The 72,089-nt window shown below is 41.9% G+C and overlaps 1 protein-coding gene across 1 annotated transcript; it reads right to left on the reverse strand.

The window, feature by feature from the left end:
• Window positions 1-754: 754 nt before the first annotated feature.
• On the reverse strand, window positions 755-21,051 carry BFSP1 (beaded filament structural protein 1; the record flags this gene model as incomplete). The annotated part of the gene is made up of 8 exons (XM_082048394.1): window positions 755-1,689; window positions 3,601-3,686; window positions 5,068-5,288; window positions 7,243-7,350; window positions 8,264-8,356; window positions 9,209-9,304; window positions 12,842-12,902; window positions 20,681-21,051. The coding sequence occupies 8 exons, from the start codon at window positions 21,049-21,051 to the stop codon at window positions 755-757; spliced, it is 1,971 nt and encodes a 656-aa protein (XP_081904520.1).
• Between the last annotated feature and the right edge of the window lie 51,038 nt (window positions 21,052-72,089).

Here is a 72,089-nt window from a genome sequence, read left to right on the forward strand (position 1 = left end):
AAAAGGTTGTTGGCATTCATAAATATCATAGTTGTGTTGGTGAAGGACAACGACTTTAGTATCTTTTGTGAGTTATCCTCCAGTCTGCCGCAATTCAGGTTTTATTCTGAGAAGATACACAGTAAGATCTTAATTCAAATACAGTTTGTCTTTAGATCCAAAAAGAAAGGTCTGCCAAGCTCATCTCTATTTAAGGGCTGTAAATCAAAGAGATCTGGAATAGGTTATTTACGAGGTGTCCATCCCTTCCCCTGGAAGAACTCCTGTACACCCAGTCAGTTCACTTTTACTAGTAGGGACTATTAGTCAATGGTAAAGGCAACATGAACCCACAGCAGGGATATTCGGTAGAAGGCAAAACTTTTATTAAATGAACCAGATGTCACAAGTTAACATTTGCAGCTGTCTGAGAGATGGGGAATCGTACGGCAGCTATAGGAGCAGTAGAGGAATACGCAAATTTGTTCCAGATACTGTGGAAAGCCAGGCAGCTCCGTAATAATAATTACTTTCAACTTGTCCTAATCATGAAAATCAGTTGCATAGGATGTACCTATTACTTGTTGCCCTGGAGTGCTCCAACGGCCGTTGCACCAAAGGCGAGCCTACATCAGACGGAATTGCCATCAGGGTATCAATCTGTTCCATACCAAACAGCAAAAATCTCACTACTGTATCATTCGATCAGGAAAAAAAAACAGTCGTTTAATAACTATGCCAGACAAGTTGACTATCAAGTGGGGGGGCGTGTCACTTAAGAGCCTTTGTCACCTGGTTTCTTCTTGCTTGTCTTCTCTATCATTGTCTCCACAATCATCGCTGTCTCTTCGTATGTCTGGATTCTGTCGTCTGAAAACTTCTCGATGGACTCCACCACCTCCACCTTCTCGTAGCTCATGGAGCCAGGCAAGCCTGCTTCCCGGAACAAAAGGCCCTGCTTATCTTCTCGGTCATATTCTGTCTCTCGAAGGACTCCTGGCTCGGCTGGGCTTACCAGACCAGGGGAAGGAACTGTCTCAGGCTCAGAGATGTCTGGATACTTTATGATTTGCTCAATTTTTCCTCTCGCTTTTTTCCCCCATTCAAGCATGTCTTCTTTTTCTTCTTCTTGGAGTTCAAACTCTTCCCTTCTTTCACAGATAAGCTCTTTCTCTTTTTCTGCTGGTTCACCAGGTTCGGGCAGCTCTGGGATGGGCTCCACTTCACCACCGTTCATCACCTTCCCGTTGCTGATTGAAACTGTGATCCCTCCTGCAGGTGGGATGGAGGGGGCCAAGACGGAAGGTTCCTCGTAGCCTTCCTCCCCTGTCACCAGCACATAACGCCCTTTGGGATAGCCTTCAGGTTTTGGCTCTGGTTTCTTGCAGACTCTTATTTTCTCCCTCACAATGTTACAAAATTTATCAAAGGCTTTACTTATCTGGGCTCCATCAGGTACATCCTCTGGGCCCATTTCTTTCTCAGCAAGTTCTAATCCTTCCTGCCCAGGTTCACATGTGACTGAGCCTTCGTGCACAAACTCCAGCTGGTCTTGGTCAAAACCTTCCAGAGTTCTTTCGTACATTCTTTCAGGCGAGAGACCATCAGTTATGTCTCTAGACATCAGCTCCTTTTTCCTGGCAATTTTCTTTGTCAGAGCTTTTTGTCTGGGCTTCACACTGGCAATATCTTGCATGGCCTGGGTGATATCTACGGAAAAAACAAAACAAAGCAAACAACAAACAGTGCTGAACACAGTTGCTGCAAATGCTAGAGCCTCCTCTTGTTCTCCCTGCTGCATGTGGAGAGCTGAATGCAGCAGCACATGTGAGCATAGCTTCTGTCAGCACATTAAACAGCCTCTTCTTTTGCCTCAGCTCCCTTGGCCAAGTAGTCAATTTGCATCTGAGGTCGCCACTGCCACAGGCAGCGTGGGGACAGAACAACTGCGCGTGTAAGAGAAGCAGCTGCACAAAAAGTTCACCTTTCCGGCCGGCATTAATGCTCAGCAGAAGCGTTCAGCTCCGGCTGCTGCTGCAGTTGGGCTAAGCACCTTCCTCCCAGGCATCGTGACAGGGTTTGGCCCTGTTCACTAGACAAGAACCCTCATTTCCTAAGGCAGAGACTGAAGCCAGGTGCCCAAAGTCTTGCATGGTACGGCAGTAGGACTAACTAGAAACAGCTTCTCTGGCTTTTACAATTCCTGCTAGGGTTTAGGGAGGAAAAAAAAAACCAAAAGCCCTATTTGAAACCTTCCTGCTGAATGCAGCCTTGCTGGGTGAGCAGTACAGGCCTGATGGGAAAGGTGAGGGTCATCCCCAGCTCTTCCAGTGCTTCTGAAGATGGGCACAGCATGGGGACGCCTTGCCTTTGTGTCCAGGGGGGTTAAGAGTGAGCCAGCCACCTCCCCTCCCAGCAGTTTTGGGCACGGGCAGCTGCAGGGAGGCTTGTCACAGTGCGCGGCCAGCAGGCTCAGAGCTAAGCAGCTGCCCCGCCAGTGGCGTGGTGCTGAGGAACATCATTTTGGGATCACTCAAACACGGAGGAGCTGGAGGCCCGTGCAGAGGAAATCCCAGCCCACAGGCTGGGACTCTGGTCTCCTGGGCAGTCAGCAACCACAGACCCCACAACAGCTCAGCAGGAGCACAAGCAGGCTACCGATTTCCATTGCATGAACAGCTAGAGCAGAGGAGGCAGAGGGAATTAGGGGAACAAAGATATAGATAGCTATTAGTATGCTTTCCCGCAGGCAGTTGTTTTGTCCCATGTCACAGGTGCAGTAATGCACATAAAACACCCTGTTTGCCTTGCAGGTGTGGTAAGAGACGGACCGAATCCTCAGCGGGTATAAAACAACACTTTGCAGCACAGTAGTTACTTACAGCTGCTGAGGATTTGGCCTCAGGCATTATGGACCCATATAATAGAAAAATGCTGCAGTTCACAGAGCAGTTCGAAAAATTACAGCTGCACCCCAAAGAAAAGCTTCATTTGACAGCTTATCTCTATTCTCAGGGGCAGTTTGTTGTTAGTAAAACCCTGGTGAGCCTTGGATTCAAGCTATAGCAAGCCATCCAGTATGTTAGTACCTAGAGCACCTCTCTATAAACCAGCTCCCCTCTTTGCTAAGAGGAGCCTTTCTAGTTTAGTCTTGGCCATTTCCTTGTCACCAGGTTTACAAGCATCCTCATTCTAACAAGCAATCATACAACACGGAAGAAACATCATTCAGAGGGAACCAGGCCATGGCATGTAAACAGGCCCAAAAAAGTGTCCTCTGCCTGCCTGCAGCACTCAACATGCCCTGATGCTCCTTGTACAGTACTGAAGTGTGGGCCAACAAGTCAGTCTTGCCCCAGTTTCAGGTGCCTTCTGACTTCACTCTATTGATTAGCTTAAGTAGTAAGTTGTCAAAATTAACAAAGAAACTAGTTTGTGGTTTTGGCCTTTGACAGCTTGTCCCAAAGCCAGCTGAGGTAAGCTGAAATTGTTTCATTTACTTAGCAAGCCTGGAGTCAAGCTGTCATGGCTGGTGTTTGCATGGAAGACAAATGGAAAACCAGCTTAAAAATACAATGATGCTGCTCTTGACAGACACAGGAAGATATGTCACAGGTTTACCTCTTCCCCTTGAAGCTTGAGGCTGGACAGGTCTATAGATCTGCGTGAAGAGTGTGACTGGCGTTCCTGCTATAGCAGAGTTTAACCTGCCGGAGAAGACGCGCATCGGTCAGATCTCTCCCCCTCGTTTCCATCAAGAGCAAGTGAAATTGTGCAAAATGAAGCATGGAGGTTAAAGAAATGTGTTTCTTTGTGGTGAGGAGTCAAGAAGAACACTGGGAGCCTGTTTCTTGCCTGGGGAAAATAGACACAGCCACAGCACCTTCACAGGAGTTGGACTGTTTCCACCAGCAGGACATGTGGGATGCTCCATTAGGTAAACTACTCTAGTAATTAAAAGCCATTGCAACAGGTTTGTAATTTAGCACAGTACTTTGAAAGATGGGAAGATTTTGGATGGGCAAACAGTCAATCCATGCCTACCAGAGGTCAGCAAGAGCTGTAAATGCTGGCCAGTAAAATAAGAAATTTGGTAGCCATTACAACGTTACCTGCATATGCCTGACTTCAGAAGGGCAAGAAGAAAACTGAGCAGTCTTCCTTAGTAAATATTTGAGGAGTCAGTGGTATTAAGGGTTAAAAATTATAACTGAGAGGCTGGCCTATATGCAAACCTGTGGCCTTTCCAGTCCATTCTGCCAGAACTTCAGATATTTTGGCCTCTAGGAAGGATATATACTCTGTGTAGATATACAACAGATCCACATTTTGATTTTTGGTGCTGAGAATTACCCTGATGGGATGCTCCTAACCAGAATGCAGTGTCCAAAATGAGACACTGAAAGTTGGTGAAATATCTGTTCCCCACGTGTGAGATTGATTAGTAGTGAATGTCCTTCCCTTGCATCTTCTGGACAACCCAGAGCAGTGGTTTGGGTGTTCAGGAGCCTGGTCCTGCTGCATCTGCCTGCGCAGGCAGCACTGGGCACTGCTGTGACAGCCCAGCTCCTTTCCCTGTGTGAGGCTGATGGTTGACATTAGAGGGAGCCAGTGCTCCTCATGTAGGTTTAAACGCAACCTAAATCCCTGTAAATTTCTTGCAGTCTCCTCTTTCTTCCCCCCTGCCTTGTTGTGAAGAGTGTTTCATTTTACAGGACGTTTTCCCTGTCTGTGCACTGCAAGACCAACCTGCCTGTCACATCCCAGCAGCTTTGCTGACACCCGGGCCGTGGAGAGGGCATTCGGTTTGCTTTCATGTGCTCCTGACCTCTGTGCACTGACACCAGGACAGCCTATGGAAATGGGGCTGTATGGAAAGAAGCAGCTCAAAATGTTTCTAACCCTTTCCTTGGCAGAGGCTGGACCAGATTTTGCATCTATTTAGATTCCTGTCCCTGGATATCTACCAGTGAAAGGTGTGAAATGGACATAGTTTTGGGTGGATCAAATGTCCTGAAACATGCATTTTTGAAAGGAGACAAAAGAGATCACTGGCCCCTTTGGGAGAGCCCAGAAATCCAGCCTTACCGGCTCTCCTCGTTCTCGATGATACGCCTGTACCGTTCCAGCTCGTTCTCCAGGGACTGCTGGTAGATCACCAGCTGGCGACAGTCGGTCGTGTACTTCTCCAAGGTCCTCTCGGCCTCCTCTATCCCCTTCCTAAGGTTTTCAATCTGCTCATTGTAAAGCTGAATTTCATCGTCGTAACTCTCCTGGGTGTTTTTAATTGCTTGCTCTAGCATGGTTGTCTGGTAAACAAAATTGGTGGGTAAAAGAAGCAGCTCTGAAGCATCCAGCATCCCCACATTTCAAGGGTAATTAAAGGCAAGACATTTTATTATGATGTGTGAGGCTGCACTGCTGAAACACAGCAGCAATTTCACTGCATTTGTGCATTCAATTCCTTGGCTTTTTTACTGTAGCAATAAAAATAAGTGCTGTGCAGTTAGGCCTCAATGCCAGTCACTGGAGTGCACATTGACCAGGAGGTGGCGATGAGTGCCTTGCAAAAACGAGGACCAGGAATTACAGGTGGGATATTTTGGCAGTGTAATTCTGCTCTCACTTTCTTCTGCTATCTTCAGCTATTTATTACAGTTACTTTATCACTTAAGATTTTTTTATTCCCTTTTCAAACAGCTTTTATAGAGATGCACTCACAAAAAGCTAATGGGGCAATAACTGACTAATGGATTCTTTAATAATTGATTTATTTCTATATGTTACAGGCAAGAATTTCAAAAACCTTTTAAGGGCCTAAATTTAGGAGCTAAGTCCCTTGGTATTAGTTTGGCTATACTGCAGAGCACAAGGGGACCGACAGGTTCTACAAACCCCTTTAGCGTTTGGTGCTCATGAAGTGGGGTCGATAACCAACATGGTTATCAGGCTCAGACACAGGACAGCAAAGGAGCTCCAGGACACCTCAGTCATCAGCTTGAGCCTTCACCATCACAAGAAACCATGCCATCGACCTCCACTCATAAAGGTATTTCACCCTTTTAAACTCAAGGCATGAGAACTAATATGTTAATAAACTCTTTCTAAATGGGACATGAAGATTTGATTTTGAAAGCAGCATGATTAATTCCCCAAAGAGCGCCTCTCTCTGTCTGCCAGCAGGAGGCTGATTTTCTCCCCTTGTCCCTATACTGAGTCATTATCTCACTTATCAGTATATTGATCCTTGCCTTCCCAGAGCACATGCATCCTTTCCACCAAAGCATCACACATGAGAAAGAAACCAGGGAAAAAGACCTGGGGTTAGCACTAACCCCGAGTGCCCTAGTGAGAGAAGTTATGCTCATAGCTACTGCTATGGCTGTCCAGAGGTGTCCAAAGTATCACCAAAAGGTGTTTTATGCCAGTATATCATTTTTCACACCCTGGATCCACTAAGAAACATTCAACTGCATGGAGGCAGACCTGCCATTAGCAGTTATCCAGGTCTGGTTTCTCTTCACTGTAGCCTTTAGCTGCTCCTCCATCTGTGCAGCCCTTGTCCCGGCACTGAATGCTTGCTCAGAGACAGTGACTGGAGGAGGAAGGTTGATTTACAGCAAGTTTGGCTGGGAGATGGGCAGGAGCAACGTATGAAAGTCTTGACCAGGCATTTTCTGCGAATCAGGAATTGGCAAAAAGTAGGTGGTTTTGGCATTGACTTAGTGCTTGGTAGTGACAGGGATGAACACGGGATGCCAAATGTATCTTAACACCTATTTCAAAGGACATTCACTTTTGATTACTAAGTCTGTCCAGTCTTTCTCACAGCAAGCTCAGCACTGACAGAAAGGAGCCCTGGAGGTCCCCCATCATTTTTCACGGCGCCAGTTTCCAGCCCAAGCTCAGTGAGAAAGAAAGCAAGACCAGCCCCATGTGACTTTTCCATCCACAGCCTCCTGCTGACTCTATCCTGCAGGAATCCAGTTGCAAAGTGGAAACCTTCTCCCACCAGCCACTCCATTAGGCCAGGACAGTTTCGCTGTAGCTGTGATACCTACAGCCCTCCCATGCCATCTAAACCTGATGATTTGGGCCACTGAGAGAAAGGGAGTGAAACAGCTGAAGACAGAGGTGGAAAACTAAAATGAAAACACACCTCCAAGTCTCCAAGCCAACTGACCCTCTTAAAGACCATGTGGCCATAAAAAGAGCAGAGTTCACAAGCACTACAGTGGTGTTTGTGGCTAGTTATGGCAGTACCTCTGTCTGCAGTTTGTATTTCTGTGCCTGGAGCTGGCAGAGGATGCTCTTGTATTCCTCCAGCTGGCTCTGCAGAACAGGGATCCTTCTCTCCGCTATCAGTTTTTCCTGGTTGGAAGAAAATGTTAATACAGGAAAGTATGTTTCACTCTTTTAAAAAGAGCTAAAAGATATTCTACTACTGGAAATAAACTGCAAAGACAAACAGAAAATTACAAAAGACAATTACAAAGATGGGTACTGAACCTCAAGTAAACCCTTGTGGCATGGCTTTAAGAATAAAGGTTTTCAGATGGCAGGACTCTAGAAGTACAGCTTATGTTGAAATTAGACCCTGTAGATGTAGCTGTTCATATCTTCTTCCAACTAATAAATGTTCTTTGCATAGCCATTCATACTGGTGGGAATCACCAAATTTTCATCTACTCTATAACAATATATTTGACTTACAACTTTTCACCACATCTTGCTGTGGGGGACTACGGTGGGTCCGTGGATTCCCTGACGGAGGGCATGGGAACAGAAATTAGCCTTGAAGATATGAAGGCCTACCCGTGAGAAAGATGGGAGTAAAGGAGTATCCGGAGATGTTAAGGATGTACCCGTGAGAGAGAAGGGAGTAGAAGAGTAATATTGGTCCATGTTGTTTGTCCGTCTCAACCGCGACATCTTGCCCCTCCAGGACAAGATTTACTCTCTCTGTAAATACTGATATATCCTGCCAGCTCCTCCTCAGGTAGGCAGCTCAACCACTTCTGCTGCCTTTGAACTAGCCATTTTTGGGGCTAGCACACTTGCAAGAGCACACCTGACTAACACAATCTCTCTTCTCCTGATCAATTTCATTTTTCAAAACTACAGGTAGTTTTTTCTCTTATATTCAGTATTCAGTACTTACTCATAGCTGTTGCAGTTTTCATTTAACCCTGGAGTTGGAGTTAGAGGACCTGGGATGCTTTAGGAGTAAACATTGTCTCTTTCTTACTTGGAGCAGCATGTATTTACCAACAGTAATACCTACCTCACATATGCCAGTGGCTATAGGGGACACGCGAGGGGTTGTCTGGATAATCTGCTGCAAAACACTGACATAGGTCTGGATTTCCATAAGGTTCTGTGGAGAAGTAGAAAACACCTTCATCAGAAAATGCCATAGCAAGGTGCTCCCTTCAATGTACTCTACTTCTGGGGCTTGTTCCTAGATATTTACGTCTTTCAGCACATAGAAGTCCAGTTCCTGTTCAGACTTGGTTTTGGAGTGTGGTTTTAGACCTGATTTTGAGTGCATGTGTGCTAACAGGTTCATCATGCTAATGGTACATTACAGGCATTTGGCTAAGTGACAACATAGTTCACAGTCTTAATTAAGGATTTTGTGATTTCTGATTTCACGGGAGATTTTCAAAATGAGAACCACAAAACCTTTGCATGTGATGCAAAAAAGTGAGCCTCTTCTTTCAAAAGCAGCAAAGATGGGACAGTGGCCCGATACCAGGCCTCACAGCTCTACTAGGAAGCAGAAGGGGGCTGCATATGTTAATTGGCTGCAGCTTAATCATACAGCCACAGGCTCATGTCTGCTGATTAACTGGAATGCTCTGTCCCAGAAAACTGGGTATCCTCCTCTGATGAAAGCAATAGCTGCTTAGCATGAAATACAGGACAGTTTGACCAGCCTGTTGGGTTAAATCATGATAAGAGGTTAACAAATTCAAGACATGGCTACAGCTGTAGACATTGGACCCTGTAGGAGTCAATTCAGACGTTTGCGGCCAGCCAGCCACTGGACTTGACCTCCACACTTCAGCTGTTGTGCCCACTGAAAATATACAGTGTTATATTTACCCACCAAAACACAAACGGGATTTGTTTTAATTTGCCGCTGGAAGAGATTGCGGACAAAGGAAAGCTTCACATGTGTCTCTAGAAGGAAGATACAATGAAAATGGCAAATTCAGTCAGTTACCTTCTTGTATCTGTCCTTCGTGGCATTAATGTCATCCTGCAGGAACTGGGACTCGATCTGCAGCTCCAGGTTGCACAGCAGTGCTTCATCAGCTTCCTGCAACGCAGAGACACACAGTACGGTCAGTCTGTACAGCTGGAGCACTAAAACCACAGCAGCCACTGGGCCATAGCAAGGATCACTGCACATGCTTAGAAACCTGTGTGGAGAGTTAAAGCCTAGAGAAAAAAAAGTATTATGGAATCAACAAACAGCAGGCACCTTATTCATCATCTTCTCCTATTATACATGCTGCTTTTCTGTACAAACATAATTTATGATACAGGTTGGCACTAGCACTGTCAAAATATGTTTACCATATGATTTATGAATGCTGGGAACCAAGTAATAGATGCTATGAAATACCAGGTTTTGACAATAAAAGCTTGCAATGGTGCATGAATCTTAAACAGAAGACATCAACAGACTAAGGTGTTGATTTCTCTAGGGTTTATGGCAGGACCTGAGGTATCCTGACAACTTTTTAATATCCCCAGTAAGTAATCTCTTATTGAAAAAAACACAGGATGGTCCAAAGTATTTTCTCTTCTTCTTTTGGTGTCTTCTTTAGTATCACAAATGTTTGTCACATTTGGAGCCACTTCTGAGAACAAAAATGACAGATGAGCAAGTCTACAAAAGGTCAGTTTGCTGCAGAAATTCCTAATATTGGGGTTTGTGAGGAAGGAAGTTCATAACGTCCAATTAATCAGAGGACAAGGTGTATGACTAGCAGTCATGATCTCAAAGTACATAGGTGTGAGTGGCGCTAGTACTTAAATCCAGTGAAATCTCCATTTTCAAAGGTCTAATTTAGATTTTTTTCTATGTTATACTGTTTAATACAAGCCCTTGAATATCGAATAATTTCCATGGAACTTAGCAATGTATTTTACAAATATGTAAGTGTGAAAGGAATAGCTTTATTCTTCTACTTAATGCATGTCTTCTTGGTTAGGTTTATCAATAACTAATGCTGTAAAATATCACTTTTGAGAAAATATCTTGGAAGTTGCCAACAGATTATTCCCTGCAAGTCTACAAAACTTTTAAGTTCCTGCAACAGTTTGCTATTTGCCTCAAGAAAGTCTTGATTTCTGCATTTAACTTAAAGTGTGTAAAAAAGGGGGAGGGGGAAGAATTTAAAGGTGTCCCTTTAAAATTACCTATGTGCTGTGATTTAATTTAATTAAAATTAAAATTACCAGCTGTAAATGTGTCTCGGTGAGGGGAACACAGGTTGCAAATAAAAGACTGAAATCTATGGGTGCAGCATATGACTGGTGGAAGGGGATTTTTCTTTCTGCACATGCACAGCACAAGCTATTCCAAAAATGCGTAGATGTCAGCTGTCTCATTATGCCGCTGAGCCTCTCCAGCGGTCTCTCTGCTTTGTGAGACAGCGGCTGATTCAGACACATCCAGACCAGCACATTCTGAGCCAGTCATCAGGAATGCCCGCTGCTTTTCTGTGCTCTTCTGCCTTCCTATTGAGGGGAAGATCAACAGGACAATGGTCATGTTGGCAGGCTTGGGGGGGGAGCCAAAAAAAGCCCCAAAGGCCTTAGATAATAAAGACAAGCAAATATTTCTGCATGTAATAAGCAAAAGCAGCATTTGGCTTGCCAAATGTTCCTTCAAAGGGGAAAAATACATTTGTTTTTATGCTCTGCTTTGAGATACACCAGCTTCATTGATGATGCTTTCTATTAGAACAGTGCAGCGCCTACGCATTTTCTTCGGAACTTTGCAGTATTTGCTATTCACTCAACTTCTGAAAAACCTTTCTGCTTTAGGTGTTGATTCCAGAACCCTGATCCATGTGCTGAAGCAGCATTTTCATTTACCTTGGAAGACAAATCCCTCAGCTACCTCTAGAACCACTGTGTGCTGATTTTCCAAACTGATTCGCCATCTGTCAGGAAAGATGCAAAATCACATTTGGACATGCAGATTTCAGGCTACGTCTCAGGCACTGTGTAGAAAATCAGCTGTGTTCTCTTCAGCATTTGGTGCCCCAATACAAGGAGGTGCTGCAACAAGGGCAGCCCAGATGCAGCCTGGAATTAAAATATCCCCCACAATTCAAGATCTTGTCAGATGTGCCTGGTGTTGTCAAATTAATTCACTTTTCTCTAACTACAGATAGGCTGAGAGGAACAGTGAAGCTGGACCCACCACCTCCAACTACCGCCTAAAAAATATTTGCCTCCACAAATATTTTTTAAGAGTTTGCAGGGTGTCCAAGAGCCCTGCTAGCACACTGGAAAACAGCAGCGATGCAGGATGTCTAGAGCTCACGGGAGACAGAAATGCTGAAAAGCTCACTTATTTTTAATATAAAACATGCATAGCATTGATATGACAGTGCTCAAGCAGAATGGCTCCTGCCATTTGTAGTGGGGAAATAAAAGTCTCTATTTAATTCACCCATAATTGTTTTCCAAAACAGAAGATGAAGGATAAGCTGTGAGAAACAGAACTGGGGAAAGATACCATACAACTTTCTTCACTCAGATGAAAGCAAGTAGCAAGCAGATGACTCAGGCTTTCTCACCATCATAGACCTGGTTTGGAAACTTCCCAAATATGTTAGTAAACTTTTACATTTTCTTTAAGCTATGATATTCGCATAGCATTAATTCAGGAAAGTGCAGCTCAATGTAAACACTGCACATGTTTCACTGTGAAAGGAACAAATCAGGGGGTTTTGCAGCTTTTCTTTTGCTTGGAAGTCTGGTGGGAAGCTGTGGGTCTGTCCTGGGAAGGACTGACCATATCCTGTGAGGGACTGAGGAGCTTTGAGATCCAACAGACTTCAAGACCTGGATGCAATCATCATTTTCTCATGCCATGATATCAGTTCTAAATATACTTTAACACAATAACTGTATTAAAAAAAAAAAAAAAAAAACAGGGGAAAATAAATATTTAGCAACAAATATGTTTTCTCCAGTCATATTCCAGACTCTTAGATACATGAATTTACTGCACATTACAACTAATAAATGGACTCTTCCTACCTTTGTGTGTAGACTCTAACTCAGAAAAAATGTCTTCTGAGTTTAAAAAAACAGGGTGTTAAGAGTTAAAAAGAATTATTAAAGGCACCTAAACATGTGCCAGGTCTTCAGCAAGGGTGAATTAGCAAAGCTAACATTGGATGTGGAAGAAGGAAAAGATATGTCAACTCCAGGTCCTGAAATGAATGCAGGAGCCATCTGCTGATGCTCTAAAGGAGTGCTGTGCAGTAGATCCTCCTAGTCCTTGGTCTTATTGAAAAATTAATGAGGTCCTGAGCACAGCTGAGGCTGTGGGCTGCAGATGGCATGTGCTACATGACCAAAATGAACAGGGCTGTCCAGAGCAGGGCACTGCGCAGTGTGTACGCACATGCCAAGGTTCAGCCATTTGCACGAGGCTTAGGGAAGGGGATGGAGGGGAAGGAGAACTTTTCATCGGTGTATGATGACAAGAAATGTCTTGCTCTGACATTTTATCTTCCCACTGCTTCTTCAAATAAGATTGCTGTAGTAAATTAAATCAGAAGAATAAATGATGAAGACCTTTCCTTTTCCATTTTCCCAGGCTTACCTTATTAAGGCGTTCAAGGGTTTCTTTTAGCCTCTGCTGATATTCACGTTCATTTCTATACCTGCAAATAGAAGAAAGGAGATGAATGTCAATGGTTCATCCTTTTGCAAACTGCACTGTCATCTGCAATATCACACACAACATATGCTTCACACTGAAGCAGAATATGAATCTTGAAAAGGCCTAAAAGATTTATTTAGGCATTAGCTTTTTTTTTTTTTTCCTCTCAGATGCTAAGAGTAATTCCAGAATTTACTAATTGTCCTCAACTTATGTAGCAGAAGACAATGGAAGACATTTGCTATCACTTTTTCAGAGAAAGCCCGAGAATAGATTATTGACAATAAAAGTATATTCGATTGGCATTGGACTATAGTGACAGCCATTCATCAGTGGCTACTATGTGAGTATTTGCTACATTGGCACATTAGCATTTAATTACATTGTACTTGGTTTTCTGTTCAATAAGCATTTTCATGATAAACACATTAAACTCAAAGGTTGCAATTTCATATATTGACTATGAATGAATAATGCTGTATTAGGGTGCTTTAATAAATCAAGCTTTATGTCCCCTTTAATAGCAACTCATACTTCAGCTTGGTAAAAATCATGTCTGACTCTTAGTAAGGATTACATTTAGTCAAATATTCTTATGCATTTACAAAATGTCCACAAGTGCATTGTGCCCATGTTCCTGGACTGAGTGAACAATGGATGTATATTTTGTGTACCTTTGATTTGAGGAAATGGCACATACTCTTTTAAGAATTATGGCTCTGTATTTGTATTTTCATAGAATCATAGAATGATTTGGGTTGGAATGGACCCTAAAGCTCATCTAGTCGAACCCCCCTGCCATGGGTAGGGTCACCTTCCACTAGACCAGGTTGCTCAAAGCCCCGTCCAACCTGACCTTGAACACTCACAGGGATGGGGCATCCACAGCTTCTCTGGGCAACCTGCTCCAGTGTTTCACAACCCATATCATAAAAATTTCTTCCTTATATCCAATCTAAACCCACCCTCAGTTTAAAGACATTGCTCCTTATCCTGTCACTACTGGACCTTGTAAAAAATTCCTCTAGAATTATCTTCTAGGAAATGCTTTTAGTTGCACAGTACAAAATTTCTTAATTGTTCATTACTATTGTTTATTCCTTTCCCTAAATAAACTATATATAAAATAGGAGACACAGTTTAATGAGGCTCCATTAAAAAAAAACAAACACAGCCAGAAGCATCTTATAGCACAAGGCTTTGCCATCAGTACTGAACAAGTAGCTCATCAAACTCCATCTCCTTCCAGTGCCAAAGCACATAAATACAGTCTATTCCTGTTTATCCCTTTGTTTTCCTTAAAATAATAGACATACAGAAATATAAAAAGCTTTCCTTTCTTACTCCCTACAAGAAACCCTCGCGGTGAGTGACAAGTCAGCTTTGGTGGTGAATATCCTTCATTTGCAGTACAAACAGTGGACATCAACATAAGCACGAATGCTGGCTGAAATTCAGAATTGAACATAAGCACTTGTCTGTCTTCTGAAACCATCAGTTAAGCCCACATATGCTAGTGGCACCCAGGGGACTTGGTCCAGTCAACAGGGAACGTGTCAGTTCCTAGACTGAACAGATCAAGGATCAAATTATAATAGTCTTGTTAACCCCACTTCTTCCATTTATCTCTTGCAGGATGAACAGTCAATGTTATTCTCATCTCTTTTAATATGTCTTGGAAAGCTGAAGGGATGGGGTCACTTGTGAACTGAGCAGGACCACAAAGAAAGAACTCGGCAGAACAAAGAAATGGACTCAACTTAGTGCTTTGGTTTCCCAACTTTCCTTTCTTTTGAAATCTCATAGTAGCAGGGTTGGTCGCTGGCCTATTTTAAATTCTTACCATGAACAGCAAAGAAACAAGTGAAAATGATGAGATTTTATTTCATTATCACTCCTACAAATCGCTGGGCCTCCTCAACTGAAGTGCTATTTTCTGACAAAATTAAAACAATGTGTTTTTGCCAAATTGTAGTAACACAGGCTTTGCTTCCAAGGATATAACCAAGAATATTCAGCTTTAAAAGCGAAATTGCCTTTGTTTCTCCTGTTTATTAAGTAGCTTACCTCCAACCAATTTTCTATCTATCTTATAAATTTTTTTTGCATGCAGTGGACAATAAACACTTCATTTACTTGGTTTCTGCGGCAGCTTGTGAAAATCAAATACATAGCTACAATAAAAGGCTGGGTTTACACGCCCAAATAGAGTCAGGTTCTAAATCTCAGCCGTAATGTCATTCCAACCTGCTCAAAGCTGCCAAGTTGCTAGATCCTCACTCAAAAATTATTTCAATTACCAAAATATTCAGCTATGTTTTCCTTCACTCTCAAATCACCCAAATACCTGTTGTGTCACCTGGCCATATATCCACCTGGCAGCCTTGAGAGAGTTAATATTGTGTGCTTACTCTTTGAAGGAGGATTGCTTTTAAGTGGTGTTCAATCTGCTCCAGAAGCTCACTGCAAAAGGGCTAAGGACTTATTAGAAATGCTTCAGAGACCTCATGATGCCTCTACGCCTGCTGAAATCTGCCTACGTAAATGCAATGGCTGACAAATTGCAGCCCTGTTATGCTTCAAACCTGATTTCATGTTCAAGTAATTACCTGGGCACGTTGAAAAGAGGTGAAGTTTTTAGTCTTTCCTGGACCTTAAGAACCATGAGGTTTGGTTTTGCTTTATTGATTTTTTTGTTTGTTTGTTTTTTAAATAAACCCTTCTCACCTAGTCAAGCAGCTTTAGGGCTGCAACAAACTTTTTTTGACTGTTTGGAAAAAAAAAAATAAAGGAAAAAAAAAAAGATACTGTTTTTCACAGAGGGGAAACAAAAATGGAGTGGAGGGGGATGCTGGGCTCAAAGAAAGTACATTACAGTTCAAAGGTTCCCATTCCCTCGCCTCTTTTAGGTCAGCAGCTCTCTGTTGGGGCACTAACAGATTTACAGATGTTTGTTAAACCCCTTGAACTCCACTACAGCTCAGGGCACTAGGCTGGTGATGGTAGCAGGTGTGCAGGAGGGAAACCCACTGCCAGGCTGGTTTCTCTACCGGGAAAGGACGGCTCCAGCAGCACTGTACATCTCTCTTCCTGTCTCTCGCTGACAGACGGGCTCTTAAGAGATGGGGTCCTCAGGGCAAGGCCCTTTCTATTCAGACTCTGCCTCTGCTGCAGTGCAAGGGCTGGCTCCTCTCCAAAGAAAACAGTGATAACACAACCTCGTGATGCTCAGTGACCAGATACTCAATTCCATGTCAAGCCTGTGCTCTTAATATAAAGAGAAATGTTGTCTCTCTGTTGAACCCTGCTGAACTCTTCCAGCAATGTATGAAACCTGGCTTGCCACAAGCCCAGGTTAAACTTTCCTGCTACCTTCCTCCTTTTCAGTTTCCCTGAGGTACTTCTCTAGCCTTATCTCAATAGAGGCAACAGTAATTTGCATACCAAAGAGAACACAAACTGAAAAACGCTGGTCCTACAACGACGATGGACAAGCCAGTAATGCTTGGTTTGTTAAACACCAGAAGCTAGGATGAGCCCCGTGAGGGCTCTGCTGATTTATGAAGTGATTGCTACCTGTGTTATCAAAAAGCTGCTATTGAGCAGCTGACAGCCGTGGGGCAAGAGGAGCGGGTGGAGGGCAGGGAGGAACTCCTCACCTGTGGCTGCAGCAAGTTAAACTCTCCATATCACCACAGAAGCAGCATGGTCACAACCCCTGCACACTGCTCTTAAAAATGGCTTTGCTGATGCTCACTGGCCTCAGAGTCCCTACTGCTCCGCAGATCCCAGCTATCACATTTTCCTACTTGTTTTTGTTCCCCCTCATGGGTGCTGGATCTCCACTGTGGTCCCAAAGGGTGTCAGCTCCTCTGAGCATCACCACGCAGTGCAGCTTGGAGAACACAGGGCAAATTTCTATGTCTAGCTATTTCCAAAGAATCATATGGCATATAAAACCCACAAGATTAGTGAATGAATTTTAAATGAAACAATCGATTAGTAAGACTTTTAATTTCTAAAATTAATTAATCCTGTTCAGTCAAGAGTACTAAAGTCTGGGTTTCTACATCTTTCCTAATATCATGGAGAGAGAAACACAGTCCTTTCCCACAGCCAGATGCAACATTGCTATAATAATGATGGTCAATAAAATTAGCATAATTAGTCTTTTTATGAGATGCATCCAAACAATTCCTAGTGATGCTTTTTCTTTTCCAGCTTCAAGAGAAAGAATTCTCCGTTGGTAGAGTCTGAATTATTCATGTTGATATGAAAAGCTGTGAATGTGCGTATAGAGGACTTAAAAAGAAATTTTAATGTAAGACCTACTTTTCAATGGTTCATGCACATTTAATTGCACAGTCCCAGACCCTGCTGTGTTTAAATGTAGCTTTAAAAGGTCTAGTTATAGACATAAATCTATTTCCCAAACTGTGAATGTAAAAAAAAATGGTTCTAAGAGCTAAAATTCTTTGCATTAGTGAAGGGCACAGACATTTGAGAATTAATTGGTACACAATGCTCTACTCAAAGAGATTTTGTTAGTCCTGGTGTGCCAAAAGCAGACACTTCAATGTTTCAAACTGAAGCAAGAAACCTGTATGTTGGTAGTACAGGGAAAGGCATCTGCGAGGTTAGCGCAGGCCCAGGTAGGAGAGCAGCTCTTCAGCACAGGAATCCTTCTAGTTTCAGCAACATGGCAAGGCCCTAACACAGCACAGAAGATTACTCCTTTATATTTTGTTTAGAGAGCTTTACTTATACGTTTAACTAGCTAAATCATAGCCATCAGGATGGCTTTGAACTAGAAACAGGGTGAGAAGGCAGAGTACCTGGTGTCAGAGCACTGGCTTTATTTTAATGCCTGCAAGTCAAAACCCGATCCATTTTTTTCAGATGCTAAAAAAACTTCCATGTTTGTCTTCAAGTCAAATTCCGCAGCTCGCAAGAGGAAAAAATAAAATCAATATTCACTTTCTGATGTAAACTGAAGGGAATTTGTCACAAAGGCAGCCACTGCCCTTCCATCATAATGGCCCTGTGTACCTTTGATTTTTTAACTGCAAGGTTGTTGGCTTTGATATAGTCATAGTTTCCTTTTTACTTTTGTTTACAGCTGCTGAGCACCCATCCCAGGATTGTATGACAAGACACCGTCCATTTTTTCTAACAAGTCATTAACTACCCCTAAAATCTCACTTTCAAAAAAAGAACACCCCACTTCTCTGGGTGCTTCCCACCCCAGGAGTTTCAATGTCTTGTATTCTTCCCCACCTATTTATAGATTGCATAAAGCACCTCTAATAAAAAGTAAATTATCCTGTGTGAGATCACTTATCCTGCTGCTGGGGAACCATACTGCCAGTTAATCCACAAACTGCTTAGGTGGATGCAGGAATCCATTAAAATATTGCTGGTACAAACTAATATTTTCTGGTACGTTTTTCTAATTGTTTTCTGGACAGTTTTTCTTGAAAATTATCAAAACCAAAGAGAGAGGTGTATATTTTGGTGTGCTGGCTCTTCCCCTGCCTGAAATATTCCAGACACAGATAATGTATCATGCCCAAGTATATCATAACACTACATGTTTCTATATAGTTTGTAGATAATTTTTAACTAATATGCAGCTAGACATTTAAGTATTTAATTTTGACTAAACTTGGAGTTTAGTCAAAATCTCATGGACACCGTGTAGTAAAAACACACAAACAAACATCAGTGCCAACAGCTAAATTACAGCATTGGCTCATGGCTGAATTTCCTGCTCATAAATATCGCTATACAAAACTGCTTAATCAGGTGCTTATTACTTGCTGGCACCGAGCCAGGGCATTGTGGACATCCGACCATTTCCAGCACTAAGCCTCAGTGCATCCCGATGGGCGATTCTCTGCTGTCAGATGAGAAAGAGAGATCAGGACTTGGCATTTCTATAGCTGTGACAGCTCACAGCCCCCATAGGCTGTTTGTGTGGCAGCTCTCCAAACTGGGTTGAAGATTTTTTTTTTCCAGCCAGCTCATTTTCTTGCTTCAAATCTCAGGGTTGCCCCAGAAATATCTGTGGCAGGACAGAAAATGGGGTGGTGTGTGCCGAGCAGCGTGCAGGGGTGAGGACAGGATGAGGGTGCATTAGGACTGTACGGCTGCTGATAGCAATACATCATGGGACCATGGCCAAAAGACACAGATGGCCTCGATGTCAATTGTCACATATCTGTTTTCTGGCTCTTTCCAGTTGAAAAATGATCAGAGACAGAAAAGGAAATATTATCATGGCTTACACTTACTAGTCCAGACGAGGGGAAAATCAGTAAAGGATCAGACAAAAAAAAATCATATCATTTGGGTAAGGTCAGATAAAATGTCAGTGATGGAGACAAGGGATGAAGTCTTGAGGGACACGTATTTCTGCAGTAGCTAGACAGCACTCCAGATGATTCACTTGCTGCCTTACTAAAAATATTTCTGGTGGCTGTGGCAAGCATTGTCTGGGACTGGCTGCACTTCCATCAAGACTGTGTTGTTTGCTTTCCTTCCCATCACTATCAGTGAGAATTGTTTCTAACTAAGCTAAAGTGTATTATACAGAGTGCACCCCTCACACTTTGGTGGGCAGGATTAAAAGCTCCGCTTCAGCCAAATTTTCCTGAATGAACCAGACGAATATACATTTGCGGGGGGGGGGGGGGAGAACCTGACCCATATGTAACAGGAAACCAAGATCCTTCTCTCCTGTGAGCAGACCTTTCAAGAGCAATACTCACCAAGTCTCATTGTGTAATCAACTAAGCAACATGGCCAAAACTGCCTGTTGCTGGAGGGACAGATTAGATGTGTCCGGAGGCTCTGATGTGCTTCACCTTCTAAGGCTCTTGCTCTTTGAATCGTGGTGCCATGGAGGTTAAAGAAAGGTGAAGGTGGGGAAAATCTGTTCTTACAGCTATTGCTTTAGTAACACAAGATGCAAATAGTAGCATGCAAGGAAGAAGAGGGTAATTAGGCAAATTTCACAAACCAGGAAAAAAATTATTTACATTCTTTTCATTCCACATCTGTAGTTGGTGGCACAGACTGGCCCAGGTGCCTCACAATGCCTGTAAATAAGAGTTTATCAGAGATCTCCCACACATCCCAGGAGATATTTGGGATTGCGTAACTTTACTGCTCAGGCATAAGACTTGCTTCAAGCCATTTGTTTTTTAACTAGGTTATTCCCTCTTTGCAGCTCAGAGCAAAATCCTCCTAGAGCTGACAAGCAACAGCAACCAATGGGTGCCACACCAAGGAGCTGCTGCCATGGAAGGGAAAGGGCAATTGCCTGTCTACCTTATTTCCCCAAAAATAAGACCTACCCTGAAAATAACCCCTAGCATAATTTTTCAGGATTTTTGAGACTGCTCAAAATATAAGCCCTACTCTAAAAGTAAGCCCTAGTTACAGTTAATTTAAAAAGTCAGTTTAAATAGTGTCCAGGCAGCTATACATGTAAAAAATTAATAAGTTTTAGAGCAAAAAATAATACAAGACCCTCTCTTCTTTTCAAGGAAAAAGGGTAGCAGCAGTGAAACCATGAAACACAGAACTGGAGCTTCCTAAGTCCTGGCACCTTGCTTTTCACAATGCGTTTACAGGCCATCCCTAGCTACAAGTCTGATGCACATGGAGAGGCATCACCTGTGCACGAGAAGCAGCTGGTGACACCAAACCCATCCTTACTACAAAGATTAGCTATGAAAATGATACTGCCTCTCTTCCTCCATTCACAAGCCTTACTTGTTGCGGTATTCATCGAGCATGCGCTGGGCATCCTTCTCCTCCCGCTCCAGCTTGGCCCGGTCAGACGCCAGCTCCCGCATTCGCTGCCGGTTGAACTCGATCTGCCCGGCGAAGGCTTCGTCCAAGCCCACCAGCTCATCCATGTGCTGGAAGGTCTCCAGCTGCTTCCGCAGGATGGTGTTGCGCTGCTCCAGGACGCGTGCCCGGTTGATGTAGCTGGCGAAACGCTCGTTGAGCTCCTGCAGGTTCTCCAGACCCCGGGCTTGGGCCAAGCTGTCGAATTCAGGGGAGCCTCGCAGCTCATCGTAGGCATCGGACCTTTCATATTTCTCCTTGCGTACCTCGCGGAGGAAGCTGCTCCTGTACATGGCTTCGGGGGGACTGTGCAGTGCCGGGTTCCCCTCTTGCGTGGCTGCCTGTCTCTCCAGTTTGGATCTGAATTATGTCTGGGGGGTTTTGGGAGGAAGTACTGAACATAATCACACCCCCCCCCCAGATGATTAGGACTTGACTCCAGGGCAGTTTGTGGCACTAAAGGCATCATCTGCAGCAGTGAATTAAATAAAACCTGATGGCCCCGCCTTGGGGCTGCCCGTCCAGGCGTCAGCAGTTCGGAGGAGCAGTGGGCATGGGGGGGCGAGGGGCTTTTCTTTTTGAGCGTTGCAATTGTGTATGGCCAGAATAAAAGAGAGCAACATCCAGCTTTCACCCGGCAGATTAAAGCATTATCCATGGACAACAAAACAAGCACTTTGCAGTTTTGGAGGTTAAGCTCAAAGCCTTTCATGGCTCTGCTGGGGGGAGAGCTTTGTCCCATGGTGATGTCCCCAGGGCTGTGTGCAGAGGCCTTCTGCTGAGCCAGGATTTTGGTGTGAGCAGATGGCAGAGTTTTATTTTTGTTATTTGACAGTTTTGCAATTGTTTAGATTGATGGAATAGTGTATAATAGTCAATGTGACTACTGCTCCAACTACAAGATTTTGCCATTCAGTTCTCATTTCATGCTTCTTCATGTCAGTCTTTTCTGCAGGTTATTTCTACCTTGCATAAGAGGCATCAAAGAAGCAGTGGTACTAAAAGCCCCATGTTTAACAGGCCCCTGTTGGGAGGCCAGTTTCCTTGGGGATAGCTACATGCCATGTCCTCTTGTGGACTTTCCATATTAACCCATGGGCTATCACCATCCTTCCTTGGTTCCCTTCACTCCTACTATAATGGAGTTTTGTGTGCTGCCATTCCCTGAGAGGTTTTAGCTTTTCTGGAATTGATGTATGTATTTCCTCTAGTGTTGTTTTTTCTCCAGTCTTTCCCTTTACAAAATTCTGCTTCTTGGGTCCATTCTTCCAGAAGCATGTCTAGTAGCCCAGCATCAAGACAGTCCAATGTTGAGATCTCTGTTAATAATGAATTTATGTAAAAGTCACTCATTTTTTAACGGACACATCTTACATGACTCTTCAAACCTCATGTATTGGAACCTTAACGGAGAGAGATCTCACTGACAGCAAGCGCAGAAGTGAAAAAAGAAACTGGGCGCTCAGATGGCTCTGAAGTTTGGGTTCTGTTATCAAATCTGTATCAAAAGGGAAAAAAAAAATCATAAGATGTTTTCTGCATATTTCCTATTCTGCTTCAGATTATTTGGAAATGCAACAAGGAAATATCAAATGATCTTTCAGAAAATCAAAGGTGGCTTTGGACACACGTTGTGCAGCTTCACAAAAGCTTCTGAACTACATACATAGCAAAACAGATGTAGATTTTTTACAAATGTTTGGGATCTTTATATAGCAATGGACATGAAAGCACTGTTTTCCACGCAGTACAAACACGTCGGCATTTGCAGCTCTTTGGCTGGACAAGCCTGCCCAGCCAAACAATGCAGCTGAGCTTTTTACAAAGTTAGTCTTCCAGAAGAGATGAGAAAGTAGATTCTGCTGGATTGTGGACAGTGTATTTTCATGGCAAGAGTTTTTTAGGTTTTTCGATAGCCTTTCAACACAATAATAGCCTATGTGAGTACCATCCCATCCCTCTCTCTGAGGCTGGAAGCAGCCTTGACTCCATGCTGACCATGCACCTTAGCCCTTCAGGTAATAAAATTAATGTTTGTGTACAGTGTGTGTACAGACCCACCATATCCCCAAACAGATCAGCCTGTCTGCAGGGAAACCCTCGCAGTGGTAATTTTGGTTATTAAAATTTATCCCATGGTTTCTGCTAGGAAAAATCTGGGTTTGCTATAGCATGTATTTCTATAAATGCTGTAGCATGTGTTGCTATTACATGCATTTCTCTAAGACAGGATTTCTGATACCAGGATCTCACCTTGAGCTGTTTCCTCTGCTGACTTACTGTAGACGCAGCTTTACTGGGCCAAAGCTTAAATCACTCAGGCTCTGTGTTAGTGACTTTCTGTGGTGGAGGCTCCACCTGCTAGTTCAGTGCCTTAAGGAGACACTTTGGCCTCCAGACAGCTCATGAACACTCAAATGCAGAAAACCAGAATAAAATAGCCTGAAAGGAAAAACAGTTTGGCCTAGACTGCAAATTTTATTTTTCTTTTCAAAGAGAGAGCATCAAAAATAACATAGAAAAATCAATCCGCTCCTGTCATGCACTGAATTATTTGGCTCATCTAATGGACTCCTAAGGTGATTTTCTTACAAATGGATCCTGCACACTGTTTCCTATTTAGAGAAGGTTTGAAGCCTGAAAGGTTATCAATACACACACTAATGAAGTGTCTGACAAACCACTGCTTGAAAGCTATTTAGATTTAAATCAGTGAGTATATATACAAAACCACTTCTATACAAAATATGCCATCTTTTTAATCTAATGCCTGCATTATAAATAAGAAGGAACATGAAGACCCAATTTGTATTTTTCCCTCTTTGTCCCCAGAGTACGTGGGACTTGTTCTTCCGAGAACAAAACCTGAGGCTGTCTCTTTGCAGTTTAAATGCACTACATGATACATCACCATTGTACCAGCACGGGTGTTTACCTACCACTGCCCAGCTCAATAAATCCCTGATACAGTGGGTGGTTTGTTTCTCCTCTAATTGCTTTTATTGCTACAAACTCTTTGCAGACTAACTTGGCTATATCCCTTATGCACAACATGAGTATATTTTGGCAGTGCCATCAACCTGCTTGCACTCCTTCCCACTCAGCTAAACCAAAATGAGCTTCTCATCCTAAATCAAAACAAATAAAATAAGACAATCTAGTTGAAACTTCATCTTTCTGCTAAGAACAGGCCCAGCCTTAGTGGTGCTCTGCATGGCCCCAAGACAGATCCCCACAGGCAGCCTGCTCAGGTTTTTCAAATTAATCCTCCAAGCTCAGTAATAATAGGACAGCTTGTTGGTCTATTCAGCTGCTATGAACTGATTGCAGACAACCATGCAGCTCTACCTGTACAGTCCAGCTGAGGCACTCGGTTCACTGTTGCTGTGTTTTCAAGTTATTTTGCATCACTCAGAGCCTGATACTATAGCCCAAAGTGTCCTGTTCTGTAGTTCAGATTGAAACTTCAGAGCAAGGTGTGCTAACAAAATGTGTCACAATCATTTCATGGCAAGGTCTCATTAGATGGAAATTGAGGTTATTCTTCATTTGGAGAACTGATTCTCAAAAGGCCACATCCTGGTACGTCACGTCACAGGGCTGAAGAGAGCTGCAGTGAAGGCATTCAGAGCTGGAACTTCTTGGTGAATATGATGGATGAGAAAGATTAAATGAATTTAGGCTGATTAGTTTTAAGGATGACTCAAACTGACGTACATTCAAACACGAAAGAGTGCAGCACACTGAAAATAAGGTTTTTCTTTTTTTTTTTGCCCCATGTCTATGGCGAATAGGACAATAACGAGTTTAAACCGTGCAATATAAGATACAAAATAGTCATGCGGAAAGTAGTCTAACTGTTCCTCTAATGAAGCACTGGAAATAAAAGACTGCAAAATCTCAGTCACTGAAGCACTTTAAAGATCAGGCTAAGCAAACATTGCCCAGGATCGAAGGGTATTCAGTTTATCCTCCCTTAGGAAAGAGTTTACAGGACACTACAGGGGGTGTTCCTTAAGTCACTCTTAGTGCTCCTGGGGCCCCAGCAATGATTTCTGAGGTCTCTCCCAACCCTGCGAGATCCATACCCTCCCTGCTTCTTAAGTGCCCTTGCACACAGTCTTTGTATTTGCTTTAGAAATCATTCTCTGGTGTGGCATTTCTGTGCAGTGCATCACATCTGGATGCTGACGTGCACCCTGCTTTTTAGACTTTTCCTGCAGCTATTCCTATCCCTCCCTCCAGGTTACAACATAAAGCTCAGGGCTCAAAGTTGAGTTTTAGTTATAACATCATGCAGCTCTTCACAAAATACACACTTAGGTACCACCAGAGGGCTGTAGTCCTACAGCAGGAGGAGGCTGTGGGCTGGAGATTCAGTACCTCAGTGCCCAGCATAAGTAACACCAGTGATTCCTACAGAGAGTTTGCTCTGCAGTATAAAAACCAGCTGGATTTTGTCCTTATTGCAAGAGTACATATGCTGCAACAAACCACTGCTTCTGCTCAAGGATATTAAACTCCCCTGGGATCAGGGTCAGCCCCCTGCCTGGTGAATGTGCTGCTATAAAGCTGGGTATCTGCTGCATTGCTCAGGACACACACCACAAGCAATCAGCTCGAATATACACCCCAAAAATAACAGCAGCCCTGGGACAGACCCTTTGCTAAGCTCCCACTGTGAAATCAGGTCAGCAGAACATCTGTTGCACAAACCTGGTGTTAGGCTGTGCTCTTCAAGCTGGGCATGACATGAGAAATCTGATTGAAGTAAACAATACCATTAATTTTCTGTAGCAATCAAACAAAATCAGAATGGCAGTAAATTTGTGGTCTGTTTTGTACTGGTATGTGTGCTGTAGTAACTAAGTTTCCCAATTGCAGTGTTAGGCAGACAAGTTCTACCAAGTTAAGCTGAGAGATTTCCCCCCCCGCCCCACCTTCATTTTGGCTATCAACAAGAAGAAACACCACGCTGAGAGACACCCTTTCAGTCAAAGGATCAGAGACAAAAATGGGGTAAATTCTCAGGATTTTAGTTTTTATTTCCTACTTTCTATTTAATCTAACCACTTGGGATTTCTTCTTTCCCTCTCTGAATAATGCACAAAACAACAAAGACAATACATCAAAAAGAAATGAGATATCTGGAAGATGGCAGTTGGTTTAGACCTCAAACTCCTGGGAAAAAGCAAAACTGAAAAGTGTGAGAAAAAAGTTTGAGTTAATTGTAAATAATGATCCTTTCAGCATTCAACATCTCCTGACAGGGGCACAGGATGGCCTCATTATTACAGGATCACCTCATTATTAAATAAATATTGCTTATTTGGAAGCACAGAACATTTTTGAGATATTCTGTCTGGAAATTTTCATCCCCAAACTGCTGAAAACTGAAGCACCTATTTTGTCTTTGTAGAATAAACATTTCTTTGTTCAGATGTTGATTCAGAAAATTTCAGTAAACTGTGACTATTTTCTTGGTACTTCAGAATAAAAACCAACCCAGTTGAACAAATCTTGTATTTCAGAGTGTCTCTCAGGAACAAAACATCTCAACCCAAATTTTCCCACACAAGCTTAAGTTTTTCCCCCATTTCCTGTTCTTGGAGAAAAACATTGCAATTAATACATAATTTTGATGGGGCAAATAATATACTTGACAGTGAAGAAGAGAAAAAATAAAGACCGTTTTGTCCCCTGAAGAGTTCACAATACAAGGAAAGCCACAGTATGCTTCAGAAACCATGTGGCCTTCCCTTCCACCCAGGAAAAAGAGCAGGAAGCTCTGTTTTCTGAAAGGGTGTTTGTTTGATTTCCTCTAAGGCAGGGGTGTCAAACTCATTTTCACTGGGGCCACATCAGCCTCATGGTTGCCTTCAAAAGGCCAAATGTAATTTTAGGACTGTATAAATGTAACATGATGTGGCCCGCAGTGAAAATGAGTTTGATACCCTTGCTACAAGGGGAAAGAGAGAAAATGCAGTTTAACCAAATCCACTTGAGCCCTGTAGGTGGTAATCAGAATTCCTGTAACAGACAGAACAAGGAAAACAGAAGACAGAGGAGATGTACAATCTCTGCCGGAAAAACTACCCGGAATGAATGAAGTTGCAGAATTGGGGAAGGAAAACAAGGAGAGAAGAGCTTGAAAAGAGGCCAAAGGATAAACTTTAATTGGAGCTGGTATAAGCCAGCCAACTGCATATGCCAATCTGGCTCTTTGGGGGTGCTACTACTGGTGATGTAGCTGGCTGCATCCCAGCAGTGATAGTGGTGGGAGGTTCAGCTTGACAAATGGGACCAGGAGCCTCCAGCAGACTGGGGAGAGAGAGAGGAGGACAGCTTGAATCCCTGCTCCTGCCCTGCCCCAGCAGCTGCTCAGGGTGAGGATCATGTCAAGGACAGCCACCTTCACAGAGGGACCACAAGCCACACATATTCCAGCACATGCAAATCCAAGAAGCTGCCTCTGGTCCTCACAGCCACCAAAGTCACCTGCCATCCAGGTTAAAGTTGCATTCAGAGCTGATAAGGCCTTTCTGCCCCCACAGCCCCAAAAAAAGGAACAACATGGAGGTCCGACACTGGTCCCTTCCTTTCCTTCCTAGCAGCACCAGGGTGCATACAGCATCCCTCCCCTGCCCCTGATGCCAGCAGCTGTTCTTGCTTTTTCCTGCCCAGGAACCCACACTCTAAACCCAAACAACTGGCAAACAATGATGTTTTTCCTAACAGCACCCATACAGTGAGTGTTTGCTCACTTCAGAGAGCTACTGTCAGGCACATCTTCTCAGTAATGTCTCATCGGGACACTGGAGCTGAAAACATAACCCCAAAATGAAGCATTACACATGGTCAGCACACAGGAGGCTGTGAATTTTAAACACATGCCACTGACTTTTCTTCCCTCCAACCCCCTTGAATATTTATCACATAAGTGCTAAAATGCTGTCTTAAGTTCCTGGAAGTTAATAAAACTAGATAAGATGCTTGAATTCTCTCTGGTAGCAAATATCTAATGAAAGGTACTGAGCAGGGCTGATTTCTACTAGATCACATCTTCAGTGCATCGTCACAAGAGTGAACCAGACAACTTCTAATTCAAAAAGCAATTTTTAAAACCTGCACTGTCTTTCTGGGCAATCAGTCAGCATCTCAGAGCTGTCAAAGGCAGCCTAGCAGCAGACTGAAATTTCAAGAGAGAGAAATAAACAACCCAGAGGTTTGTGTCTTGGGGACAAGGAAACTGAGAATTCACTAATTGTAACAAAAATGATCAAGCCAAGAAAAGTTTTTAAGAAATCCACACTAGGCTCAGGGGTAGTATTTTCTTCTACTCTTTTCCTGATTTCTTTTCACTGAAAATGAAAGGGGAGGGATAAATTAAGGAATCTTGAGTAAATGAGAGCTGAAAATAAAATCATCTCCCTTTCTGTTGGTATTGCTTTTCAGTCCTGCTTGCCATGAAACCCATTAAACAGAAAACATTATAAAGCACTTCATTAGTTCTCCCTCACTAAAAGTTCAGAAAACAAAAAGATAATGTCTGCGACTGGATTAAAGGAGCTAAATGGTATTTTTTTTAGAAATGAAACCTCTGTTATTGTTGAAGCAACAATACCTCTGTTAACTGCCATCGATGCTGATTGCAATGGTACAGCAATCAGTTTGTTATTGTTGCTATGGTGTAAGATTGGTTAGAGGACATATAGGCCACAACTATAGAAGAAAATGAGTCAGGTTGATGTGAAGTAGGGAAAACATCAGCTATCACCATAAATCCAAGGCTTTTCATGTTATAAAGCCATTTACAAAGTCTCTTGTTCATCTCTTTGCTTGCCTACATCAGGGAGAAGTTGGCCATGGGTGCAGCACTAAGGTATTTAAAGTAAAAAAGAGAGTCCTGTTTATTTGCAGCCTGTTTCTGACTGGTTCCTGATGGAAGCAGCTTACCCTGAAGGGTTTGGGTGGCTATTTCAGATTTTGGGGGTACAATGACAATCCTTGTTTGACTGGTCTTTGGTTATTCGAAGAGCGAGCTCCTGCTGACACCAAGTATTTCTTAGTCTCTCCAGCCACTCCTTCCTCCCAGTGGGTGACAAGGACTTTCTGGCAGATGTATCACTGGGGTACAGCTCTTTAGGAACCCCCAAGCATATACACAGAGGCATGAAAAGAAAAAGATCACCCTGCAGATTCACAGGTCCTCACAAAGAAACAGCACAGACCTCTATGCAGGCTTTCACCTTTGTGCCTCCCACCCTCAGCTGCTCTGTGCTGCTCTGCAAAGCTCCCATCACTTTTCTGCAATGGAGAGCAGGGGTCACTCCTTGAATGTCTCACTGCATTCACTTCTGAGCTGGGCAGGTATTTGGAGGCAAGATGGGAAAGAGTCAGCGTGGCCAGGAGATATTTCATTCCCCTGCCTGGTGATTGCTGCCTGCTCATCTCAGAAATAAATGGCCACTGACTTTGTCTTAGCACAGCCAGTTATGAATCATCTATTTGAACACCTCTATTTCAACTGTCTCTCCAACTAAAATGCACTTCAAAGCCACTGTACTTTGCAAACCAAGTGCTTGTTGGAAAACTCAGGAGTAGCACTTGTGAAGTGCGTGCCTTGATCTGTCTCTAGCTCGAAAATTCCTCTTGGAGATCATGGTCCTAATTAGCCTTTTAAGTGATCTGCTGCTTTTCATCCACTCCATGCCAGTGCTGCTGTGGCCCGAGTCACTGGAGATTTCCTTGCTGGTACCTTTGGCTGTCATCAAGCCACCAGTATCGATTGCATCTAAATAGCAACAGCAAAAAGCAGGACAGCAGAGTGAGGTGGCTGTTCTTTGGATCAAGCTTCTGAAATGAACTCAGTCAGAATCAGGAAAAATTGTCTCAGCAGAGAGAAACCCCACAGTTTTCTTTCCTTTTTGAGATCCCTCAGATGAAAAGACAAATATGGTTTCTTTAAGAAAATAATAATAAAAAGGTTTTTTAAAAAGGGGGCAGCCTTCCCTACAAGATCAGAGATGTGAATAAACAGACTATCAGAATACAAGTATTTCTCTAACTTGGCTTATTAAGGTGCCTCTCACATTCTGAAAACACACTCAAATCACTGCTTCACTGTTGAGAAAAATAATTACTTGTTTCCCTGATGAGACTAAAACATGAGTTGCTGTGTGACTACTTGCTAATTATAAATCTTCCAGAACATAAAAAATGCCCAGTATGTTAAAAGAGAAACTACTTGTGTCATAACAAACCATCCAGCTTCGAGGCTACAAACACACATACAGATCATCATCTGCTACGTGTCTTTACAAAGTTAATAAGGTGCACAGAGAGGCTCACACAGGCCATTATCATCCAAAAAGGCTGCTACCAACTTTTCAGCACAAACTGTGTCAGATCATTATGCAGATAAATCCCAGGGTCAATTTATGGCTGTTTGCAGCTGGTGAGGGACCAGTTGCCTCTTGAATTAATTTGAGAGGCACTGGCGCTGATTTTGAGCAAAGACAACTGTGATTCTCAGTCCTCTGTGAGTGGCAGTGAAAAAAAAGGCCCAAATATCCAGATCCTGCAGATTAAATATATGACGCAGACTGTAATGGAGGAACAAGGCAGCAATGCCAACATGTCCAGCAAGGGGAGGCACTGCTTTAGAAGAGCCATGCTGTCCTGTCTGCCCTTGCTGCAGAAGCATCAAAGCAGACATGCTGAACTTTGAGGTGCTGTCACATGAAGTAATGCTCCTAATGCCATGGACTTTGCTTTCCAAAGCATGAAAAATGTCACCAAGTGTTCATTACAGGATTACTCAATAGTCTCCTGTACTGACTCTGCCTGAACACCAAGTATTTCTCATGGAACAAAGTTTTGTTCTCAGGCTAGTGCTTTAAAGAGTCTGATTTCTTGAATCATATGAAATAATTGCGCCCTGCACCATGCTAGAGTCAATCAGAGTCTAATACCTGGCAAAAGGAAACCAGTTATCATTTAGTCTGAGTTCATTGCAACAGCATTTAGAGAAGATTTCCTAAACACTCAAGGTAAATTCTCCAACTCTGGTCATTCAGAATTACTCTGGGGTCACTGACAGATCCCTCAAAAGTGGTATTATTTTGTGACCCCTAACACAAATATAGAAAGTGGTCATTACTACACAATCATCTGTGTGATTTAGAGGAGGTGTGTTAGGGACAGACAGATCCCCAGTGCCAGTTGGAACAAAGGACACCAAGTACCTCGTGACAAGATGCATTTCAGGATTAATTCTCATTTTCTCCATGATGCCACAGATTCCCTCTGATGCTTGGCAGGTTGAGTCAAGGAATTAGGAAGGATCTGCCAGGAAAATATTAGTTGTCTTTGCTGTGTATAGAAAATTGAGTTGAGAGAGATAATGGGGCAAAGCAGCCTTTAAATCTTCTGGTTGCTATCTTGCATGTGATACAGCTCTTCCCTTGCCACAGTCCTCGGCCACGGCCACCACTGGTTACAGCTCCCTGGGGAAGGATCTTTCAGCAGCACTGGTGTTTGCAGACGCCTGTGCTGCTGCCCTGGCTGGCACTGTTGTACCCCTGTTGTCCTTGGGAGCAGGGGAGGGGAATGCTTCACGTCACTTGTTATCTGCATTTCTCTTCTTGCTCTCTTCACATCTGAACAGACTGCACCAAAGTTACATGTTCCCAGTTGTCTTGAGGTGTCTGGACCAATTTATCCTTTTGTCATCACTTATTTTTAGCATATTCCCCTCCATCTCGTCCATGTGCTCTCTGCTTTAAGACTGCACAGTTTCTGTTTTGACTCTATCTTTTGCATTCTGAAACTCAGTCTCCTTCTGGTGCAAGGCTGGACCCACTGCTTTTGTTTGCAACCTTCCACATGTATATTCTTGCTATAATTACTGCGATCAGCCTTGCTACTGCCACATCCACTGCAATGTTGTACCCTCACAATTTGCCAAGCCAGAACCACGAACTATGATCCAATTTTCTGAATTCTGTTCATTTTCTACTCTCACAATCATTAAGGCATGGACATTTTATGTAAAAAAGAATACTTCTTTCTGCAAAATAATTTATATAAAAGTATGGCTACCATCTTCAGAAAGGAGACAAATTATTAGCATTAGTAATGTTTTACTGTGAATCTTACAAATCATTAGGAATCAGGTGCTGTCTTACCATTTTCCTTCCAGTGTCTCACATAATTTATTTAACAGTTTTGTTTAAAGTTCCAAATCTAACTGGGACCAGATTGAACTGAGCTGCTCCATCTCATGATCTTACTCCTGCTACTACCACGAAGCGTTTTCTTACCCACTCTACCTGGCAAATGTGAAAACTTAAGACCAGTTTTCCATAATGTGCATAAAATCACAGAACAGATATTAGTGGGAGTTTCATTGACATTTTCTGTGACCCATCTGTGTTCCTGGCACTATTAAGAGATTTTGCAAAAACAAAACTGGAGTAAAAGCTTTCTCTTAGCTTTTTACCTAGATGAGTTTCTAATACTGATTAAAGATTAGTAGCTGAAACGTTCTTCCATTGTGTTTTGCTTAAGTATAGGTCTTGCAGCTCAAAATGGATTTCAGCTTTCTGAGCAATAAAAAGAAGGGCTAAATCAAAACCTATAAGCAAACAAGGTCCCACTATACATCATAGCCAGTTACTCCCACACAGGACAGTTTTTTGGTATATCATATTTGTTTAGAAAAAGAAGCATACATTTAATAAACACAGAGACCACTTATTTCCCACTCACTTCCTGATCTTGAAGCACCCCCTACAGTATCAAAGCATTGAGTCATTAAGTAATGAACTCCAATTTTCATACATAAGTGACAGTTCATACTTGTTTTCCCTTAAATGGCTTCTCTTCAGTATCCAGTGCTTCAGGCAAAATTACACCAGGGTGGAGGCTGTATGTTCACCAAAAGCAGTGAACTTTGAAAGAAGTGATTTTCATATGTTGCTTCCTGCAGTCATTTAATGTTGGTCTTTGCTGTGGACATCTCCTGTTTTAATAATGTGTATTTATCTCCTCCCTGTGAAATGTTTGTGCAGGGCTAGAGCATCACAATTATTCTAAATAGCATCTTGAGGCAAACAAACTCCCCCATATATGTCTTTTCATTTTAAATGGCTTATAAATGTTAAAAATCTGACATAACAAAACAGCAAAAGAAATTACTCTAAATTATTACTGCAATTGTGCACAAAAATCTAGTTGCCTACAGCTATGCTTAACTGTCAATTTATGTCCAGCTAGCTGCAAGGTAATGTCATATAACGTAAATGAATCTAGCTCCAGGATGACAAAAGCATGCCTGAACGTACACAGAGATTTCATACACGCTGCTCCAATTTGCTCTCTTGGTTTCAGCAGAACAGGGCAAAATAAGGAAACAGATCATGGACCATGTTTTGGCAGTAAGCGTGTAGCTGCTGGTACCCCCAGTTCCTGGAAGAAATCATCTGTGTGAACATTGCACAAAGCTGTGTTCCCACTCAATGCTTCGGGTCATCACAGCGTGAGCAACAGCTGCCCAGCTTACTCTGCTCAGGCCGGCTCTTCAACAAGAAAACAGGCAGCTTACAGTCCTGCTTTTTGTTTAAACAGTGCATAAATACATTCTTCTTATCACTTTATTAGCCACTGGGCTGTTTTCTGTTAGAATTGCGTAAGGTCAAAACGCAGTGTTAACACAAAACAGCGTCACCAACAGCAACTCCAGCACGGGGTCCTTAAGATTAAAAATTGAGAAAAAGAACAAAAGAAACACATGCAAAACCTACCACTGCCTTTACCAGGAGCGAGGTTTCCTGCCCTCCACCAGAGAGTAAGGCAATCCTGATGCATGACAAGGTTTAGTTGGTGGTTTTCTGTAGAGACAAAACGAAATATTACTCCTGTGCAAGTAAAATAATATTTACACATGAGTATGAGAAATATTACATATCCTACAGCTGTTCTCCTACCCTTGTGGAAGAGCTGGTGCCCTTTCTGCTAGGTTGCAGCCTAAAATGGCCCGTACCAGAAGATGCAATTTTTAATATGTTTTTCCCATTCAAAGTATCCAAAGTACCCCATATACATCTGGTGGCTGTATCAAAAGCCACCCCCAGTGATATTTTACAGCACAAGACCAAGCTGCATTTTGCACACACTGGGGTCCAAAGCACAGTAATAAAATATTGAAGGGCTGTGTAAGGTGGGAAGAGCTGAATCTGGAGCAGTCACATCCCACTGTCACTTGGGAATGACCTGTCCCTCCAACCTCGCGAAAAGCAAAACTGTTCAGCATTTATTCTGCTACAGCAAATGCCAGGTTTTACTATTCCCTTTGCCTTGCCCTTCCCAGCATGCACAAACCAGGGCTGCATTTCAGGTAATTGCGATATTTTTCTGTTCCCTCACTGTGGAGGCCACAGCCTGATGCACTCAAAATGAGCAGCACATCCACACCAGCAGATCCTACTCCATTTCTTTTGATTTATTAGCTGCTCCCAAGGCAGAGCTCAGTCAAATCAAAGGGTGGGCCAGAATCACTCTGGGTGTAAATGCATAGTAATTCCTACAAATATATGGTGTTATTGATGGTACAACCACCTACAAGGCATCTTTGATCAGACACACCCTTTTATGGCTACTGTTGTTTGTAGTGACACACTCAGATTTAAGTGCATAGTCCCACAGACTCCCCTTCCGTATCCCATAACGTTCCTATTAATCTTCCTTCCCTCTTGTCAGTTACAAAGTCCAGGTTGAACTTCTTCAAGGCTACACCTGTAGTTTTAGTGGTCCATAACCAGTATCAGAAGTTTTAGTCTTGGATACTGTGTCCTTCGTCACTAGTCTGCCCAGTTTACATCATTGTGCTTGTTTATCACTTCTGCTGTTACTTATTATTCCCATCAAACTTCATCAGACAGCCTAAATGAAGCAGGTGCACTCACAACTTCCCACATACCCTTACAAAAGGGAGGGGAAAAAAGCATCTTGGAGTGGCCAGGAGGAAAAGCAGCTCTTGAAAGGTCAGAGGGATTTGCAGTGCGAAAAATGCATCCCAAAAATATCTCTTCTGCTTTTCACTTCTTATCGATCGCACGATAAGAAGCAATCAAATCTGCCTGGTCCTAGCTGACAAATAGCCCTGGAAGCTATTAGATTTCATTTGCTTTCCATCCTTTTTTAGGCTGCCACTCTGTTGCCCTCAAGGCTTCAGGTACAAGTTACGTGAACTGATTTTTCTGTTTCTCTCCATTGAGAAAATCACATTGCTTTCCATTAAAAGGAAACTATAGCTGCATTTAAGCCTTCCCTCTTTCGGCAGCATCTCTCCAATATCACAAGTATCTCTCTACTGACATGTCTATTTGGCATCAAAGAACTCTATTCTTCAGATAACATAATTTTGGTGCTTTGCTACCTCAGGTGAAATCAAAGTGAGGATTTTTTTTTTTGGAGCTGTGTTTTCCAAGCCTGCTCACATCCTCACAGACTGGGAAACTAAGGAAGAAAAATAAAAGCTCGAATGGAGAGTAGATCTGGAGCTTGCCTTTTAGGGCACACCTAAAGCCCTCCTCAGGAAGTTCTTCTACGAAAGAAAGCGTTGCACAGTCTTTCCATGAAACATTAATTTGTTTTTTCTTTACCAATTACTGTGACTAATACAATGACGTCTTTCCTTCCCAAACCCAAACAAACCCCAAATCACCACAAATTAAATCGGTTGAAAACAAGTAATAACACTGTCAACAATAACCAGCTTTTAGCCCCATAAATTAGCAATGACAAGCCAATAAACACCTCAATCTTTTCTCCTGTAGATATCAGTGGGGACCGCATATGATGATTTCTTTCAGAAGTCTGAAGTTTTTCCCCCGCCTTTTTCAGCTAAACAAAGGGACTGTGATTACACTGGACATACTAACTTTGTGTAGTAAAGTTACACCAATATCAGTGGTTCAGTAGACACGACTGAAGTCACCTACATTTATCTTTAGGGGTAAAATCAATGGTTTTGCTTATATATTCTGCTGTTTTAGAAGAAAGTTCTTTACCACATGGTCTTAAGTTTGTCAAACACATAGCTTGGTCCTCTTCCACTAGTGTAGTTTGGATCTCCACCACTGCCAATGAACATCAGAGGGGTTTCATTTTTCCTCCCATGTCTGTTTGCCGATAAGGTTGAACACGTTCCAGTTCAAGAAGCCATTGCAAGCAAACTCTCATAAAGTAGAAAAGGTCACCATGACTCCAAACTTCATTAACAAGGCCACTATATGTAAGGTTTCTCAGAAATGTAATTTGTCCCCGATATTTTCAAGCCTATCTTGATTTATTCCAAGTTCTACTAGCAACTGAGCCTTTATTTCTGTTTCCTTAGCTTTCAACCAGTATAATCTAAAAATGCAGATGACTGCAACTTTGACTTTTCTCCTCTGATGCTGTATCCTGTTATTGCTGCTTATTTTTTAAATTTATTTTTAATGTAACTATTTACTTAGAAATGTCATTTCATCAAATATGCTCCACAGTTTATTAGGTTTGCTGAGTGTTTCTTAGCTTCACTGTTGAGGCCTCCATTTCCCCTTAATGATGACTCCACTGGTTGTTCTGCAGTGATGAAATCTCCTCAAAGTTCTCATTCTGCATTCAGAATGCATTTTGTATTACTTTTCTAGTCCTGTATAGGCCAAGATTTAGAATACTCTTGAGAAGTTACAGGAATGGACTGAAAAAAGAAAGGCAAATAAAGATCCTACATTTAGTTTGCAATAATCATCTACCCAAGAGTGAAACAAGGAACAATTAGGTGGGTGACAGTTCTGCATAAAAGGATTGATGGTAACAATAGGGACTCAGCAACATCCTCCGGTTTGTAAGAAAGACAAACATCAAATAGGGACATGATGCAGGAGCATTAGATGTTTGGAGCAGTGAGGGGGAATCAATAAAAATTCCACATATGAAAAGGATTTCTGTATAGAAAAGGAATAATGTGACCTCTATGCCCTCTCAGGGAAGATACCCAAAACTTGGGCAGGATATTCAAGCGTTCACATGAAATGCAAGAAGCATATTGCTTGTCTTGACATGTGTCTTATGGAATGGATGTCTCTAGTTTGGTGAAGGAACATCTGGATGGATGTGTCATTACACTAGGATGTACTCCACACAGCTCATGTCTTTGGTTCCCTTGTTTCACAAATAGAAGATGGAATTAGGAGGATGTTCCGCTTTCTTTTGATGCAGACAGTGGGACTTGAAATGCAGTAATCGGTTCCACTGCATTCTTTCAGTCAAGTAAAGATTGAGAGAGGAATTCAGGAACAGACTGTCTGAAACGAAACAAAACAAGTATCTGGATGGTAATAAAAAGACAAACAAATTAAGTCAAGCTTCTAGAAAGGTTTAACACCAGAAGTAGGCAGGAGCTAGTTATTCACTAATCCTCCAAAGAGAAAAATGAGAAAGAGTATTTTATATTGCTCAGTATACGTTAAAAAAAAAATCATCTTCCTCCTGACAATGAATATAGCAGATAAGAATGATGAATTGCTGGTGGAGAAACGCACAATAATTTCTCCAGGAAATAACTTCATCTTAAGACAATTTCAAACAGATGCAGCAGTGACAGGAAAGCAAGTACGAGGGGTACTGGAAAGCTGTACGTAATTTAACATTAACATGTAGTAAAAAAAATACTGACTGGATCTATAGAGGATGTTACCATCTAGAACAGCCACAGATCTGGTGGCTTGATCTGAGTTTTGGCATCTATCTCCTTCTTCTCAGGCCTTCAGCTTAGGTCCGTTTTCCCCTCAGGCCTTTCAAAGTAATTATTCCTCTTCCCAGCATATCCTCTAGCCTGCCACTATTTTCCTGGTAATTAAACAGCCAGAAACTGTTGTGTTGTTACAGGGTGACTGCTTTGCAGAGAGGGACTTGCGACAATCTGTGATCCATGCAAGAAGCCATTGTTGAAACAGTTCTCTGCTCCCTCCTGCTGTCTGCTGCAAGACATTTCTGTGTATTCGATTTACATGCTTTTATATTTATGAAAGATAAACAGATTTGCTTCTCTCAGTGTCCCCAGCTCCCCCCCTCCCAATAATAAAATCTGCAAATGTGTATGTACATTTTTCTGGAAGTTCCCAGCTCATACTGCTTCCCTCTGTTTCCACCTGCCTCCTCCACAGGGTTAGATTTTCCATTCCTTTCCAGGCTGAAGCATCTTCTGCCAATCTTTATCTCCTTATGAATTAACTTTTGTATTTGTAGGGGTAGGTGCACTGTAGGATTCCTGGGCAGTTTCACCACATTCCATACTTTCTCTTCTTGTCCACTAGGGAAGGTGTTAAAAGGGACTAGAGCTATTACCATTTTCCATAGCATCTTTCTAGAGATGTTTTAGCTCAGCTTAGGTCTGACATTTGTCATCCTTTGCTGAATCTTTCAACCATTCACCAACACATCTGAAAAAATTCCCGTGTTAGCCAATCTGAATATTTCATGAGCTTTGCACTCATGAAATTTCACTCAAATTCAGTTATAAGTAGGCTCAGGTACAAAGACTTCCTATCAAAAGGTGTTTGACATTCCATATAGAAGGACAGTGCTTTTACCTGGCTTACAACTTTGCCAAAAGTTAGAACTTTTTGAGGTTACTGCTTGTTACTTCATCTTTTCTTCTGAGTTTAGTTGCCCTTCTTTTTGTTTGCAAGTTTACTTCTTAGACCTACAAGACCTGTTGACACTGATCACTACAGTTGTGGTTCACTAACTGAGTTGTGAGACACAATACACTTGGAATTGCATATACTCCATAATGCCATTTTATAACTAATTGCTTTCACTATCATTAAGGACCTTTTTTCAAAACCAATGAGATCCTACAGTGCTCAGGTTAGAATGACAGAATTGTTAACTGAATTCCAGTTTTAAGAGTTGAAGCACTGGTAACTGCATCAGACTGAAAAACATAACTGGCCTCTGGTATCTTAATTTAAGTCTCTGAAGGGCTGCAAGCAACAAATTTGTTTCACTGTCCAAACTGAGGGAACGGTGCCAAGGAGCTATTAAGGAATACCTGATATCAGTAAGAATTTGGAAATCAATGTTCAGTTTCACATCTTGTCCTTGAGGTGCAGAAAACTAGAACTTTTGTTTCCAAACTTTGTGAGGTGATATTAAGAATTCCATTGCTCATCATGCATTAGAGGAGACACAACCGCCAGAGACACCAGAAGAATAACTATTTCAATTTCTGCCTTGCATAACAAATTGCCCTGGGTTTCAGCCGACTGCTCTGCATCTCCAATTTGATTAAGAGTGTCACAAGCCAGGTACCAAGAGCCATTCATAATTGCATTACAATTCATTATAGCTTTAATTCTATACACAGAGGAAAAGCGAAGTTGGACAGATATGGTCTCAGACAGTAATAATCTGTTATTTCTTAACAATAGATCTTGAAGTGCTCAAGGACTCCAAGAGCTTTCAACTCAGCTATCTCAACACAAAGTCAAGGCCATCCGACGAGAGAAGGCCTGTAAACTTCCAAGGCTTTTCATTTTGTGTGAGGCAAAAAAAAAAAAAGAGATTTAAGAATTTCAGTAAAAATATTGGCTTCAAATAACTTAGAAATTTTTTTTTCTGGATTTTTTTAGCTCAGAGCTCCACACTGCAAATTTCACCCCAAATTCTCACAAACTTCAACCAAACTTTAAGTAAGTCCAACTAGAGTATTATAGTGGGAAATAATTAGCAACTTTAACAACAGGGATCTTACCAGTCAAAGTGTAGTAAGTATATTCTGTAATAAATTATCAAGCTCTGTTTTTCCTTTCAGCACCTTCTCTTTTCCATTAAGATATTCACCAAATCTGAGTTTTCTGTCTGGAATTCGTGAAAGACCAATAAATGACCAAGAGCTGACAAACCAGTCACTAGCTTCTCTTACTCTTCTGCCAAAGTGTTGCTGGTATCTGACAACAAACAAACAAAGGTCTCTCTCAAAGAGTCTATCAAAACCTGACAACAATTCTTTCTTCTTCTTAATACTTTCTCTGGACATTTATACTATGGCATCTCTGCTTGCCAACCTTATGGTTTACCTGTCCCTCTCCACTACAGGAACCAGAATCAGAGCACTGAGGCTGAAAGCTTCTTGTGAGGAGCAGATAATGAAGGAGCTAAAGCTCCTCAGAGCAGCCTTCTTGAATGACACGTGGCAGAGCAGCACAGGAATCCCTTTACTATGCAGGTATCCACCCGTATGCCTTTGCACACCATCCCCACTTCCAGTTCTTAAAACAGTACCATGTATTCAGGATCAACACACAAGTTCTGCCCATTGCATGCTGCTCAGCAAACTGCTGCCAACACTTAGATTTCTGAATGTGGGGCTAAACAAAAAAAAAAATATATTTCCAAGGCATTGAACTTGAACACTGAACTCCTAATAATTACAGCAGAAGCCAGCTGGAGCTGTCAGGCACTCAACACTTCCAAAAAATCTGTGTTGCTAATTACCAAGTCAGGAGCATAACAGCAGATGTCCATCCAAGGCTGAACATCCACGCTGTTGCTGCCTGACATATTTCCACACCACTAATCCCCGCCCGTGCTCAGCTAAAACACCATACTCACAGCACACAGTTACTAAGCCCATTCCTGATGCCCAAAATTATTTATGCATTTAATTCAGAGTGCCTTTGAGATTATTTTTTCCCCTTTTGTTTCATCAATTATTTGATGGGAACAAGAGTTATGGGAAGTATTTGCTTTCACTCCTCCTGATTTCCCTTTGTAAAGTCTCTAATACCTGCATCACATTTATCATGGTGATCTTAACAGTCACAAGCCTTCACTTTTGGATAAACAGCCAGAGGGAGGTTTTACTCATTTGTACTTAAATGTTTCTCAGGGACAGGGGTAGAAACTACAGGCCAGTGCTGTTGCAACAAGAACTACAAATACTAATGGTTTCTAAAGCTCAGTGTTTAAAATTACCTTGTGTACAGCCTATTTCTTCTACTGTCAAGACATCAATAGGAAGGCCTTGAAGCAATTTGCTCTTTAGAGAGTGTGGTGGAGAGTGAATTAACACTCAAAAATCACCCATTGCATGGACATGCACATACACAGAAAAAAAACAATACTTGGGCAAATGTGTGGTGATCGACCTCACTCTGAAGCAAAGCTCAAGTGCAGCTGCTCAGAGGCACAGCCAAGTCAGACAATCTTGAGGTCCAATGGGTTGGGTTCCTGCTCCTCACACTTTCCTGGAGGAGGCTCACAGGTCTGAAATAACACATTTTCACTGTTGGATATGGGGCTGCTTTGAGTCCTGGGCTTGCCAGTGAAGTTCATTAACATGTGTCATTGCTCTGCCTCTCACCCAGTTAATACTGTGCATTGCTCACTGATGCACAAAAGCCAATTCTGTGTGGCAAAGTTTTACATACAGCCTAATGCACCCTACGCTTGGCATTCCTCTCTAAGGTATGCAAAGCAGCTTTCCCCAGCACTGGCAAACAAAAATATCCCTTAATGAAGCATTTCTGAGTTTGTGCTGGACCAGCACAGCCTTATTCATGTTTCATGACGGCTCCGCTGATGCTGTCTGACTGGATTTGTGTTCTTCAGTTTAATGCTTCTGGACACAAGCCCCATCCTTGGTGCAGCAAAGCAGAGCAGCGAGCAGAGGCAATTCTGCAGGTGTATGGCTGGCTGGCACCACCAAAGGGCCTGGCTCTTCACTTAGCAGATGTCATGTTGTATTAGTTGACTGTTAGAGATCATGATTTTGTTTTTCCTGACAGCACTGCTCCTGTTACAGTTTGTGCAGCCTCTGCAGAGCAGTCTGTCCTTGTTTGCATTCATGTCTGCATGGAGCATTTGTAAGCAGAGTCACAATAAGGTCTGCTTTTAGCTGAACCCAATTATCACACCATTCGCTAATGTTGCTACAACACTATCTTCAACCATTCAGACATCCCTCAAATGCTGCCCGCTACACGAAATGTGGCTGCAAGGTCATTTGTTTCTTCCAGTAAATATAAGGGAAAAAAAATTAATCCCTTTGACTAAGCCTTCCATGTGTGGGGTTCTTTGAGATTTGTTTTTAAATTCTGCATCGGAGTCCATAATTGAGTGCCTAAGAGGGAAGGCCGCCTTCCTCCTCCACCTCTCCTTGCTCAGGTATCACCTACCAGGTGCCACCTTTATTTTGTGGCTTTATCTGCTGCTCCTGCTAGGACAAAGTCTGTGCTCCACTGCCACAGGGGAAAAGCACATTTCTATTGGTAAATTTTCAGTTTCTCTAAAAAAAATTGTGGGGTCTTTTTCACATTAGCCTGTGTACCTCTTTTTTTATTGACATGAGCAATTTGAGACTCAGCTCAACTGAAATTTCATTTGCGTCTTCATACTGACATGAAAATGCAGCTCAAAAACCACTGTCTTAAAGCAGAACACTAAGAAACGAACCAGAAAATAGTTGTTTCACCAATACCTTCATCTTTAAATCAGCTCTGGGAGGGAAAGAAGGGAGAGCAGTGAGAGTACATGGTACTTAGATTCTCCTCCTCATGAGAATTGCATTACCAATAAATCAATTAAGAAGACTGGCTTCTTTTTAGTATCCTTGAATTTAGCCATTGCCTGAGAACATTGTAACAACAGAGCTGCAGTATGATTAATCCATAGTTAGTAAGCACAATACAACCATAGTCCCCTCATACTCAGAAATCAGACACCTGCCAGACACAGGAGGGGGAGAGAAAGAGAGTTACAGATCTGAACACACTCCATATTCACAGACATTGATAAAGAGCAAGCACAGGAGGGTTTGTGTTAAGGAATAATTTGGCACACAAGAGTCCAATGAAAAAAACTTAACTTTTCCTCAGCATGTTGTACTGTTCCTGGATCTTTGTTGCTCATTCCCCATATTTTCAGGGCTGTTACAAAGCTGTACGTTTTAATTCTGTAAATGCCACATATCAATTCCTTTCTCCAGCCACCACAGATCAGCACTTTCAGATCCCCAGACTTCAAATCTTTCAGCTCTAGCCTCTGGTAGACCATACATATATCATTATATTCATTTACTTTGGAAGAAGGAGCATATTCCGTTCAGATATAATGATATGCTGCACATTTCCCCATAAAAGTGATTTTCAGATGACCTAAACTTCAGCTTACATGTGAGTTGGGACCGGGATCTGTGTGTTGCAGATGGATACACTGAGACAGCATAGAGAGAAAGCTGCTCTGTCACCCACCCCAAAAAACAAAACACATCAACACTCCCCAAACCCACCCCTCCATACAAACCATACACACAAAAGGACCTCTGGAAACTACACAGGTTGTCCAATTTCCCTAAATAAAAGTTAGTGCAAATTCCTCCCATAAAATTAGACTAATTAGGGCTTATCAGTGGACCAGTAGTAAAATATCGTGCTGCTGAAGCCGAGCAGTTTGTTGTACAACACCCTGGATCACAAGGCAGTTCTCTGGATAATAATACACCATGCGCATTACCATGGGATTCCAGATACGTTACCAAAAGATAACAGCTCAAAATTCACAAGCAGCTAATTTATGCAATTCTCTTTGATGCACCTTATTAAACACTTGCAAGGCAGTCAGATAAGTTATCAGAAAAAACAAACCTCTGTCTTTCCCTGCTGCAAGGCTCAAGCCCAAAGCTTTACTTCTATCACAGGCGAGATATTACAAGGCAAAAACATCACCTTTGCACTGAAATGCAGTAACATCAAAAAGAAGAAATTCTGTCCCAAAACAAAAAGTGACTCACACCCTTAGCTTGGCCAAGGTCCATCCAGGAGACAAGGCTGGAGCAACATCTGTACAGCATAGCTCAGAGAAGGTTCTAGGTGTCTGGGGTGGAGCTTAAATAGAGCCTGCAGGTGTGGCTGAACTTAAATAGAGCCTGCAGGTGTGGCTGAGCCCCAGGTGAGGTTGCTCAGGGTAATGAATCTGTCAGTGACCTCAGGGCCCTGGGGGACTTGGTGTCAAAGGGCTGTGAGCTGAGCCTGGTGTTAGGGAGAAGCAGGCTCTGCTTGTGAAAGGTTAGTGGGGGTTTTTTTGGTGGTTTGCCTCAAAGTTGAACCTAGGAGGCAGGTGTGTGACTTTTATTTGTATTTGGCCAGGCTAACTCAGAAAATACCTTACCAGAGCTCCAGCTAGCATCAGTGACTGGTTGGAACCAGGCAAGCTCTGGATTCACACAAGGCCTCTCCGTAAAAGTGTAGAGGATCTCGAGTCCTCCAGATATTGGAAAGCAAAACTGCTTTTATGTAGTAAGAAAACAGGATTCATATTTAGCTTACAAAAGACTGCAACTCTTACATGGTATTTCCCATTGAGCTTCCCAACTGTGCAATGCTGAGCCTTAGGTGGTACCTAAGCCTGAGTTATTCCCGTATCTCAGCTGACTGCAGCATCGTGCAGGGAAAAGTTCTGCTTGCAAGGACACCGCTCCATGACAGGACGGGTGCATTGTGCCAGTATACTGCCTTCTGCAGAGGCTCTTTTATATGAAGCTGTCTTTAAACGTCCCTTACTGTGAAGGGGAGAAGAGCAGACAGAAGGGAAAACTTATCTGGGCTTAATGCCATGTTTTATGTAAACAGGTGAAGGAGAAACAATTGACTAACAGTCAATATTCTTGAGCTGAATAAGGAGAACAGCAGTAGCACAAAAGTAGCATTTTTTGTCTGGCAAATCCCTTGATTAAAGAAGCCTTGTCTTTTATCTACTTGACTCAAAACACTACCATATTTGACTCCCTGTGTTTCTTGTTCCTGACACCCCGAAGATCACACATGGTGTTTGTGACTTTTCCTGGAGCACTGCGTGCTTAAGCACTTGAGAAGTGACACATGCTGTGCACACCATGACAGACAGCAAGCCTCAGACAGGGACTGACCCTGGCCTGCAGGCAAAATAACTCGAGCTGCCTTTTTGCACGGCAATTTCTTGTAACTGCTCTAAGAGAACAAATGTAAAAGGAACAGACAGCCACCAGGGCCATCTTCTGCCTGGGTTAGTGGCTCCTGCTCTACCATTGAACTGGCTGGAGCTGGTAGGAGGGAAGCAGCACCCAGCATGCCATCATATTACAAAAAGCATTTTAATACCGCAATGGATTAAAAAGATATGTATTTTCTGCCTTATAAAGTTTACATTAACAAAAATAGTAAATAAGCCATCCTCTGCTGTATGTTTGTACAACATTCAGGCTGCAAGCTCAGCAGAGGTCCTAAGCACTGTGCCAAGTGAACAAGTAACACTGACCTCAGAGAAAACAATGTCTCCTGTTAGTGCAGAAGGAGAGAAACTTCTTCATATTCTCCATGCACACTAGGTGGGTGGCTTTGTAGTATGACCAACGGTTCCCTCACTAATGAGTCAGGGATGAAATCATAACCAATTAATTTTTCTAAGGGAAGCAGCAGGGGACGTTGCAGAAGCAAACGTGGTAACTTAAAATGCAACTATGTCAAATTACAGGATTCTTCCATTGAATTGACTATCATTTGCAGCTTTGGAAGTGCTATGATAAGGTTGGCAATGGAGAGATGCGGGTAGGAGGTTCTGGAGCCGGGGAACCCCCACAAATATGCTCCCTGTAACTGAGGCTGCTGAAAAAGGACACAGCAGGCACTGATCCTGCAGCTATGCCAAACCAGCTCCTACAGTCCTTGTTCCTCAAATCTCAAAAGTCCCCTTCCAACCTCTCCTCTGGGCCTGGCTCCAGGTACAGTTTTGACCTGTTTACCCCCAGCAGAAAAGTCAGCCCAGGGTCTTGAGAGATTTAGGAATGCTTCGTTCTTCTTTTGTCAAAATCTAAGGGAAAGAGACTCTGGAATTTTAACAGGTAGGGTTAATAAGTTTGATTCTATGGATCAACTTAGATGTAATGCCACATAAGACGAAATTAAACCTGGCTAATTTCAACAACATTTTAAAATTAGTCTTCTATACGTCAGGAAGATTGCAAAAGAAATGTCTGTTTAGAAAGCAGAGTTCTAGTGCTCAAAATCCATGTTTTATCTGTTTTACCAAAGGCTAAAACAATCTCCCATAGATGTTTTGTAAGAATATTTATTTTGCTTCAAGCTCAGGACTAAGTATACTGTTAGAGCTCCAAGGTGAATTTCTCGTAACTGCATCCGGTAGGATATATTTTGTGAAAATGAAAAATACACATGCTATTTACCTATCAGTTCTGCAGCACATCAATAAGTGCAAAACAGCAGCTTGCGTCTTTGGCTTGCCTGGGCTGTGCTGGGACCTTAGGTGTAATAAACAGCTTCCAACTCCTGGGCAGACAAAACGCCTCTCTGTGAGCCATCAATTAGCATCATCTGAGTCTAATTCACTCCTCCCTTTCCCGCCCATGCAGATTAGCTCTCTGCTAGTTTGCTGGTCACAGTGGCATTAATTGAACTGGCTTCCCATTAAAGCTGCTGTCATTCAGTAAGTACCACCGCACTGCAGCTGCTGTGTTCAACCAGGTGTTTCCAGAAGATCAGCCACTTTTGCACTACCCTGCCTTGAGCATTTTTATTCCAGCTGATCCATATTGTGTAGTATAACATGCTTTTGGGGTTGTTTTCCCTGAACCGCTGTGTGGCTCGGCCAGGCTGGGCTCTGCATTTGGAGACAGAAGGCTGCTGTCTGAGCCTCTTTCGCAGGGGTGTGTTGTGATCTAGGAGGTGGTCACTGCAGGCTGCACACTAATAATCCATCAGAGGTGCAGGATCGGTGCCTGGGTATGGCTTTTCAAATTAACAGACACACTCTGACTGTGGCTACCCTGTGCTGGCCATAATAGAGCATCGCTGTTCCTTGCAGTAAAAATACATTCAGAGTATGACAGACAATATATTTTGATAGGAGCTCAGAGGCCTGTTCAGAAGTATAGTAATACTGACAGAATAAAGCAACAGCAGAAGCTCATCCTTCCGATTAGGAAGCTGATCCACAAACCTCAATCTATGTTACGAGAAAGTGTATTTTGTGGGTTTCAGGGTGGAAACACATTGTGATGACCTCTGTCAGATCTTGCTGGAAGATTAAAAGCCTTCCAAAGGATGGGAAGAAAGCAGCGATCGTGGGCTGGGCTGTCACCTCGGTGGCCACACACTCTGAACATGGCACTCTACTTCCACCTTGATTGGCCTTGACTGTTAATTTTTCTGCCTTAAAAGATTCTCTTTCCCTACATTCTCAGTGAAAGCAATATGAAACGTTTTCAATCACCTATGTATGTTTCTGAAAACCAGAATTTTTGAGGAAAATGAGTTGAAGATCATATTTTTAAAAGAAGTGGGATGAAATAACTGGATGTTATCGAAATAAAGTAAGGTTCCAACAGCAGCCTAGTCTTTCTGGAAATTCTTAAATAGTTTAATCTGTTAATCTTTTGCAATGAGCAGACGTGTTTCCTGAATACCAAAGCTGAGCAGTAGAAAGCTGTATTGAATGTATCGGTGTGCGACAGACTGCAGTTGAAATCTTCACTGCAGACCCTGGCAGGGGAAGTCAGCGGAAATTTTGGTATTGGTTTTAACAGAATTGGGCTGTCAACTGTAACATTTCCACCTTGTGGCTTCTGAAATGCTTTTCATGGGGAGTGGAACAACTCTAAAAATTGGGGGAATAAGCTGAGCTCCCGTAGATACCTGCTTGGCCATTAGTTTCTGAGTTCATGTACCTTCTCAGGCAGTGAGAGAGGTGTGCTTTTCTGAAAATTTAAGCTGCTGCAGTTAGCTGTTCCTTACTGAGGTACAGCTGTAATCCAGGGCAGTGGTCCCAACCCACTCTGTGTGAGGATGAACTTTCCAAGTAGATTCTAGTTCGATGAAAACAAAAATTTCAATTTTAGGACTAAAACTCCCTTGTGAGGCTGAGACATGAGGGACAGCATCCTGCTGCCCTGGGCTGGAGTTTGCTTCCCTGCAGCATAGCAATATGAAACTGCTCCCTGTCTGCTATGGAAAAAGGCAGAGAAAACCAGCAAAGAAAGGCCAAAGGCTGCAGTGAAGCTAGTCAGGAGGGAAAATTCACTAACAGATGAGTAACTAGCTTGCTCAACATGAAAGTTATTCTCCTTTTTTTTGTTGTGTTACAGCTACAATTTTATAGCTCACTGCTTGCATGCAAGGCAGCTCCTGGTAGAATTGCTAAGAGCTATGAGCAGAATGAGAAGTTTCTGTGTACACTTCCTCCATCACATGTGGGATGAAAGTATTCCCCACAAGCATTTCTTTGCAGAAGTAGGAGAGAGAGAGAGAGAATATGCATGTGCTACAGGGCTTCCAATTAATTTTCTCCATTTCCTCCCCCACGGCCCCATTGCGTTAGATTCCTGTCTAATCCTCACATCATTGCTCGCATGAGAGGGTCAGCAGATGCTGCCCAAGCTGTGGAGGATCCCTGGATCCCTTCTGTGCATCACATACACAAACAGCTCACACATCTATATCTCCACATCTTACACACTGCAGAGAATTATCCTAGGCTAAACCTGTTGCACAGAAGCTGTAAAACCAGTCATTTTTGAGAGTGGCAAACACGAATCAGGATACATTTGCAGATAAACAAAAGCCCATCATTATCAAATATGCTCATGTCACTCTCACCTACAAAAATTTTCAGGATATAAACCTACCAAAATATTACAGAGACCAGATCTCTCCAGCCTGCCGTGACAGATGTGAAAAGTACATACAGCTGTTTCCTAGCAGGATCCAACAAAATGCAGAATCCAATATCCCTCGATCTCTTCTACAGAAGAGCACAAATTGAAACATCTCAATAACCTAATGAATTACTGTAATTATTTTAGTAATACAGAAGGATTATTACTTTAGTAATACAGAAGGAAATGTGCAATTAGTAACAAGCAAGAGTATTTAAAAGAATTTCAGGAATAATATTTTTCGGGACTTCCACCATTAAAAAATTGTTTAGGAGTGCCAATAACTTTTAATGAGACATCAGGATAAAGGTTCAAAAGTACATTTATGTTAGATTCCAAAGTGATTTAAGCATCTGAGAACAGACAAGGCTTAAGATGTTACAGAACTACAACAGAATTTATGCATCTAAGAGTATAAACAGGTATCAGTAATTTTTAAAAACTTTCCTAAATATTAATAGCCTGCCTCCATATTGAAAGAAAAGTATTTTCTGGAGCAATCCTGCTGATTTTGCTTGCTTTAAAAAGCAAAACTGAAATCACAGCATGCTTTGGACCAGCTTTTGGGGGTTCATGGCCCAGCTTCACCAACCAAGGCATTTCATAAAGGATCCAGGTTGTAAAGCCTCAGAGCAGCACAACTGATCTTATAAAAATATAAGGAAACTACATTTGCAGATGCTCAAATCCGAGCATTATTGTAAATTCTGCTACACTACTAAAAAGCTGACACAACAGCTGAGCACTTCTTAATGTCAAATCCCAACTGCCAACATCAAACATTTTTTCAAAATGTAATCCAATATAAGATAACAATTGAAAAGGAAGTCTCTGAATATACTACCCAGAGCTTTTGCAGAGAGAATTTGGGGCCTGAATAAAATATATATTGAACCTAAAAGCCAGACTCCTACTGATTGCAAAAGGCTCAAAAATGATCTTAGTAAAATTTTCATGTCATAAAAATTTTGGTGGAGAGTGAGAGGAGAAATGTGTTGACTTTGGAGTGGCAAAATAATGAAGTGTAAGAAAATGTCTCATGGGGCAAATCCTGCACAGGTCAATGACAGCATGTTACCCTGTGTGCTTAGATCCTCAGTTACTGACACCATTCACCACCAAATTATCTTTGTCCTCTGAGGCCAGTAGCACAGTTTTGTGGGGTTTTTTATGCTCACAGTCTAAAGCCACGACAATTAACCTTTTTGGTGTCTGGTGCCAAACAAACTCTTTTGCAAGTTTTATGTTTCTTGGTGGCTGGGGGCAACCTTAATGCCCTTCAGTGCTTGATCAGACATATCATTGTTGTGAACTAGAGGGTAACTGGCACAATCAAGACCCTGGTGGGTGCTGGGCACCCTCCCAAAGCTATTGGGTGTCCCAGAGCTGTGCCAGCAACCATTCTGCTTCCCTTATGGTGAGTTTACTATGGGAGGACATGAAGATGAACAGACTGGAGGCTGGGAGATGGTTGGCGTTAGGAGTTCCCAGTGCCCTCTGAGACCTCTGTGGCTGTTTCTGTGGCACCCATTACACAGCAACACTTCCCCAGGCATCAAAGAAACCTCATTTTTCACCTGGTCTCGAAAGTGTGTTGGACAGAGTCCTCAGGTACTGGAGGAGAGTTTCCAAACATGCCGTGCAAGCCCTGGTTCCTGTCTGCTGTATTTATTCCTTCCTGTGTTTATTTCCCACTACAAGCAGGTATTTTCTCTTAGTGACAGCCACTAAGTGACCGTCTGTGTGAGGGAAAATACCACTTCATTTAGGAGATGTAGAACCTGCCTAAGAACAGAAGAAGAGTAAAGTTTTGGGAAGATTTAGAAGATGATGTAGAGATTAAATGCCAGGGCAATTATCTTCTGGAAACTAAATTCAAGTATCATTTTCATACACTGTCAAATTATGACAGAGAAATAGACCACCTAAAGAGTAAGGCCTTTTAATTTAAAAAAAAAAAAAGGTTTGCCTCCAGGGAGGACCAACCAGCTGGTACTTTGTATTTGTCACACATTTGTCACTGATGTTTTCCTTTGACGCTTTCACTTCTCTGTTGTCGGCAAAATTACTGTCACTATTCAGTACCTCACAGATACCACACACAGATCCATCCTGCACAGATAAAAGCAACTGTCGCGCTTGAAAAGGCTGCCCTTGCAAAAGGGGTCCCACAGGAATTTTTTGATATGATTGGAAAGTAACACTTCAAATAGTCTGGATACAGCTTAGTCACCCATAATGAGGTAAACTGGTAGTTTTTCAAAACACTTACGTGAACCAGCCTTTCATATTTTAATAAGCAGGTGCGAAATGAAAGAATTAAAACTTCCCATTTTATTGGGATACATTAAAATATGTTGCAGAGGATGCATGAAGCAATCATAAGACTTAAAATTACAGCTTTGGGAAAGTCGTTTCCCAGGCAGTTGAAAATGAACTCCATATGCCTGGCTTTGCGTACCTGAAGTCTGCTATAAGCCTTTCCCTCCCCAGCTGTCCAAGTACTTCCCGGAGATCTGTATCCACTGGCCTTTACTCTGTAAACCTCTTGTGAGGACAACTGTCATCTTATTCAGTGCCACAGGTCCTATTCCATAGACACAGATATTAAGCATTTTACTAATGCGAGTGCTAAATAATAAAGACTGATACTGCTTTGATATAAAGTATGCCTCAGGATTTGAAACACAGAGGATAATGTAATACTCTTGCTTTCTCTTTCCCTGTGAACTGGCCTAATCTTAGTGAACACTATCAATTTTCAACCACTTCAAATGAGCAGGATCAGAATCTGTGGTCTGTTGTTTCTAGAAGATTATAGCTGTTCGCAGGTATATTTTCACGTCTACTCTTGGCTAAGTATGATAACTTCTACTGGAACAGCTTCTGGAAAGATGCACAGCATGAAGAGATTGCATTTGTTGTTTTAAAAAGACAGCGGAAAAATCAGACATCAGTTGATACACCAGCTAATGAGAAGTGTAAGAGAGTTGTTTTCTGTTTTGCTTTTTTAAGGGATACAGAAGTACAAAGAAGAAATTGGGAGAAGACAACAGGACAGGCTCTGTTAGTGCCTTTAAAGACAAAATGCTTACTGATTTCAACATAGAATTCATCACCTTTAGAAGGATTTGTGAGCTAAATCAACAGGTCTAATGGGATTAATAGATTTCCAAAGCTGACAGATGCCTAAAGATACATGAAAGAAATTTGCATAATTCACACCAACATCCCTGAGCTTTTGAAGTCAATCCCTAAGGCTGTGTGGGAGGATAATACACGATAACCCATGTAATAAAGTGCAAAAATCACTGTCTTCACTCTCTTCATTATACATCATCTCCCGTAAGCTATTTAGGGACCCTCACAACACCTCACTGCAGAAATGGACTACAAATACTTGCTACTTCTGAGTCCAAAAGATTAACTTGTTTTTAGTTCAGTATATCAGAGCAACCTGGTCAAAGAAAGGGCCAAGAAAAGGCATCATTGTGTGAAATAAAAGTTCATTTTCTCCTTCCAATTTAGTTGTCTGCAATTTTCCATCTCGGAGCTCTCATTTTTATATCCTCACTTTTAACCACAAGGCAAGGGATCATTCACTAAATGTGTTAATAACCCCAGAGTCATGTTCAGCCTCGCATCTCCTAGGTGGCAAAATTCTTGGAAATTAGTAGAACAGCAGCAGCTAGTAATTGCTGAGAAACACATGGGTCCATTTGAGGTGCAATCACAGCCCCCTCTTGATAAGGTTTATCAGCTTTCTGCAGGTAAAACAGCCTGATGAAACCAGGTTGGAGGGGGGGGTAATATAAGGGAGAGAAAAAAATAAAAGCAATCCTTTAAGAAACTTCTTATACCTACATAAAGGTCACTGGGCATGGGGGAGAAAGCAAGAAAGGGATGAGTATTAAGTTTCCTGGAGCATCTACTAAAACTAAGCAGGAAAAGGGAGAAAAGGAAAAGTATCTCATTAGGTACTTCATTACTGTGGAGAGACAGAAATTTTTATTAGCATCCTCTAAAGCTCTTGGCAATTGACTGCGCTGCACAGTTGCAGCACCCAGTCATGAAGCAGCTGACTGTCTTTGCAAATACAGAACAGGTACACTGCTCTCTGTATGGCAAACCTCTGTGAAATGACCCAAATAGCCCTCCACCAACACACAACCCAGATCTAGTCATAGATTTCTGTTTCTTGCTGTTCCTATTAGAAGCTTTGCACTCACAGTCTGTCCTCACACTTTTCAGGTACCTCTTCTTTCTCAGATTGCTTTATAATATGGAAATTCTTTTAATTGTGACTGGCTAAGTGCTTGAAAGGCAGAGATGCACCAGGAAAATTTAAGCAGCCCAACAATTTCATAAAAAGCCCCCAATGAAGTAGCTGTAGGCTGGAAGAAAATTAGGGACAGTCTTATTTATGTGAGTTTTGTACTTAATCTTTTCTGTTTACTTGCATACTGGCCACTGATGGTGACAATGCTGACACTGAACCACAGGTTTGCACCAGCACATCTGCTCTGAGGTTGTTTCAGAGGGAACCAGATTTCATGACAAGCCTTACTCTGAAGCAGGGTGCCTCTGGTCCTGTAAAAGTGAGTCACAATGTTTTCTTTAGCCCCTGTAAATATATGCTCAAAGCTGAGAATGAGCTTAAAACTTGTTGAGGACTAGTTAGATGTGAAGCAGCAATCACAATGAAACAGCTGCTGTAGTCTTTACCATTCAGTGAATTTTAATTTTTATTCGTGTTTCAGCCCTAGCACACATGACAGCTTATGGTTGCCGTGTTCCAGAGTATTAAATGCATTGCAAAATATTAGAGGAAAATAAGACTGTACTGAAAAAAAGGCAAGCTTATTACAAGCTTTATCTCTTTGGACATAGATCTGAAGGTTCCAAAATCTCTTCAAGCCCATTCGCTCTTTCTTGCTCTCATCACCGTTTTCCCCTCAGCATTCCAGGGTGTTTCTCCCCAAGTCTTTGGCTCAGCTCAGTTTCCTCAGTCTCCCTCCCTGAACTAAAGCCCCTTTTTATTCCTCTGCTTTGGTGTAACAGCTGTATCTTTCTCAGCAACCCTACACTTTCATTTCCCCTTCTGTGAACTGAACAGACTCAGATCAAACTGCTGGTGCCAGATGCACTGTCTGAGCCATGTTTCAGCTATAAATACATACTTGCATTGGCTGAGCCATGATCAAAAGATGTGGCAAGACATACCAAAGGCAGACCAGAAGGCACAGCAGTTTGCCTTGCCAATGGTACAGGTAAGTTCTCTTATCTATGCCAAGGGTTCTTTTTTGATAATTGCTTGGCAGTATTGTCTGATCTCTGGAAAATGTTATTTCTAAGGCAGAATATTTTCAGTTGCTGCAGCCATCCAAGGAGAGCGAGGGAGGAAAGCCAATTTAAATTCAATTTTTCATAATGAGGAAGGAAATGAATTTGCAATTTCGTATGTCCAAGTGAATTCCTTACCTCATGAATAGCAAGGCTGCAGGCTCAATGTCATTAGGACCCAGCAGACAAACTGGAGCTCTCCCCCAGGTCCTTTTGGAGAACAAACCTTTGAGGAGAGGGCAGCTGGGTCTTCCAGGGGGAGAGATCAGATTTATGAAGCCTGTAATTCTCCCATGCAGCTTAAAACAAAATAGATTCATCCCAAAATTGATGCTTTAATCTGGGCACTAGCTTCCTGCAGGAGTCATTCTCTGAATCACAGGCCAAACTGAGATTCTTATTTAGCTGTCTCTCTGTCCTGTGCTTTAATCAACATGCTTCATATTTTGTTCTGCTCCTGTCCTCAACTGCTGTCACCAAGAAAAGCATCATTGATGTTCTCGAGACAGCCAGGCTGTGAGTGCTTTGACAATGAGAACAAATAAGGTCAAAAAATGGCTCCCTGGGCAATGATGTGTCATTCTGTCTACCACAAAGACCAAGAGCTGGCAGAAAACTATGAGAACAGATATTTTGTAGATACTTCCCCCATTCTCCAGTAAATTCATGGCTGAATCACACCTCGGTTGTATCACATCATCAAGGAAAGGTGTTGAAAATGTTAAGACAAGTATTAGCATTTCTTAGGGGCTTGGAATTTTTTCCAGGCAATTTGAATCAACATATTCAGACTTCTCTAGAAAGGCAACTGTGACCTCTCCCCTACCCTGGAGCACAGCACTAACCATTCAGGCATTGAATTCTGAAGCAATGGATCTTCCATGTTTTGTAGCTGGGTTTTTGGTTCTGGTTTGTTTGTTATCACATAGTATGGTTGAAAGGAGCACAGGATGCTTTTGCCAGAGATAAAATTGAATCTTTATGGTTTTCCTGGGAAAGTAATGATGATTTGAAGCTTTTTTTTTTTTTTTTAATAGTCATCTTCAGTACACATGTAGACGTGTACACACATACATATTTTTAAACTCAGACTTCTGGAGAAATTTACTCAGATGCATGTTTGCCCTCCTAGCTCTCACTATTGCTAGATGCAGAAAATTTCCCCTGAAAATAGGGTTACACATGAGCATGCTGCTGAGCTTAGGTTTCTTGTGTAAGATGCATTATTAACAGCCTTTGAAAGCTGCTTCTTTCCTTTCCCCACAGTAAAGATGCACGAGCACACCAATGACCTGGACAGATAAAGTCTCAAGGTAACATACTTGATAAAGCTCTTATCAGATCTCGCCTTGCTCCTTGTGGTGAGGATTCAAAGGAAATGTAGTTTCCACATGCTTGGGATACCCATTTGATGGGAGAAGGTGTGAGCACTCTGAAGTTTATTGCTCTCTGCATGAAAGAATTAAAGATTCATTGGTCCAAAAAGTTCAGTACTGTCCACCTTCCTGTAAAATACCTGAATAGCAACTAATCCTTGGAGAAAATGAGATTTTATCACTTATTGCTGAAAAGCAATACATTGCTCCTTGAAAAGCTGAGGAAAGGGAAATGGTTAAAGCAGACTGCTTTGCTTTCACAGCAGACTGGGATAATTTACAGGTAATTTCCTGCCTCTTGACTGAGGAACTGGTACTTCCAGATTATAAGAACAGAGCATGCCTGAGGGCTATCACTTGCCAGCAGGTAAAATAGTGATAGATTTTACAGGAGATGTAAAATCTCTGTTTGGAGGGTAAACCAAGGTGCATTCATAAGACTCAGGAGGTAGTATTTTTGCTGTTTCAGTGTAGATGTAAGTACATCCTCACATAGAGTTCAGATTGTAACACAAGTAGGGACTCGGCATATCGAGGCTCCACAACACCCAGTCAAAGTGGAAAATAAAATTGGTTTCTACTAGGCAAGCATTTGAGTAATGATCAGCTCCAGTCCTCTGTTGTAATGTTTGTGATCGTTCTGAATAGTGAAGTATCTTGTGTGTTATGTGTGCCTGCCATCTTTCAACAGTAGACATTTGCATTTTAGCAGAATAAGACATGGCTGTTGATGCTTGAAAAAGAGCAAGACCTTGGGTAAATTCGGACTGTTTGTTCCAAAGCTGCACCTGAGCCAGACCCCAGGAGATACTGAACACCTGCAGTTCTAACTGACCTTCCCTTTGCTAATGTAACTGTGCTGCTGACACTGCAGGTCTTCCATGTTACTCATAACTTGACTAAAAGCTTTTATGATACCTGGTTATTTGCAGCCTACCTGAATTCCAGTCACGGCACACATTAGAGCAGGAGTGTTCACTGTGTATTACTGAGTCTGTCTCCTTCAGTCACTAGTCCTCCGGGGTGTAATTTTTCCAAAATGAAACGAATGCTTTTGAGTTACACATATGAGCCACATCAGGGCCCTCAATAGCTCAACAGTGCATCATCTGTTGAATGCACCCCATATCTTTCAGCAAATTCATACCCTACTCTAACCTAATGAATACAGATAATTATATAGGTCAAGAACGTGCAGGGCCTTCAGGTGGTGTAAAGCAGCTGCAAAAGAATGAAACAATTTTCAAATGCACCTACCCATGTACTGCTGCTGTTTGAAATAGATATCCTGTATCCAGAGCAACTTTGATGAGACTCCCTTAATAAGGTGCAACGTACGCCAGCATCTGCTATCACAATGTGCAGCAAGATTTTAGCACTCCAAGGATCTGGTAGCTGGTGTCCCCATCTGTGATTGCTCAGGCAGCCTGCAAAGAAGTGTATTAAGCACAACAAACAATTAGGCACCAGCATGACGCTGTTAATGATGAGTGAGACGTGCCTGTCTTGCTGTGTCACCAACTGCTACGATTTCAGGGTATTAGCTCTGCAGGCAGAAGAAGAACGGTTTTATCTATGCTAATAGAAGCCAATAAATTATAAGAAACAACCCAAAGGAAAGGAAGATTATATATTGTCCTGCCTTGCAAATATTTAATTCCACTCTGGAAAACATACCAGCTTCCATGTGAGGAAGCGTGTGAGCCAACGCTCCAGAGCAGCCTGTGGCCCTGGTGTGCTATGGCAGTTTTCTGAATTTGCCTGTCCTTCCCTTCCAGGGCAGGTGGCACTCTGCAGCAGGCGAATTTGCCTTATATTTCCTCCATAAAGAAGAGACTTCATAATGTTTTCTGCATGCTTCTCTCCCTATTTACTTATCTTATATGGCTCTCCTGCCATCTAATCAAAGGGACTGAAATCCTTGCCTCAAAGGTACCGGTTGGCTGTTTAAGAGTTCTGTAATAGCGCAGCACTCCTCATTTTTCTCTTGGAAGTTTAAACTTTTCATCTTTTAATTTGTTTTTGTTTTCTTTTATCCTCTGTTTCACTGCTGCAGCTTCCTTGCCTTTTCCAAATGTCACTCAGTCTTTTCCCTTATGCATCTGCCCTCCCAAATAAACAACCTTTGATTTGCAGAGCAGAACTCTAAAGTTGTTATCTGGCAGTTTCATGGGAAGGGTTGCTTTTGGAAACCTCTCACATTCACGTTTCACTGCTTTCCCCAGGCTTTTTATTTTTATGACCAGCATAAATTCAAACAGTCAGGGTACAGTAGAGTCAACCAATACAGCAATCTTAGCAGAGGTGCTGCAAAAGAGTTTGATAGATACAGACTGTTTTAAAGAAGTTTTTCCCTTAGAAACTTTAGACCTCTAGCAAAAACAGAACATATTTTTCATGTTCTTGATTTTGATCTAGTGAATTCTAGCGCTTCCAAACCGGTTTTGAATGGAAAGCTCTATTTGATCTGGTCTTGGATACAGTTATCAACATGGTTTGTAAGCATAAACTACCAGCTGAAAGACTCCTGAGATGCTTTCATTCTTCAAGTGAAAAACTAAAGCATAAGAAGGTGCAGTAACATCTTGTAGAACCTTAATCCTTTTCCTATGACTTAACCATCAAATCACACTTTTCTGCTGCTCAGCAGCAGTGTATGGATGGCCCTCATGGATGTGGTCGGAGCCAATAAACAATGAATTCTTAACAAATTGATTGATCATTTAACAATCAATGAACACTTCACCACCAAGAGCAGAAAGGTCCTTTGAAGCTTGGAAGTTATTTTACATCTCATGAAGGCAACATTGTGAACCCCAAGTACAGTACAGAGACAGGAAAAAGAATAAAAACATTACACCCAGAATAACCCTTAGGCAGTATAAAACCTATCACAAATAAGCACATCTTATAATTCAAACTTCCCATGATATGCAGTTTTGGGTTATATATTTTAATTGTTGCTTTGCTTCACATCATAACCTTTTGATAAATACCTCCTGCAGTTTTTAAAAAGGCCAATGGGTTATCTGAACAGTGTCAGAACATGGTATCTGATAATTCTTAAGTCATTTTGGCCCAGCTACTTGTTCTGTATAAATCTTGCTGCTGCAAAGTGAGCAGCTCATGTAACTCTGCCAAAGACCTCTGTCACTGAGCTGCAGCAGTTGAGCACATGAGCAAAAAATCACTCTCCTAAGTAAATAATGGGGCTTGAGCCATTACAAACAAATAATTATACTCAGGCTTCTTGCATTTCTCTTCGCAGCACATACTGCCAATTGATTGTCCTGTGGGGAAGTATTTAGGATGTGTTCTTTAATGACAATGAAAGTGAACATTAACAATTAATGCAATTCATTATCACACTATTTTAAAATGAGTGCAAATTGTTTTTTGAAGGGTATCCAAGCCAATCTGATTTAGAGTAATTGCTAACAGCAATTCGCCCCTTTGTGGTGCTTAGCATTTACTGAAATAAAAATGCACTATTCTAAAATTTATGAAAATTGATTTCAATGTTTTAATGAACTTTTCAGAAAGTACAAATGTCTTGGGTAAGCTGCTTAGGCTGGGATTCTGACACTCTAACTGGCATTTAGGAAACATTTTATTCCAAAATAGTTATTAAGGTACATTAAGGCCTTTTGAAGTACCTAAACAAAAGTGTGTAATTCAGTCTGAGTAAACACGTAAGAATTTGGTATTATGCAGGGTTTCTCAGTTATCAGAAACCTTGCTGTTCCTATATTGAATCAAAAGCACTCACCACTTCTGACCACCTATTTACAACCTCACAATCAATTAGTGCGTCATTACTTGCTAATGTAAGATTTACAGGAAAGCGATGATACGGAAAAATAAATGCAAGCAAAAATTACACAATTATTGAAAGTCCCAAACTTGCTAATGGCTATTTCTAATGAAATATAAATGGATGAGAAATGTCTGGCTCTAATCCTCTTATCATATCACCACAGGGTAACAAAATGATAGATCACTTCACACCAGCAAGCAGTTTTATATGTAAGAAACAAGCCAGATGATCAATTAACTTATTTGGATCTGCTGAAGGAAAGGGATCAAAGTGAGTTTGAGAGACAAACTCAGAGATGTGAACCTAAACCCTGGTGACATTTTATACCCTTGCAGATACAGCCCAGCTTCCTGGAACTATGCAAGGAGTCGGATCAGAAAATCATCCTGCTACCATTGTACTAAGAAGGTGAATGCTTTCTCTCCATCAAGTAGAGTATTATACTTATACTGTCTGCACTTAGACATTTTTATAGATGTGAATTTGAAAACACACAAATGCACTTTTTGTTCCTGCTAGTCAGGAGTGATCCACAAGGTTCCAAAGTTTGCTGTGTGTAGTCAGAACCTTTTTAAAACAGGATGTGTTAGTCACCAGGGACTGAGCTCTATGCACAACAGTACATAGCAAAAGATATTTTGGGAATACATATCAACTAAATATGACAACGTGAGGACAAATATTTTTCCACACTATATCAAATTTGAAACTGAATAAGTAAACATGTTATCTCATGGAAACAAACTTCAGTTGAATGTTCTGTACTTCACTGTCCTTGCTAACAAAAGGTAAAGCAATAATAGGCAGAAAAATAAAAATAATTAAATCATTTGTAATATTCAGTAAAAGTCATTTCAATTCTGGTCAGTGGTTCACATTAACCCTTACTTAATCTGAAAGTTTTGGCCATTTCTATTTTTTCTTCTCTGTTTCCACATATTTATTTTGAGAAAAAAAAAGTTATCTTCATATACAGTTTTGACTTATGCCTTTCATTCCAGCTTTACTCTTTTCTCATCAAGTCCCAACTGTCCTATTACTTTTCCATGTTGATTTTGCCATCCAGCAGCAGGTGAAAAAAACAGTTTACATTGGTGATTACCGTTCGAAAAGTAACGTTCATGCTGGAAAAGAAAAACATCAGCTTTTGCTAAAATCCACAATACTGACTTCCAAAGAAACTGCAGACACCAAGACCAACACAAACAGGAACTTCACAGCAAAGGCATATAACACATATACCCTCATAGGGTCTTCAGCTTCCAGTAGGATGTCCTTGACCATGGAGTTGCAATGGTTTCAAACCCTCAGCTTCTGTAATGTCTCTCCTAGCTGGCAATGCAACACACCAACACAGGATCACAAGTCAAACTTGGAGACCAGGACTGGAAAGAAGGTACAGTGCATAAGATGCTCATCTCCCTTTCAGGGGCATGTAAAAGGGGAGACGACTCTGTGCCCACCCCACTCAGCGCAGGAGCCACAGTGGAGCTGCACAGCAGGATTAGAGTCTGGTCCTACTACTAGGAGGGTCTGCAGAAGGCAGAGTAGCTTGAGCATCTTCTATGACGTCTTTGATTACTACAACCAGAGTTCACAGATCTCACAGGGGTTTCCTACTCCTAGTGTCTGCTCTCTTGTGTAGGTCAAGTATGTTCAAGACCGTCCTGTCACACTGGATTTTGGAAACTGCTCTTGGCATCGATCTCAGGGTCACCGCAGTGATGCTTTTCATTCTAACTCCCTAGCTGGCTGCATCTGGCTCCAGCACTCACTCCAACACGGGGACCACATGCCCTGACCCCCTGCTTTTTCCAAATGTGTTTTTTGAAAAATCACATCTGTGATGCTACAGGCACATCTAGACAGGTTAGCATGGGACTTACAGTCAGGATAAGCCTTTCTACACAGTCAGATCTTGGTGCAGTTAAGAAGCTACTCAACTACAGTAAGTGACAGTATCAGGGCTTAAAATCTACTTTGGGGCTAGAATGCAATAAATTATGCTATTCTGTCCTGGATTGTGTTGAAATGGGCTACAAATGTCTGTTTACACTGTGCAAGCTGCAGGATGGTGACAGATGAGGGAGGTGCAGCAACTACACAGTTTGTATGTCTCTCCCTCCAGCTATAATGTAAGAAGCCACTCTCGCCCCAAACTTATCTCAGCACAGGTACTTTCAAGACCCATCTACAACTACAACAGGTGACTCACAGTATTGGAAATTATCTTGAAACCATTCTTGTACCCTTTGAATTGTACCCTTTGTGAAATAAGGCACCTTCTACTCAAAGATGTTTCCTCATATGCACTGTAAGTCCATCACCTTGCTCACAGCTTTCTGTAGTGCATTCCCAGCACAAGAAGAATCCATATTTTCTTGCACAGGGTAAAAGCAATTGAGCATTTATAGCCTGCAAATGAGATTCAAATGCTGGACCTTTCTCAGTCACTATTAATCACTGCTGATTCTCACTGCCAGTTAGCTAAATCTTGGATTTTTCTCGTGTGATAAAAATCAAAATGAATATGTCCTGCTCCTAAATTGTAACACGTTCCCAGCAGCAGTGTGACAGAACTCAGCTGATATCCCATGTGAACGTGAAAAACATTACAGTCATCTTTCAAGTGCTAGCACTTAAAAACTAATTAGAGTCCCTGAGCAGAAAAACATTTTATGTAGCTTTTTAATCAATGGGACTACAAGAGAAAAAATAATGAAGTGATAGCAGCAGGCTGCAGCTTTCATGTTTAGAGAAGGGAGATATTTACAGAGTCAACACTCAAACTCCTGTTTTCTCAATACTATTATCAGGGCCATGTCACTCCTTAGCAGCACCACGACAGATGATGGTTGTTCTTGACTTGCTGGAAGACAAAAAGACCAAAGCTCTTCCCAAGGAGCACTCAGCTCTATAGAGCTTTCCAAACTGAAATATTTCCATGTCCCCCACAGGCTCCTTGCACATTTGCTGTGTTATTTACCCATCTCTATTTAAATAATAAATCTCTCAGGGTAGGAGCTGCCTCTCATGGCATGCTAGCACAGAACTTTGCTTTTGATCTCATTTGAAGCTTTCAGCTGCTACTGTAAGACAACTGATAACAGCTACCTACAATATAGATACTTTGTGGTCTCACGAATGATGACCTGCCTAGAAGATTACTGTTTCAGATGTCTCAGTTTGTTTCTTGTTTATTTATGGATTGAAAATACTTGTGCTTAAAGAGAGGCAATCAAGAACGACTAGTTTTTCTTTGGAGGAATAGATGACTAAAATTTATTTCAACCCAAGTTTTTGTTGTTGGCTATAGTTCACAGAACCTTACACAGAGGCACAGTTTTTTGGTTTATTCAAGTAACAGATAATTAAACATAGTACCAGGCAAACCTGGGGAACTGGGAGTATTTACAGCGAATTCCTCCAAAATACTTCTGCTGAAAATCAGGCAGAAAACACCTTTCACTTTTTTGTTTCTGACCCATTGACTCAATAAATACACTGAGCAATTTAAAAGGTAACTGATGCCAGCATTTGTGGGTACATACAGGTAGCGTACTTGATGACACAAAAAGCAATGGTAATAAGTTCAATTTTAGGATCACAAAAAGCATCTTTCATTTCTCTTTAATGATTTCTACCCAATAAACCTCTCGTAAAATGTTCTTCAAAATATTTCCGTGAACTCGGGGCTTGCAAACAGTACGGGATTATCATCCCTGAGGCATGAAATGCACAAAACAGATACTGGAAAAGCAGAAACTTGAGAAAACCTCACACTATCTATTTACCAGCAGCTCCTCCTCTCCCATCACCTTCAGCAAACCTTACCTTCAAGGCTCACTCAGCCTTGCCTTTCTCAAACTATGAGCAAAAGGAACAACCCCAGAGTTTAGGCACCCAACAAGCAGGACCTGAAGAGGCAGTGCTGGGACCAGATGGGAGGTCCTGTTCCCCCCTTAGCATCCCTCCAAAACAGAGGTACCCTCAGGGATACCCCTTAATCCATCAAGTCCTCCCTGGGGAGGAGGATGTTCTCACTCCCACTCAGCTGTATGGCAAAATCTGCCCGGCTGCTCTTGGCAGCAGTCCCCTGATGCCTTTACTCAAAGCTGTGCCCACTATACATTTACTGGAACTTTATTAGGCATTTCAAGCAAAGGGAAGCATTTCACTTATTCTGATATTTCAATAAAGTTGGAGATTTGCTGCTACATGGAGACAGGAGTTTTCCTATGTGAATGATTTTGAAATATCGTTATTTGGATTTAGCTTAGCTCAGAACATAGGAAACTAGCTTTGACATTCACTTCAATGCAAAATGGTGAATGGTGAGTTATCATCATGATGTTTTGATGTGTTTCATCGTACTTATTCTTTTAATTATATTCTGTAAAACATTCAAGAAGAAAAACACTGAAGTACTATATTTTTAAAAATAGAGGTTGTTCTCCTCATGAAATAAAATTCTGACAAAGACTCTGAGGGGTCAGATTATCGCATGATTTCCTGCAGCAATGAAGCTCTTACAACTGCTCTATGTGTGACCGCCAGGCTGCCAGCCCCAGTACTTCTTCCTTTCTCACAATAAATTAGAAACTCACTTCCCAGTATCAGCCAAATTTGAGTAGAGGATTTCCACACCTCTTAAGCTTGTAAATAGGCAGCTGGGTAGAAAATATGTTTCTTTTGCACAATGTGTTATGACTTTATGTTTTGTTTATGGCATTAGCTTATTTAGGGTGAGAACATGCTGCTAAGAGCTACTTTAGTATGACAAAAAATAACTTTGTCACTAGACAGTGGATACAAGCAACACATTATGGGCTCAAGTTCCTTTCCACAGGCTATTTTTTCCTTCTTTGCTAGGCTTGTGAGCACAAACCTGTTTTTTCTGCCAGAAGGACGCAGTACACAGAAAGCTCATCATAATAACCCCGAGAGCAGAGGGATGATGGCTCTGAAGGAGCTAAGGAGGACAATATCACTAGTGGAGAAAAAGTTACATATGAAGAAGGCTGTGTTTCGGTGATGCATCTTGATTTCAGGAAGATGAACTGGCGAAAAGGCTGTGAATTGGTTGGAGTACAAAGCCAAGGGTACAGGCAGGGGGAAATAACCACCTGCAGAGGTGGAAGGTGCAACGTGATACTGACCTGTCCATGGGGATAAATGGCACCTCCAGCACTGCACTGAGCTGCTGTGAGCAAGGAGGGAGGCAGCCCCAGGAAAACCTTTCCTCCAACATTGTCAGTCTGCACAGATGTGCAAACAGACATGAGTCTGCCCATAGAACACCTGTTAGCGTCCCTCACCAGGAACACAGAGAAGGTCCAAGCAGCAGTTGTAACTCCGAGTCCCCATTTTACTCTACAGTATGCAAAAGACCACGCAGCAACAGTGGTCCTTGGTAAAAAGCAGCAACCCAGAAGTAACCTGGCATCAAGTATGCTTAGGATCAAATTATATCTATTTGCCATCTGACTTCCAGGAGCCAGACAGCTGCCTCCCTGATGGCATCTTTGAAATTCTCCCCAAAGTAATTTCTCAGAAGTCTGCAGTTACTCAGTGCCAGTGCCCCCCTTCACAACATTAAGATGGTGAAGTACATTATTTATGGATTCAAATGGCACATTCTTCCTCCAAAATAATCATTGTATAATTGGGATAATGCCCTTGATTGTGTGCTATGGCCTAAGTAACACTTGGGTAGTAAATAAAACTTGGCTTTCAGCCATTTGATCAATAGTTGGAGCTCACTGAAGACTTACCATCAAGGCATTCAAGCGTAATTACACTTTCCAAAGAAATGAAAAATTTCACAGTAATACCTTCCTTGAAACATAGCATATTTTTTGGCCAAAAGAATTAAAAACTTTTTCCCTTTTTTAAACTTTTGAAACAATGTACAAAGCAGTTATGAAAACTCCTTCCACCTTTTCTCCTCGTTATCCTCTTCCCACCATTAAACCCATTGTATAAGTAGATGACTGTCAAATTGCCACAGGGATGTTATTACCTGTGTGTAAGCAATAGCTCTAACGTTCATGCTGCTGCAACCTTGGGAAGGTTTCAGAAGTAAGTTAAGAAAATGTCTGCAGGTTCCAGGGAACGTGCTCTATAATGTGAAAGAGAGGAAATGGAACCAATTTAGCATCTAAAAGAGAGAGTTACTACTATGATAAGTAGTGCCACAGTGCCATCATTGAAGTAAACATACCCAGGTAATTATGGCACTGCTGGAGATGTATGGCCAGAGCACCATGTTGCTTGGAATGTTAATTAACTCTGAGTTAACAAACTCTGAGTTAATTAACTTTGAGTTAACACAGCTTTTATGGCAAATTTTGCAAACAGTGTTGAGCCCAAGTTTGTTAAGCTGAAAGGGCTGAGAACTCTTCTTGTGACCTTTAAAGCCATTTGCTACACTGAAAAGAATTTTTCCTCTTTACTTACACATCCAATTTGGAGATATTCTCCTTTTGATAAATATATCAAGGTGTCCTTCTACCCTGTACTGAAAAATACCATTTCAAATCCAGTCCTAAAAAAGGGCTTGCAGAAGTAGACCTAAGGACAGGAATTGCACCACTGAAATATCACATTTGTGAAACAACTGATAACAGTTACAGTACACCCAGTACTAAAGACCTATGTGAGGATGAAGAAAATGGTTCAGATACCTGTGACTATATCTGGATACACCTCTTCAGGCTTACTGGCTCTGGCACCATTTGCATGTAATAAATCACTGCCTTTCAGTACACTTCATTATTGCTTAATAGCAAACCCTTACTTCTTAGTAAACCCTACACAGTTTCCCATTAGCAGAATTGTAAAGGTCTTTTCCCTTAAGTATCCAGCATTTGTATTGGCAGGGCTGAGCCTCCAAAGAAAAGCAGTTGCATCTCCTAGGAAGTTTTTAATACCTCAAGGCACTTAACACCTTCTATTTTATTACTATAGAGCAGATCTGGGTTTGCATCTGTTGCCATTTGTCTGTATGGGTAGGTGCTTTATTCCCCTATTTGAAAAAATGTGATTATAGCACTCCTTTACATCACAATAATGTTACTTGGTTAGGTTGTTTCGACAGAATGAGCAGCCTACAATTGAATGTTGTAGGAGTGATCCCCTACATAAAACTGTGATTGAAGTATGAAAGAGTCAATGACCAAAAGAACTCACAAAACATTGCTTAATACGTGACAGTCTGGTGAGGCCAAATGCTCCCCTCCTCCTCTCTTTAACATCTGAAAATGTGAAATAATGAATAAATGACAAAGACTGAGAAGGCAGCAACTAGCAAAAGTGAAACAGAGAATTATACAACAAAGAATCAAAATATGTGGATGGATAATAATTTCCTGAACTTAGAAATCTATACATGCAAAAGGATACAATTCCTTGTGAATTAAAGCACAGTCAGAGATAAAGTGGAACAAGCAATTTAGTAAAGTAAAAGTAGTAGAGACATCTGTCTGGGTTAGGAACCTGACTGTAGTGTTACATATGAAGTGGCCACTATTTTTCAGCTCAATTTTCAGATCAGATGAGGAAGCTAAAGAAGAGAAATCACAATAAATACAACAATCTCTAGTAAGTGTTTCTGTAGGTTTCTAATTTAGTAGGAAAGCAGAGGGAAGGTGAAAAACTATTAATCAACGAAGTGTTGCCTTTTGACTTATTGATCTGCCAAGAAAAAAAAATTATGTCAAATATCAAAAGTAATTATTTGCACATGCTGATAGTAATGATACTGAAAAATACCATAAATCTTCCTGGCTGATTAATGTGATCTTTTAAAATACCATGATAAATGTTAATTACATGCAAACAACAACAGTAAATTATAATAACAGAATCACAGAATATGGAATCACAGAATAGTTTGGGTTGGAAGGGACCTTCAAAGCTCATCCAGTGCCACCCCTGCCATGTGCAGGAACATCTTCACCAGATCAGGTAGCTCAGAGCCCTGTCCAGCCTGGCCTGGGATGTCTCCAGGGATGGGGCATCCACCACGTCTCTGGACAACCTGGACCAGTGTTTCACCACCTTCATTGGAAAAAATTTCTTCCTCATGTCTGGCCTGAATCTCCCCTCCTTTCCTTTAAAACCATCACCCCTTGTCTTGTTATACCAGGCCTTGCTAAAAAATCTGTCCCCATCTTTTTTACAGGCCCCTTTTAAGTATGGAAAGGCTGCAATAAGGTCTCCCCAGAGCCTTCTCTTCTCCAGGCTGAACAACCCCAACTCTCTCAGTCTGTCCTCACAGCAGAGCTGTTCCAGCCTCTGATCATTTCTGTGGCTCCTCTCCAACAGGTCCATGTCTGTCCTGTGCTGAGGAACCAGAGCTGGACACAGGACTCCAGGTGGGCCTCACCAGAGCAGAGCAGAGGGGCAGAATCACCTCCCTTGACCTACCTGCTGGCCACACCGCTTTTGATGCGGCCCAAGATATAATTGGCCTTCTGGGCTGCAAGCGCACACTGCCGGCTCATGTCCAATATTTCATCCACCAGCACCCCTAAATCCTTCTTGACAGGGCTGCTCTCCATCCCTTCATCCCCAGCCTGTATTGATACTGCGGGTTGTCCTGACCCAGGTGCAGGACCTTGCACCTCGTCTTGTTGAACCTCATGATGTTTGCATAGGCCCACTTCTTGAACCTGTCCAGATCCCTCTGGATGGCATCTCATCCCTCAGTTGTGTTAGCTGCACCACTCAGCTTGGTGTCATCTGCAAACTTGCTGAGGGTGCACTCTATCCCACTGTCTATGTCACTGATGATGTCACAATACCGGTCCCCATACAGACCCCTGAGGGACACCACTTGTCACTGGTGTCCATCCAGACACTGTGCCATTGACCACTACTCTCTGGGTGCAACCATCCAGACAGTTCCTCATCCACCAAACAGTAGAAAGCCACTAGGTTAGTCAGGCAGGACTTGCTCTTGGTGAAGTTATGCCAGCTGTCTCAAATCACCTCCCTGTCCTCCATGTGCCTTAGCACAGCTTCCAGGAGGATCTGTTCCCCAGGCAGAGAGGAAAAATAGCACAACTGGGAGCTTGGTGATTAGCACTGTTACTCCTGGTTCCCTTGAACTCATGCAGTAAACCTGAAAACAATCATAAGTAAATAATACAATGATTGATACATACTGAATCCTTCCTGAGCTGGGTAAAGATGGTGAAAACAGTGCATCTCCTTGCATTGCATGAGATTGAGTAAAGACGGTAGAAACCAAACCCATCAAGGGGAGGGTGTGCTGTAAGACATTATCAGAAAAAATGGGCAGCTCATTTTCTTCCCTTTCCTTCACCAGACAGCTTCTCTTATGCTCCAAGATTCCTCTGCAGCAACTTGAGATCACCTACTCCCTAAATTTTCAGCTCACATACCCTTATTGTTTTGTTTTTTTTAAAAAAAAAAAAAAAAATCAAATTGAATGATTGTGTTTGCATCTTTGTGATTGTGCTATTGAGATTTCCCAGCAGAAAGAACTGCAAAGTTTCAGCTAAGCATAACCACAAGCTTCTTTGAATATGGGAGATACTTGCCCTTTCCTTCCCTCCTGAAGGTAACTAGAGTGATGGTAACTCAGACTGATGCAGCAAAACAAGAACCCGGCATTCAAATCTTTCTGAAATGTATTTGTTTAGTATTTCATTGCATGAGAGATCAGGCATTCTATGGTGTTTCTTTTGGAGGAATTTTTATTTGTTCTGGTTTCCAGAAGGCCAGAATGCACCAAGGATACCTCTCTCTCAAAATACTGCAGAGCAATGCTAAATGGGCTGTTTCTGGAAAAAAATAAATCTAATCATATCTTGCAGGCTCATGAGGTTTAGGCTTTTAAATGGATTTTTAGACTACTAAATAAGTGTTTAGGTTCTTAAATGAGTTACCACCCTTTCCCAACCACTCTTCTAGATTTTAGGGTTTGGGGTTTTTTTGTTTAAATGAAGTCTTCCCTGTAGCTAATCTTCCTGTAGCTGAGACAGTTCGGGTCAGCTGCTTTTCCACAGTTAGCGGAGAGTTACACAACCAGTGCAGACTACCAAGGAATGCATGCAGCAGAGGCAAACAGCAATGAAAGCCATGCACACGCTTACTGCAAAAGCATCTCTGACAGCAGCCAAGACCCTCTGCTAAACTGAGCACCAAGCCAGGGTTACACGTACCTCCCAACTGCCTCCTGCTGTCTCAAATACAGTTGCCTTGTATAAAAGAGCATAGCTGTGAATAATAAAACTGGCTCTGTGTGGTTTTATATGGACTAGGATCTCACTCCCTGGAGCATCTATCAATCTATTTACATGGGATTACACCAGCTAAAAGGTAACCCCATTGGCTTGAAGCTGGGCAGACTGAAGTAATTTGGAAAATCCAAGCTTTGTGGCCAGTACCTCCAGGGGCTGATGCACAATGGAGTTAGACACACACACATGTGCCCTGAGCTGTGGAGTCTATCCTTGTGTGTGCTCTTCAGCCTCAGCAAATGTCATCTGAGTCATGCCCTCTAGGAATGAAAAGCTGAACACTGCTTACAACCACTCTGCTGCCTCGAGAACCACGTATGTCCATCTGGCTCACTTCCCTGCCTCTGACTACAGCCAAAATCAGATGCCCTGGGAGGAGGAGGAGGTCAGGGCAAGCAAATCTGCATCTCCCAAGCACTCTCTCAGCCTCCACCAGCAGGACTGCTGGTTGACCATACACATGCCGTCAGTTCCCATGGCTCAGATGCTTTATGTAACAATGTGCAAGCCCCTGAATTAAAAATAAGGTCTTATACAGTAATCATCCTGTGAGCTGTGTTATGAGTTAAAGCTGGAGCAAGCAGAAGCAAACATCACAGCACAGGTATGCAAAAAGATGGGCAGACTGCACAAGACACTCATCAGCTGGTCACAGCAGTGGGCTTGGGATCTTGAACGGATGAAGAAATGCTCTAATTCACAGATACACCTAACAAGTTTTGAGGTGTTTCCTCAGATAGCATTGGCATTGCTCAGGTATGGCAACATTTCCTGCTAAGAGACACAGGTAGCTTGTACAGCCCTGGGGCTTAGTCAGCTACAGCTCCTGCATCCCACACTGTTACTGCATTGCAGTACCATGGCTCTGCAGAACCTCTCACTGAAATCACTCAGAAAACTACTAACATCCTCTTGCCTCATGACTTGACAGGCCCAAACACCAACAGCCTCATCTCCTACATTGTGCCAGTACAACATACGCATAGAGCAGGAGAAGCTCTTTGGCTTTAGTCATTCATGCTACAGAGTGCTTGCCACCGCTTTAGGTTTGCACAGCCATTCATTTCCCAGCAAAGAGAGGACACGGAGGGACCCAGCTGTGGCCGTGTTTTGCTCATACCTGAAGCACACACATGACATTTTGTAGAATGACTTTCGGGTTCCCTAAGCCCCTAGGCAATAATTCTCCTGATTTTTCTACAGTAGAAGAAAAACAATAAAACAAAACATTTAAATGGCTAAAGGTTAGAGTCAGGAATTTTAGTCTCTCATATTCACACGCAGTAGCTGTAAAGTTAGTTCTGATGGTTTTGTAGCTGCTTTGTTGAAGCAACACAAAAAAAGTTGGAGCACTGGTGAATCTGATCCTAAGGACCTTCACATGGGCCTCCAGCCAGGACAGGTTTCATAGACCTTTTCCCCAAGTGCTGTTCCTAGTATTCCCTGGCTCTCTGCTTATTGCAACTCACACATTTTATAGCTGCAATGGTGCTAGTGGAGACTGTCACCTGGTGCCTAGATAACACACATACAAAGTAATTAAACAGAGCTTAAATGTTGCTACAAACCAAGCCTGATAGATAGATATTTGTCTACCTTGGAGACAGTGGCAAGAATCTAATTAATACAACTGAAATCAACTTTCCCCATTCACTACTTTCTTAAAAAAATGAAACAACTCAGCTTCATTGTTTTTTGTGGATCTGCTCTGTCTGCTGTAGACGGTGACCATGAATTATCTAAGTGCTCTGAGGGAAAAATAACTGACAACGTTTGTTCAGTTTTCTGTGCCTTTCTCACATCCATTTTCCCAGGAAAGGCAGACACATGGCCTTCTGTGACTGAGATTTGCTTTCAGCTACAACATATAGTCTAGGTGCCAACCTCAATCATGTTTCAAGGCAACTGGGACTTCTTAAGCTCCCCACACTGCTGCTGTCTAGAAATCTGAATACTTCTGAAGATAGCTGTGAAATTCCAACTGATTTACACAGACGCAGAACCTTGAACTTCTTCATGAGTACACAAATAAATAGGATTTACTGTAGCAAATACCGTAAAAATCTAGTTAGTCAATAGACGCATTATTTGCGGTAGAATTTGGATGATGCCTCTGATTTGTCTCTGAGTGTTCCAAGTGCTCTGCTGGACACATCCCCACATGGTGAAATAGAAATGTATAATAAGAAGGAGCTATGCACAAAGCAAACACATGGAATCAGACCGCTTACTATTTAACTGTTGCAAAGTCTGTTGTTTATTCTTCGCCTGTTGCTATGCATAAGCCCCAAGTATTTATTAGAACAACTCATTGCTAATAATGAGAAGCCAAAAGGAAATCAATATAGACTCATTTATGAAAAACAGAAAAAGAAAAAAGCTTATCCCCACTTCTGATGAACAACCAGGCAGCAAAGCTGAAGGATCTCCATGTCAAATGAATATCTGAGGCACTGAAAAATAAGTTTCAGTAAATGACAGCAGGTTCATCTAAAAGGATGCTAAATGTAGTTTCATTTTTTTTATTCCTACCTGGCATGAAAGAAGTTTATACACAATGAAATAACCAGATTAAACTACAACATATATGTGATCTAAGCTTATTAACTTGCATTTCTGTCAGTTTGACCAATTTATATAAAACAGATTAACCACTGTACAGTTCCCCTTCATTTGGAATAAAAGAGCCTTATTTCTAGCAATTTTCATTTCTTTACTTCTCATATTTGTATTGTTTAAAAGAGCTTAATTGCTCTTAACCTTG

This window comes from Streptopelia decaocto, assembly GCF_964273445.1.
Source record: "Streptopelia decaocto genome assembly, chromosome: 3".
Classification (NCBI taxonomy): domain Eukaryota; kingdom Metazoa; phylum Chordata; class Aves; order Columbiformes; family Columbidae; genus Streptopelia; species Streptopelia decaocto.